General features: G+C 41.9%; 1 protein-coding gene across 1 annotated transcript; it reads right to left on the bottom strand.

The window, feature by feature from the left end:
- Positions 1–29475: 29475 nt before the first annotated feature.
- TMEM170B (transmembrane protein 170B) lies at positions 29476–60077 on the bottom strand. The gene is made up of 3 exons (XM_039231823.1): positions 59929–60077; positions 41748–41918; positions 29476–31502 (listed from the first exon to the last, which is right to left on the bottom strand). The coding sequence occupies exons 1-3, from the start codon at positions 60023–60025 to the stop codon at positions 31372–31374; spliced, it is 399 nt and encodes a 132-aa protein (XP_039087754.1). The 5' UTR covers positions 60026–60077; the 3' UTR covers positions 29476–31371.
- Positions 60078–72089: the final 12012 nt, after the last annotated feature.

Raw genomic sequence — 72089 nt, 5'->3', positions numbered from 1 at the left:
CCTGACGTGGGCATCATAGTTCTGCATGACAACTAACAGATGACCCAAAACGCAAGGCACAACCCTTTGGTCATCAGAGTCCTAACAGTTTTTTTCATGTTCTAGCAGGTCTCATGTAAGACCCGGAGTGAATTTAAAGAACATACCTATGTGTTTCTTTGGGGCTCCCTTCACTCTCACTGGCCTCACTTGGAAAAGTCAAAAAAGCTTGGCAGCTTTAGAACCTATTGGGCAAGAGCAAAATTCTGCCTAGGCGTTAAAGTAAATTCCATGGTTACTTTCTCTGAAATGCTTAGACATCGCAGGCTTTCGTCTGAGTCGTTTTCTAGCCTGAGTGTAGCCACCGGTACACACTCGTATGCCCTTGGCTTTGTTTACGCACCCACATCCGCATGGCGGGGTCACTAAGGCAGCTGGGCCTGGGGACACGATGCTCGTTGTGTTCCCTGATTACCAGCTGTGTACCCTGCACCTGTCTTCACCTCTGTCCTGGATGTTACTGGAATGTCTCCTGGTTTTCCGTATCACCCCTGTGGAGGAACATAAACATTTTGCCTTTTCTGAACGAGACTGCATGTGTGTGTGTGTGTGTGTGTGTGTGTAACTTCCTAGAAACCAAAACTGTTTTCTCTTGCCAGGCGCCACAGTGGGCCTTCCTGACAGGAGGTCATTTCAATAAGGACTCGGAGCTTAGTAAGTGGAGAAAAGAAGGTCATTCTCAGACAGGATGTAGGGAGGATGTAGGGAAGACGCCCTGAGTGAGCCTTGCTGGGCAAGAGACGCCAACAGTACCAAGAATGTGGGCCAGTCCCCCAGGAAGTTATTCATGAGCCTGCGCTGTATGATAAACAGGCCACCAAGCCTTTCTAAACAACACAAATCACAATGCTCCAAATTCCAGAAAATCCTTGAACAATGACTGGACATTCCTTACCCCTGATTTGCTTATTTGTGCACCAAATGCTTTCAAAGAAACCAGAAACTGGGGTTGTTGCTTGGGTTCAGAGCTGAATGATGTGTGCAAGATGTGTGGACGATCACCCTGCTCCCCTGCCCCATCCTCCTTTACCAGGAGCACTTTACCCAGAGTCTCTGTTGCTGGGCCAGCCTCCCCTCCACCCGCCCCGTTGCCTGGAGTTTCCTCTGCCCCCAAAAGCCATCTTGGGCCGAAGGCCAGAATGAAGTTGCTTCAAGCTCGATCAGCAGAACTGGATCAAAAAAAAGGCAGGAAGTTGTCTCTGCCATTCGTGTTACCAAGAGATGTGAGCTGATCATGTTAGAAGGTTCTTCCTGAAGAAACAAAAAGACAATTTGGGCAGCTAGAAGTTTCATATATCTGGGAATATATATCTACCTGATTTGAAAGAGGTATCAAAGCTCCTTGATGGTACATTTTTAAATTGACTTACAGCATGTATTATTATGTGTATGCATGTGTGTATACATATATATGTGTCTATAATTATACAATGATAATCTGAATATTGTTTTCTAAATTAATATAAGTATCTGTAGAATATAAAATTTGATTCTGCAGAGAGCATGCATGCACCACTGCCCGATACTTGTTTATTGGAAAGACTGCTTCTTCATAAGAGGGAACAGAAATGCTCATTTATCATTTTTCTCACTAGTTCAGTCAAGTTGCACTTGAAACTTTACTACCATTTTCCTTTCCTGAGCCCAAATGTCCATTAACACATGAATAGATAAAGGAGATGTAGCATATATATGCATATATATGCACACACACAATGGAATATTGTTCAGCATTCAAAAAGAATGAAATCTTGCCATTCGCAATAATGTGGATGAAACTAGAGTGTATTACGCTAAGTGAAATAGATCAGCCAGAGACAAATATCATATGATTTCACTCATATGTGTAATTTAAGATACAAAACAGATGACCATAAGGGAAGGGAAGCAAAAATAAGATTAAAGAGAGAGAAAGGGAGAGAAGAGAGAGAGAGAGAGAGAGAGAGACGGAGGGAGGGAGGCAAACCATAAGAGAATCTTAAATACAGAGAACAAACTGAGGGTCGCTGGAGGAGTGTTGGGTAAGGGGATGGGCTAAATGGGGGATGGGCGTTAAGGAGGACACTTGTTAGGATGAGCACTGGGTGTTGTATGTAAGTGTTGAATCACTAAATTCTACTCCTGAGATCATTATTACACTACATAATAACTAACTTGGATTTAAATTTTAAAAATTAAAATTAAAAATAAATTTTCCTTTCCCCACTCCCTCTGCACACCAGATTCCCCTTTATCGACTCTAGTTTTGCTTTTGTTTTGTTTCTATAACTCCTAACGCACCACCCAATTTCTTTATTGTTTATCGGTTACCACCTGTCTCCCATACTCCCCTCTCTCCCTTATAATGTGAGCTTTCAGGTTTTTTAAATTTTTTAATGTTTACTTATTTTTGAGAGTGAAAGAAAGTATGAGTCGGGGAGGGGCAGAGAGAGAGGGAGACAGATTGCAAAGCAGGTTCCAGGCTCCAAGCTGTCAGCGCAGAGCCCAATGCGGGGCTCGAACCCACAGAGCTAGGAGATCATGACCTGAGCCGAAGTCAGATGCACAACAGACTGAGCCACCCAGTCTCCCCATAATATGAGCTTTCAAGGCAACAGGTTTTTTTGTTTCTCCACATATTTCAAGTGCACAGACCAGGGACCGGCACATACTAGACACTCAAAATTAATTTATGAGTGAAGGAATACATGAGTGAATGAATGAATGCGTGAATGAAGGCAGCTGTCTCACTTCCAAAATTCAACAGCATCAGAGACTTACCCGGCACCTGTGAACACTGCTGGTCAGTGTGGAACCACATGACCACATGGAAGGCTGGGTTGGTACGGGATGTGTGTGTGTTTGGGGGCGGGGGAGTTACTTTCTGGAGGAAGGATGGCTCAGCCGCACAGGAACTAGTTAAGATTTGACAATAGAGGTGTCTGCAGAGCAAACAGGGCAGATTTTATTAAGAAGAGCAAGAGGAAGCGCTTAGATGACAGGTGTTTAAAATTGAAGCCATTTTCCCTGAGATGAGCACTGACCCTGGCATTCAGCCCTGGCACACTGGTGAGGAGGTACAGGGCCTAAATCTCTAGCTGAGGGTTTCTGTTTGGAAAAGCTAGGGCAAGCCCAAAGGCCCCTTAAAAGACATAATGGCTCCATTATTATATTAACCAGAAGGCTGAGGTTTCTTAAAAGGGCACCTGCCTTTCCTGGCTTTGTTTCCCCCAACTCCTGGCACTCAACTGGGTGCCCGCAGGGCAGTTCTATAGGCTCTCTTTGTCACCGGAGGGCAAGTGACCCATGGGATCTGAAACCCCTTGTGGCCTCCAGACAAAATGTACTCTAATTAAAGGGAGGTAAAAGGATTGGGGGAGGGGGGGAAGAAAGCTGAACCTAGGTACGGAGTTGGTGGACTCAAAGGTTAACCATCCATTGAAACAGAGGAGAAATTGACCTTTGTTGAGCACGGTTTTCATTAGCTGCTGGAGCTGCAAAGGAATAGAGATTGCACAAAGTCAGGGCGAAAGACAGCCTTGATTTGGTTCACTGGATTCTAGCAGGCTTGCCAGAAACAAAGAAACAAGCAAACAAAACAGAAACTGAAGGGGCTGGGCGAGAGCATCAGCTTTTATAGTCTAAAATGTAAAATCAACCGACCATATAGTGTGTTAGAAACACCCACTCCTTGGTGGATCTATTGCCGTCCCGGTCTGAAAGGTTAGCATGGCCGGTTTCAGAGACAGGCCCCAGTCCCCACCTGCCCCAGCTCCTCTGAGTTTAACTGAGGCAGCTTCAGGAATAAACCCTGTGCCTGGGTCCAGCGCGCCCTGCTCAGAGAGAAACTTGAAGAACTTGAAGGCAGTGGCTTCTCTCCTCTCCATCGTCTGGCATCACTCCCCATGGATTCTCAAGTGTGGCTGTCACTCAGGCTGACCAGGGATGGATTTCCTGGGACGGTCAGATGTTATTTATTTATTTTTATTTTTATTTTTATTTTTTGCAGGTGGTTCCCCAGGAAGGCCTCCAGTGTTTCCCCAGTCCTGATAGCTTTTTATTCTATTCCAGCCTCTGCACCCGATAACCCTTTTGTTCTCTCTGGAGCCCCCATGCTGACAGGGCGTCCTTCCTCCTTTATAACCTGTCTGTCTTGCTGTATATTTATCTCTGCAGGAATGTAGCTCCAGAGAAAGACAAGTCAGCTCCAGGTTTATTCCCTGCAGTTTAGCTGGCTGTTTATGCCCCTACAAAGCATTCACCCCAGAAAGGAATGTGTGCAGCTGTAGGCATCGCAGAAAACAAAACAGCCCGATGTCAGGTAACCGAATCAGGTACACTGGGACTCAAAACAGATCTATTTTTTTCCCTTTGTATGAGAACAAATGGAACCAGAGAGTGCCCAAACTCCAGTGGGGAAAAGCGGCTGGGGCGGGTGGGGGTGGGTTGTTTGGAGAATCAAAACAAGTGGTGTTACAATCTGTTTTTTTCCCTTTCCTAAGGCTCCTGCACCCCGCCCTCAGGGCAGCTGGGCCAAGAACAGGGGTTGATTCCTGACGGGAAAGCTCTAAATGAGACCAGACCCTTGCAAGTTCTGCCCTGGGGTGCCGGGGAGCAGGGGCGGGGGGGGTAGTGGTTTGTGTGTGTCCAAGTCCTATCTGTGGCTTTGGATGAGTCCTTTGTAGTTCTGTTACCTATTCCAAGTTCCTAAAATAAAGGTGATTAAGAGATTATTCACAAAGGAAGCTTCTGGAAGCTGATAAAAATTGCTGTAAGCTTAGAGGCAGAGGGGGGTCTTTATGCTATTCTATTCTTCCACAGAACCTTTTAAATAGGCATGATAATAAGGGGCACCTGGGTGGCTCAGTTGATTTAGCGGCTGACTTTGGCTCAGGTCATGATCTCACTGTTTGTGGGTTCGAGCCCCGTGTTGGACTCTGTGCTGACAGCTCAGAGCCTGGAGCCTGTTTTCGATTCTGTGTCTCCCTCTCTCTCTGACCCTCCCCTGTTCATGCTATCTCTCTCGCCCTCTCAGAAATAAATAAAACACATTAAAAAAAATAGGCATGATAAGATTTTATTTTTTTAAATACTTTAAAAAATGTTTTACATTAATTTATTTATTTTTATTTTTTTAATGTGTTTTATTTATTTCTGAGAGAGAGAGAGAGTGAGCAGGGGAGGGTCAGAGAGAGAGGGAGACACAGAATCGAAAACAGGCTCCAGGCTCTGAGCTAGCATTCAGCACAGAGCCCGACGTGGGGCTCGAACCCACAAACCATGAGATCATGACCTGAGCCGAAGTCGGACACTCAACCGACTGAGCCACCCAGGCGCCCCTACATTAATTTATTTTTGAGAGACAGAGTGCAAGTGAGGGAGGAGCAGAGAGAGAGGGAGACACAGAATCCATAGCAGGCTTCAGATTCTGAGCTGTCAGCACAGAACCTGATGTGAGTCTCCAACCCCTGAACTGTGAGATCACCATGCCCAGCTGACCGAGCCACCCAGCTGCCCCAGGAATGGCAAGATTTTAAAGGCAAGGTCTAGGGGGTGTAATATGAAAAGAGGCTCTTAGCCGCTCTCCTGCTCTGCGTCATATTCTAACCTTGACAAAACTCAAATGAAGTGACGTAGCTCGGATTCTGAGCCACCTGTTTCCTCCCTTCCCATTTCCCCTTTCCCCCTCTTTCTCACTTTCCTGGCTAACCTAAGTCGTCCTGGTGTTACTGCTTTTCTCGGGGCTGAAATTTCTCACTGCGGATGGAAGCTCTCTGGAGGCTACTGTTGGGGGTCAACCTCAGCCTCTCCGTGAAAATGCTGTCAGCTAGGTGCACCCGCAGCCCTCACCGGGACCCACACTGCTGGGGCGGCCCCTGCGGACATGCCCCTGACCTGAGCCAGTGTTGTGGCTGGACTGGCTCTCAGGGTTCCTGTTTTGATGACAAGTTTTGAACAAAGTTTATTATGCACACATCCTGGAGGGTACAGAGCATGCCGAAGACCACAGAGTGAGGTCGTGGCGGGAGAGAGAGAGAGTGAAAGTCCAGAACTGCCAGATCTGGGGTTTTGCTTTATTGGGGTCAAAAGCGGGGTGCCTCGGGTTTCTCAGGTTCACCCTTTATTGGCGAGCTTAAAACAAGAGCAGAAATGAAAGCTCGGGAAGGGAAAAGCAAGGTCACTCAGTCCGTTATCTTTGGCACTCAGGGATTTCTAAAAGGGGAATTCATGGGTGGGGTGGCCTGGTTCCTTATCTAGTGGTGTGGTGGGCAGTGTGTTTCTTCCAGATGACCGCCTTTGAAATGGAGGCCTCAGCACTCAAAACTTAATGTCAGGGACTCACACTAGAGCTACCCTGTGAGAAAGTGCTGATCTCACCTCAACCCCAGTCCCCTATGACTGGGTGACGTCCTGATGTGCCATCAACTATCTAGCGCAGGCAGGCAGCCTCCGCATACTTACGCGGACGATCTGCCCCAACCCCGGACGGTGTCCTACACACTCCGTGGTCCTGTCCTACTGTGATACAGTACAAGTCATTTGTCTGGCCACTGCCTCCGTTCATGAGGACAAATTCCTGATTATTCTGTTCCTTTTCTTTGTCACTTCATGCTCTGCAATCTTGATTAGCTGATATGTGCTGTGGCCCAGCTCTCCAGAGTGTCCCTTATTTTGTGTCTCTTAGAAAACTCCCTGCCTCAACAGGGTAGCCAAAGTTTAAGAATTTAAGGTCTCGCCACGAACAAGCCACATGGTACTGTGGGAGAGCCATCACGCATTGCCGCCTCCAGCCCGTGGATTCCAACCAGATTCTTGTGCGCCAGCCCAGGAGAAGCCTTCAGAATGGGCCTTGATGAGAATGATCTCAGAAGAGAAACCAGATTCCCCATCGCCATGTTCTTTCTTGACATAACAGCTTCTTGCCCACCCCCATCCCTGGGGGTGCAGAAAGTCTGTCCCAGGAAGTGACTTCGGTGGCAGAGAGACCCCCAAGAAGCAACCCTAGGTGTCATTTCTAAACCACAGGCCAGACCCAGAGTCCCAGTCAGCATGTTTTGGAAGACACACCGTTAGTGGTCTGGCTATTGCTGCTAGCACTCACCCGGGCGAACCCGGAGAAGTTCAATACTGCACACATGTCCAGACAAGTGCAGTGATGAAATCACCAGTGCCTTCCATAGCAATAGCCCCGGAGCAGGTGAATCGGGTAACGTTTATCTTATGCCTGTTACATGCAAGATAGTTTGGCCCTCACTGAAGGGAGTGAAAAAGCCAACAGTTCCGATGATGAGGATAGATATATACACGTAACTGTAATAAAGAGCAATATGTTTATTAATAACCATATGTAATTATAGACCCCAATAAAGTGCTTTAGGAGCACAAAAAAGAAGAAGACGTGGCTTCCATTGGGAGTGGGAAGTAGGAAGAGTGTGGGGAGAGTGACTTCATTTTACCTGGGCCTTGGGCAGGGTCCTACAGGGAGTCTTACGGAGTGAGCCAAATGAGAAGTCCTTCAGGGTAGATGCTTCCTCTGGCTCGTGGCTGCTGCCCCAGAACCTCCTCTCTCTTAATTCTATTTTGAGCTTGAGATATCCAGGAGAAAGGACTCCCAGGCAAAGACTGATATTCTAAATATCAAGTAAGCAGCAAAGTGCAGGCAATAACCAGTGGGAATGGACACACTGTGAACAACTGAGCAGGCGTGCCAACATCATTCCCTCATGCAGGGGTGCAGCTGGTGGGGAAGATAAAAGCGAAATGTCAAAGAAGTTCGGGAGTAGAGAAAGGTTTGAAGAAGAGCAGCTATAGTAGTATTATAGTGACTCCAATGCCTTGCAGGGCTTTTGGTTTGGGTTTGGGTTTGGGTTTAGGTTTCGGTTTGGGTTTGGGGTTGTGTTTTTTCTTTTAAGGGAATCTTTGTATTTGTTCTTTTTTTTCTAAAGATTATTTATTTGTTTTGGGAGAGAGAGACAAGACAAGCAGGGGAGAGCCAGAGAGAGGTGGGAAGAGAGAGAGGATCCCACGTAGGCTCCGCACTGAGAGCACTGAGCCCAATGTGGGGCTCAAACCCACGAACCATAAGTTCATGACCTAAGCCAAAACCAAAAGTTAGACGCTTGACTGACTGAGCCCCCCAGGTACCCCTCTTTGAATTTGTTCTAATGGGCATGTCTTGTTTTTATCATTAAGTAATAAAGATACAAAAACAGTCTGCTAATTTTAAGAGAATACTTCAAAATAGTTCAAAAGGAGACTGTGGAACCACTTCATACCCATTAGGATGGCTACTATTTAAAAAAGAAAAAAAAAGGGGCACCTGGGTGGCTCAGTTAGTTAAGCGTCCAACTTCAGCTCAGGTCATGATCTCACAGTTCGTGAGTTCAAGCCCCGAGACAGGCTCTGTGCTGACAGCTTAGAGCCTGGAGCCTGCTTCAGATTCTGTGCCTTCCTCTCTCTCTGCCTCTCCCCCACTCGTGCTCAGTCTGTCTGTCTGTCTCTCTCTCTCTCAAAAATAAACATTAAAAAAACTAAAAAAAAAAAAAAAAAAAAGGAAAGAAAATAACAAATGTTGACCAGGATGTGGAGACACTGGAATACCAGTGCACTGTTGTTAGGAATGTAAAATGCCATAGTTACTTGAAGAGCAATATGGCAGCTCCTCAAAAAAATTCAAAATAGAATTATCCTATGAGCCGGCAGCTGCACTTCCAGTTATATACCAAAACGAATTGGAAGCAAGGACAAGAACAGATGTTTACGCACCCATGTTCATGGCAGCACTATTCACAATCGCCAAAAGGTGGAAACAACCCAAGTGTCTATCAACGAATGAATGGATAAACAAAACACGATCTATACAAATGATGGAATATTATTCAGTCTTAAGAAAAGGTGGAAAATTCTGACACATCTATGACATAGATGAGCTTTGAGGACATTATGCTAAGTGAAATCAACCAGTCACCAAAGGACAAATACTGTATAATTACTCTTACAAGAGGTCTCCAGTGTGGAAAAATTCATGAAGACCGAAAGTAGAAGGTGGCTTCTGGTGGCTGGGGGAGGGAGAATGGGGAGTTAGCATTCAATGGCTGTGGAGTTCTAGTTGCAGAAGATAAAAGAATTCTGGGGGCAGACAGTGGTGATGGTCACACAACAGTGTGGATGTACCAAATGCCACTGAACTGTCACTGTTATATGCTTAAAATAGTAAGTTTTAAAATAATGTATATTTGTAATATATGTGTTTTTAAAAAGTTCTTGGAAAAGGAGGGTATCACAGATGGGGGACTGTTTGTGCAGATCCTGGAGGGGTAAAGCACAGTGCACGCCTAGTCCATGTGGTGTTGCCTGGACCCCACACTGGACGTGAACAGTGAGAGACAGAGCTGAAATGTTCCGTGGAGTCAGATGATGAAAGTGCATGACATCAGAGTTGGGGAACTTATTTTACAATGATTTGTTGGTTTTTGAGGAAGAGGGTGATATGATTAACAACGTATTTCAGAGAAATATCTATAAACAGAAGTATGTGGGCTCACTGAGTGAGGAGGAGACTGGAGGCCTCAGTGCAGGAGAAAGGGCTAGAAGAACAGGGGGGACTCTTCCATGGGAATGGCAGGTGGGGAAGGACAGGACAGATGTTATAGAATGGGAGCCCATGTGAAGGGTGAGCAAACAAGGGGAGTCAGATAGGACTTGCAACCTCTCAAAGAAGGAGGGGACCTAGGTTTTTCCCACTCGAAAAGGCTACAAATATGTGAGACTATTCATAATCATCTGTAAGGAGAGCATCACAAGACAAAAAAAAAAAGGCACAGATAATAGAATCAAGTCATTGGCGTTTGCAGGAGGACTCAGTCAAGGTCAGAGACTTTGGCTGGTCAAGGTCAGAAGCACTGGCCTTCAAGAGGCAGAGGAAAAAGTGGTTCCTTAAAGAGGGGAGAAGAAGGAGGAAAGGACAAGTAGAGAAAGCAGGCAGGTGAGGGAGGCTGAGGGGGCCCCCTTGGATGGGCCAAGATCAAGGCTGAGTGAGAGGGTCAGATACAAGGGCTACTAGAGGTGTGGCTGGGTCTTCGCAGGTTTGGAAAACAAAGGTTTGGAAATCCCTACCTACCTCAAGAGGAAAGAATGTTAATATACACAGAAGACCTAGACCCCACAGAGTCTTTGAACTCCCAGCACGCAAGCCCTGGAGGCTCACTCCTTTCCAACAGCTCTGGTGAGTTCAACAAGACTTTCCGAGAAAAGGAAAGGACTTTGTATCCATTCCAAGAATTGTTCCCAGCAGTGAAGGCGTGCTAATAAAACACCCAGTACAACCAGATCGCCATCTCAGGATGGCCTGTCCACGCACCCACCTCTGCTTTGTGACCTGTCTAGCTCTCAGCCCTGCAACCCTTTATCTGGCTGTGCGTCTCTTGAGAGCCATGACCCTGGTGTGGCTGGAGCCAACCTAACTACAAGGAAGAAAGGAATTCCTATATGATTGGTACCACTGGGAGTGTGCTGGAAATGTGTTCCTCCTTCCAGTTCCCTGGAAGAGATGTGCCTTCCTCATCAAAATGAGAAGAGAGGCCCAGGAAAAGAAGGAAGGCGTTCATATGGTCACCTGTGAATTTCCTGTCCCAGGAAATGAGAGCAGGGGTGGGCTGCCTGGAAAAGCCATCCTGGAAAATGAAGAAGATAGGACTGGACAGGCTGCTTCAGTAAAGGCATCCAGACAGCAAGACCCCTGGGTAGTGGGGACATTAGGAGGGCAGGGAAGCCATGGGGATGAGAAATCTACAGAAAGAGGAGGTAGAGAGGAACCAAGTCAACACAAGAGCAAAGCCAAGCCCTACACGCATCATAATTTTACTTGGAGTTGTGTTTGTTCTAGGGACAGTGGAGGATTTTGAGAACGAACCTGTTAGAGAATTCTGCCGAACCCAGAGAGGGATGAGGGCGGAGTTTATTCCGTCAAAGCAATCCACCCGAGTACAACAGAGTAAAGCCAGGGTGTGCTGGCATGAAGCCAGAAAAGTATGAGAGGCAAATGAGCCACGTGGGGCGTCCCCAGCAGCTGGCTTATCACCTACTCATCCCCCCTCGAGCAGATAGTAGGTAGGTTTCTACTGAGCTCCTCTCTCTGTCCTGAGAATTCCCTTGCACCATTCTCTCCTTTAACCATCCCAGCCCTCCTGTGAGGTGGGTGCTACTATCCTTCCCAGCCTGCAGATGAGGAAACAGAAGCCCAGAGAACTTGAGTAACTTGCCCAAGGTCACTCACAGAGTGGGTAGCAGAGCCTAGACTCAAATTCAAGCCATTGTGACTCTCAAGATGGTGCTCGTAACCAGAAGCCCGCCCCATCACCTCCCAGGTGCTGCTCTTTCCTGAACGCAGTAGAGAAAAATGGGTAGAGGTAGGGAGGGAGAGAGGCAGGGAGCTATATGGGAACATTTGAGAATAGAGTCATGGCTCTGAGACACATTCCAGCAGGGCCCTGAGAGGCAGTGATACCAGACGCAGAGCAGAGCCCCTGTTGAGAAAGATGAGGTGCTGTGCTCGCAGGCCCCACACATGTGTCCCACAAACTTGGCTATTTTTTACCTCTGGCTTATGACCCCCGCTCTCACCTCCCTTCCGACTCTTAGTCCCATAACATTCTTCTGATAATTTTTCCTTTTAAAGGAGATACTACTCTCACAAAAAGGTCACTAGCTAAAAATATTTTGCTTGCATTTTCCATGTGCTTTTCGGCATGATTTCTTTGCCCCGGAGAAACTACTAAAACATTTTCCACAGGCAGGGAGTCATTTTTCCAAGCACTGGTGCCAGCTTTCTCTTCTCCTTCTTCCTTCCCTGCTTTTCACCCTCCTCGGTCTTCTCCGTAACTTTCAGAAGAACCGAAAGACAGATTTTATTTGTAAAGAAAGAGAGAAACATTTCTTTTACCTTTAAAGCCACAGGGCACCCCCGTTCCTTTTTAGTAAATCCCTTTATAATAGCCAAGGCAGGGCACTGGTGCATGTGGGCCATGGAGGTGGGCATTTCCCTTGGGGCAGGGTCTTGGGCCACTGCACTTGACCAGCTGATGGTAGACACAGCAGCTGCGTACCCCATGGAGTGATTTGAGGGGGAACCCAAAACAGTACCTGGAATCCCTACCAAATGGAATCACTTGTTTGAGCCACGACATGGAAGAGGCCCATTCCTGGAATATTCTCGCCTCTGTTTCTCTCCCTGGCAAAGTTCTGCCCGTTCTTCAGGCAGACTTTCTCAGGGTAAATGTTCCCACCCTCTGGATTCCCACAGCTGATTCCTACCAGTGTTACAGCTCTTAACGTGTCACTTATTCATCTGCACGGCTGTCTTCCTGTGGAACCTTCCCTCTCCCTGTTAGATCCGTAAGCACTTCCATCTAAGCCGGGAGCTGTCTCAGCATTTCCACAAAAGTAAGACCTGGGACCTAATATGTGCTGTTCAGGAGAAAATTATTCTGACATTTGTTAAAATGGTACGAAAGCTTTTTCTTTCTTTTTTTCCAAAACTATCGCAGAAGTGGGGGAGAGACTTAGCTCACCTCTGAATAAGGCAAGGACACATGAGAATTTATACGCAAGGAATGAGGTTGGAGGGGAGGGGTGGGTGGCTATTACGCAGAAGACTACGTGAAGATTAGGGCACTCTTCGAGATAACCTCGCAGGATTCTTTGCTAAGTCTGGGCTGGGAAGGCCAAACCCAAGAAGGGGGTCAACTCTGAGGCCCCATCGTAAAGAGGGCTCAGGGGCACTTGGGTGGCTCAGTCCGACTTCGGCTCAGGTCATGAACTCACGGTTGGTGGGTTCGAGCCCCACATCGGGCTCTGTGCTGACAGCTAGCTCAGAGCCTGGTGCCTGCTTCGGATTCTGTGTCTCCCTCACTCTCTGCCCCTCCCCTGCTCACGCTCTCTCTCTCTCTCTCTCTCTCTCTCTCTCAGAAATAAATTTTAAAAAATGTTAAAAAAAAAGAATTCAGTTTAAAAAAAAAAAAGAGGGCTCAGAGGAGCCTAACTACAGTGGTCAAGGTCAGCCTTGGTAGCGAAGGGTGTGTAGAATAAAAGGATCTAATTGCAGAAAGTAAGTCTTTCTTGTTATTTGGCTCAATTCACATTATTTCTTTCTGCAAACCACTGCTGGCCATCTGACATAAATTCTCTTGGACCAAACTCAAGTCCAGGCTCTCCTGAACTCTCTTCTCGCCTAGGCCTTGACGTTTGGGTTTCTGTTTGTCTCTGTGTTGTCCAAGATCAGCAAGAATCCTGCAAAGTCCATTTAGCCAGGCACCCCCATCCTCATATATTTTCCCTGAAACTATTTGAGAGTAGATTGCATGCATTACGTCCCTTTACCCCCGAGGACACGACTGTTTGCCCAAGAACGAAGCTACTCTCTTACAGAACCACGGTATGGTTGTCAAATTCAAGAAACTTTCCTTTGATAGGATACTGTTATCTAATCCACAGCTCATAAAATATATCTCTAATGTATCCCCAAAGTCCTAGTGCAGCTTTAAGCTGCTTAATGTTTGTAATAAAACAGAGAAAAATGTTCAGTGTGCTACTGCAGAGACCACTACTGAGCAACTCCCCACCAATTCATACTAAAAACAAGTGATTTGCTCTGTAAACTATTTATTGATCAAGCTCTAGTGTAGTCTGCTTATTGCCTAGCGTTGGAAGGCCTCTAAATACCTATTTATAAATCCAGGAAGATATTCTGACAATCCTGCTGGTATTGCATTCATTTGAAAGACCTGATATTTCATTATAAATGCAATTAATCAGTAGGGAAGTTGATGAGGCAGAATACAGCCTTTAAATTTTGAGCAGGATTTGGGCTTCTGGGACACACAAGAATGAGAATGTCGACTTGAAATGTTCTGTATAAAAATCACCCCCAGGGGGCTCCTGGGTGGCTCAGTCGGTTAAGTGTCCGACTTTGGCTCAGGTCATGATCTCACAGTTTGTGGGTTCGAGCCCCATGTCAGGCTCTGTGCTGACAGTCAGCTCAGAGCCTGAAGCCTGTTTCGGATTCTTTGTCTCCCTCTCTGACCCACCCACGCTCGTGCGCTCTCTCTCTCTCTCAGAAATAAATTAAAAAACATTAAAATTAAAAAAAAATCACCCCCGGCCCCCAGAAGACCAGAAAATGCACAGTCAACAGGCACATGAGGAGGCACCAGCGAGATCACTGAACTAAGCTCAGACTCAATCCGTGCTCCAGGCTCTTCCTTCTTAAAGGCAAAGAGACTGCCATTCTCCTTTGGGAGGGTGTGTCCAGTGGTTTCCTAATAATGTGATACAGATATTGTATCTATAGTACCTCCTCTCCTGCAGACACACACAGTCTTCTATCCCCTTCTTCCACGTCTTTGCAAGAGACGCCCTATCAGGTCAATGCTTTCGCCTCACTGTACCCCACCGTGTGTGACCTTCTGAAGGCTATTTCCCCTCCTTCCTACTCCCCTCTGAGACTGCCCCAACAGTGTCTCTCTCTCCCTCCCTCCTTTTCTCTCTCTCTCTCTCTCTCTCTCATTCTCTTTCTCTCTCTCTCTCTCCCTCCTTTTCCATCCCTTCCTTCCTCTCTCTCTCCTTCTCTCTCCCTCCCTCTCCCTCCTTCTCTCCCCCTCTCTTTCTCTCTCCCTTCCTCTCTTTCCTTCTCTTCCTCTCCTTTCTCTCTCCCTCTCCATTTCTCTCTCTCTTTCTCTCCCCTCCCTCCATTTCTCTCTCTCCCTCCCTTCCTCTCCCTCTTTCCTTCTCTCTCCCTCTTTCTCTCTCTCTCCCTCCCTCTCCCTCCTTCTCTACCCCTCTCTTTCTCTCTCCCTCCCTCTCCCCTCTCTCCATTTCTCTCTCTTTCCCTCCTGCTCTCTCTCCATTTCTCTCTCCCCCTTCCTCTCACTCCCCTCCCTCCACCCCCTCTCGGTCTCTGTCTCTCTCACCTGTCCCTCCTCCTCCATGGGCTTTCCCCCTGCAGCTCAGAGCCCACTCAAGTTCTTCCCTAGAAACCAAGTCCGGGCCCAGCCCCCCACCCCCACCCCATAGGCTACGGTGTTGGGTGGTGTGCTGGGAGGGTGTCAGACATGCAGGGCCCGGGACAAGGGGCCGAATGGACACTTGATGAAGAAGCCCCACGCGAGGAGAGAGTAAGATGAGGCCTTCAGTTCCAGAAAGTGAGAGTCTGGGCTGAGGGGTTAAAATCAATTTCATAAGATCCCAACAGCTAGAGACAAGAGAAGACCGGAAGGAACGTAAAATGATGGCCGCTAGTAACTACTTACTAAGTGTCTTTTATTTACAATAAACCCTCCCAGAGGAGACCTTCTTTTAGTTACTGGCAACACCTTGGGCCCCGAGTCGTGTCCAGGTGAGAGGCGTTACAGACCACTCCCATCGGGCATTCCCTCCCCCTGTGAACGAACTTCAGAAAGAATGAAGGGGGAAGCCACGAGGGGATCTGTTTTCCAGTTCTTGGCAAAAACTGCCAGGTCAGGGTCAATTGGTTTCACCTCCCTCTGACTGTGTCCTGTGCACGGGAGGTAATTGGGCAGATTGGGTTTCAAGAAGTCATGCCCCAGAGCCAGGCCAGCTGGCCGCTTTCCTCATAAGGAGGGCTCAGCCTAAGGCTCACGGTCATGAAGAAAGCAGAGGGTGGAGGGGTCACGGCGACCGCACTGACACAGCAACTGGGGAAGAAAAACTACACGAGCAGCAGGATTCTCTCTGCTGTGGGCTCCTAGGGCTGTGCGGGCTCAGGGATCGTGCGGGGCAAACAGGACCATCGAGGTTTCTGCAAACTGGAGCCGTAGAAGCTGTAGATGGTGGCCAAGCGCACAGCTTCCTTAGCCACACCTTTAGCCGTGTTTTATTCCCACAGCACAGTCTCTTTTTGAGGACTGAACTTGTCTCTGGACAAGAACTAGTCTCCGAAGAGGCAGCTTTTGAAATCATTTCATACGTGTGGAAACTGAGGTTTTGAGACATTAAGTCTTTCCCAAGATCATAAGCTAAGCGGCAAAACTAGGTGGGACTGGTTGGAGGGTTCGGACTGAAAGCCCTGCTCTTGCCTTCCAGTGGCTGGAAACAGACTCCAGAAGGATGGGAAGGTACCAGAATCCCAGCTCTGTCCTTCCCTCTCATTGCAGATGGGACAGTGCTTTTCTCAGAAAGTTTCAGTGGTCCCCTCTGCCTAGAAGATAAATTTCAAGTTCACGAGCCCAGTTCAGGGCTCTTACACGTGGTGTCCGGTCGCCTCCCAGCCCTACCTTCTGCATCCTTTTCCTCCTTGTGAAGCTGCCCCTGACCTTCCCACCCCTGGAAACGCTGTGACACTTAGCCTGCACCTCTCACTTGACATTTGCCAGACACAACCTTGAATTTTACATGAAGATCCCATTGAATACAAGTAGGGCACGGAGAGCAGATGCCAGCCAGGGAGCTGGGGACCAGGAAGGACATACAAGTTCGGAAGTGGCTGACACACATCGGTCAAACATGACGTTGTAAGGCCCAGAAGGTACCCACGGCCAGAGACCAGGCAGAGGATAAGGAATCAGAAGGTCGGCATATATTGGAAGCCAGCAATGAGCAACACTGGGCGGTGCGGATTAAGAGTTTAGGTTAAAACTTAGATATTAACACGCTACTTCAGGGGCGCCTGGGCTTCAGTTAGGCGTCGGACCTTGGCTCAGGTCATGGTCTCTAGGTCTGGGAGCTCGAGCCCCACATCAGGTGCTGACAGCTCAGAGCCTGGAGCCTGCTTCAGATTCTGTCTCTCTTTCTCTCTCTCTCTCTCTCTCTCTGCCCCTCCCCTGCATGCTCTCTCTCTCAAAATAATAAATAAATATTAAATTTTCTTAAACTCTACTTCATATTTAGTGGGATTGAGGCAGAGATCTTTGGGATAAACACACCAGGTAGAATTTTTTTATTTAAGTTTTATTTTTAATTTTGAGAGAGGAGTGTGAGTGGGCGAGGGGCAGAGAGAGGGGGAGACTCCCATGCAGGTTCTGCACTGTCAGCATGGAGCCCCGAACCAGGGCTTGAGCTCATAAACTTCGAGATCATGACCTGAGCCAAAGAAGGATGCTTAACTTACAGGGCCACCCAGGCGCCTCCCCCCCGCCCAGGTAAAAATTTAAATATATGTTTGGAAATGCTTTCCAGAAGACCACAAAATCAGCTAGTGAGATTCCTCTTACTGCTCTAGACACTGTCAGAAAATTCACGGCGATGAAGCAAAGCCAAATAGGGTTCTTAAAGCTTTTCCAAGTCCTTACTATGCTTGTGTGAGTTGTGACTCTCCACATCAGGAATATGGAAGGCAAGTTTGTATCACTTACTTGTCCAGAGAATTGTTTCTCAAGAGCCCCTCCCAGTTAGTGATCTTTGGAATACACTTAATAAATGCTATTTATGTTTACATGAAACCCATGTTTCTTTGTGGCTCAAAAAAAAACTGTAAGACTGGGAAATTTTAGAGAGATTGGCCCTTATTTTACCAAAGTTTTACTCTATGAAAAGCCCAAGTTAATGGTAGCTTTGGACAAAACAAGTCCAGACTGGATTAATAAGAGCCAAGATAACTATAGAAACTCTCTGAGGTGCCTATCAAAGAACCGGAACCTTACAAAATGATTTGATATACTTCTGAAGTTGACATCGGATATTTTCTAATAATAAAGACACTAAATGGATATTTTTTGAAAAAAACAATTCTTAGTTATCTTTAGCTTTATTGTTCTCATTTCAGCATATGAGAAAAGCCCTGCTCTTGTGACAGAACCTGTTTCTTTCTCTTCTTTAAAGTTTACTTTATTTATTTTGAGAGAGAGAGAGAGAGAGAGAGGGCAAGAATGCGTGTGCATGAGAGCAGGGGAGGAGCAGAGAGGAGAGAGAGAATACCAAGCAGGTACCACACGTCAGCACAGAGCCCGACACAGGGCTCCTTGAACTCATGAACCTCGGACTCATGAACTCATCTGAAATCAAGAGTTAGATGCTTAACGGACCAAGCCATCCAGGCGCCCCAGTGACAGAACCTATTTCAAGGGCTTATTTTGTACACTTTTGGGACTATTCTTTTGACAAAAATTCTTATCTTCTTGAGCCATCTTAATTCCATATTCTGCATGTAAAGAAATCCTTTGACACTTGACCACCTCTGCCCCCTTCCAGAGACAATGAGTGAAGACAAAGTTTATATACATTTGAGGAAGAAACACTTTAAGATATAAAATGATAGGGGTACCTGGGTGGCTCAATCAGTTCAGCATCCGACTTCGGCTCGGGTCGTGATCTCACAGTTCGTGGGTTCGAGCCCCATGTCGGGCTCTGTGCTGACAGCTCAGAGCCTGGAGCCTGCTTCGGATTCTGTGTCTCCCTTTCTTTCTGCCCCTCCCTTGTTCGTACTTGGTCTCCTCTCTCTCTCAAAAATAAACATTAAAAATTTTTTTTTAAAAAGATATAAAATGATATTTGTAAAGTGGTGCAAATTTCAACATCAGGCAAAAATTCTTTGGGGGTTATTCACCGATTTATTTTTACCTCTGCCTCTTCTTTCTTCCAATGTGAAGGAGTTGACCTAATGTTGAGTCTATCTTTATATATGGGCACTGCTGTCATATAAACTTTGGTTCAAGCTTTTAATATTTTTCCAGTACAGTTTCAAATATCACGAATGGATTCCTGATGTCATGGGTGGAGAGGTTTTCACTTAATCCGGATCCATGCTGTCCACTCTTCCTATCACAGCCAACGAGTCCTCTGCTGACGCACCGCAGGCCCAAATCTACAGATGTACCTGGCACACTGCTCCCCATCTCGAGGATACCAAAATTACACCTTTTTCTTTGGTCTCTTCTGAACACAAAATGTCTAGGAAGAATTAATGTTTTGCTTTGACTTGGCAACTTTTCCAGTCCAGGTAATCTGTGGTGTGCATTGAACCAGTTAGAGGAAGCAAGATTCTCTGATAATCATGCTGCTTTATTTAGGAAAGTAATAGTCTTAGTTAAGCTAACTCTTGGGGAAACCTTAGTTAAACATGGTGGCACTTCTATTGACATGAGCATTCGATCAACACTGGTGAGTGAGTAAGCTTTATGACTAAAAACGTTCAGCAAGGAAAATAATTCTGATGGAAGAAAACAGGTTAACTCCCTAATAAGATCTCCAGTGAACACATATGGGCCTTCTGCATCCTTTCATAAAATGTCTTAAGCCAAAGCATTGTGGAAGAAGAATGAGCTAGTTGTGGATTATCCAAGAACCAATCAGTTTTCAAGAGGATCTCTTTGGGCCTCTGAGGATTAGCTGAGTTCAGGTAGTCAGGATGCTGTGGCCATTTCCAGTCTGCTCTTATTATCATTTGTCCAAACAGCTGCCCATAAAATACTTATGTTTATCCAGGTAAATGACTTTAATTAAAAAAATAATGATAATGAGGCATTTTTAAAAAATTAAAGCATTTTATCTTTTTCCTCAAATAAGAGCAAATTATGAGAACAAAATGAGATTATAGATCCGAAAAATGGTTTGAGAGTAAAAGTTGAATATCAACATTATTATAAAGATTACCCTAGGGGCACCGGGGTGGCTCGGTCCGTTGAGCATCCAACTTCGACTCAGGTCGTGATCTCAAGGTTCATGAGTTCGGGCCCCACATTGGGCTCTGTGCTAAAAGCTCAAAGCCTGGAGCCTGCTTCAGATTCTGTATCTCCCCATCCCTGTCCCTACCCTGCTTGTGCTCTTTCTCTCTCTCAAAATTAAATAAATAAACATAAAAAAAATTTTTTTAAGGATTATCCTATCAATAACAAGGCTTTACATATTTCCTCCAAATACTTGTAAAAAAAAGTTATACTTTAGATTTGAAAAAAAAATTTAATGTTTATTTATTTTGAGAGAGAGTGCACATGCTTGAGCAGGGGAGGGGCAGAGAGAGAGAGAGAATCCCAAGCAGGCTCCCCACTGTCAACACAAAGGCCAATGCAGGGTTTGATCCCATGAACTGGGAGATCATGAACTGAGCTAAAATCAAGAGCCAGATGCCTAACTGACTGAACCACGCAGGCACCCCTAGATTTGAAAATTTCAGCCCTTCTCATTCACCTTGCAAAAAGTCTCCAAGTTAAACAAGCATCAATGAAGAAAGCTAAAGACAGACTAAAACTTGGAACTATAACAGATATGGCACATGTCAAATTCATGATTCCAAAGTCGTCTGGGTCTGAGAAAGTCCATGAATGATGGATCTATACTGATGTTGTCCCACTGAAAGTTTCAACCTGCATTTAAGAGAAGACAAAAGGAGATCTGTTTCCAGAAGAAATTGGCACAGAGAGAAGAGGCCTTGTGTGCACAAGGGGTCAGAACCAGGGACAAAACCCAGATCTGATTCCTTCCCAATCAGTCAACATGCGCAGAACTTTCCAAAGTCCTAAGTCCCTCAAGAATGTCCTTCCCTCAGCCCTTCGTCTCCCACCATCTCTGGCCCTCCTCCCGTTTTCCTCATCAACGATGACACAAATGCCTTGTATCACAAGTTGGGCTCGCCCACCAACACCAGTTTCCACATACAAATTAGCAAAGTGAATGGCAGGTGTCGTTTTATGACAGCCTGGTTGGTATCTTCCCTGGTCGCGTAAGTTCGGTCTTGATTTCTCGAAGACCTTGAGCACAGGAGCCTGTTTGTCTCGGTGGCTGCTGTGTAAGGAGGCCTGTGCTTTTTAATTTTTTTTAAATTAATTTATTGTCAAATTGGCTAACATACAGTGCAGTGTGCTCTTGGTTTTGGGGGTAGATTCGTGTGATTCATCGCTTCCATAGAACACCCCATGCTCATCCCAACAAGCGCCCTCCTCAGTGCCCATCACCCATGTACCCCTCTCCGCCAGGCTCCCATCCACCCTCAGTTTGTCCTTTGTATTTAAGAGTCTCTTATGGTCTGCCTCCCTCCCTCTGTGCTTTTAAGGTCAGAAACTCCAGAGCTGAAAAGACTGACACTTCCTTGAGTTTGAACTGCAGGCTGTGTCTGCAGATTGATAAACAAAGCCAAGAAGTCCACTCACAACAGGATCTGAGGACCATGCACAGCGGACAGGCGAGTCACAGTCATCGTCAGGGGATTTAATTTATGTTGGCGGCTTTGGCTTCCTCGTCTTATACGTATTTGGTTTGCAGAATGCAAGGAATTTGCTTGCTGGGCAAGTTTAGCCGTTCTGTTTTTTTCCTAACCAGGCTCTTTTCTACTGAGGTATGTTTCTGAAAAACTCCCTCAGCAGATTGCTGCCAAAAGCACACGGTTCAGTGGGACAGTTTAAACCTGAAACACACCCTCTCGGGAAATGCACTGCATGTTGTAAGGAAACCGAATCTGAACTTACTAGCAAAACTCAGTGCAAAGTCTAGGTCATCGTTCCTTGTGCACACAGTACACAAGGCCAATGGGATTGAGTATCGAGTATCTTTAGAGCACCACCCCGTGCAACAGGAGAAAACTGAAGGTCACAGAAGTGAAATAACTTGGCCAAGTTCAAATACGAAATGGCAGAGCAGGAATTTTAAACCGAGTCTCGTGATACAACAAGGCCCGTCGTATTACGTTGGTGTATTCACTTTTTTCCAGCAAGTTGACCAACTCTATAATTGTTACTAAAGTATTGGCTCTTAGATTTTAAAAAACATTTTGTATTAAGAGTTAGAATAACAAATTTGAGAAAACTACATAATTCAAGGTCCAGAATGATGACTTACCAAAATCATACACTTAATGTGGTTTTCTGATTTGCAAATAACCCCTGAACACTATCTTAACATTCTTTGGAAAGTTAAATGTGTTAGTGGTAACACGTAGCTCTTGATTTTTCTCATATTTAATTTCCTCACGTGTATTTTTTTCAGGAACAATGAACATCAGATGTATCCTATGGAAAGGAGTCCCAAAGCACCCCTGGAGTTTGCAGGTAATGAAGACAAAAGCGGGGGGAAATAGACTAGAACCACTGCGCCATCTAGTGATGAAACTCATGCTTTACAAGAAAACCACCTGATGCAATTCCATTTTGCAAAATCCATCCCCAGAATTCTCTGAGCCTGAAGAATTTCATAAAACTGGCCAAAAGAAAGATGTCTGATAATAGCAAATAATGGAAAATGAATGGCAGATCAGCAAGAACATTGGAATAGGGAAGATTCTTCTGTTAAGATTCCCTTAGAAGCTGGAGGTGAACCCAAATTCTACGCCTCAAAGATCTGTCAACAGGTCCTTTATACCTTTCTCCCTGTAATAGATGAGCCTAATAGGGTACCCAGCCCTAGTCCCTAGAAATCCCTAACAAAAATTCAAAATATTCATAATTGTGACAATACAAATCCTGAGCTGATAAGTCTTCAAATCCTCATGATGCCATCTAGTCTTGGTCAAGAATGCGATTTTATCTTACTACACTCAGGAGCTCCCAGAATGCTCTGTAGAGACTAATACAGCACAGTGCAGAAACAACAGGTAATAGAGGCGCCTGGGTGGCTTAGTCGGTTAAGCGTCTGACTTTCGCTTAGGTCATGATCTCGCAGTTCGTGGGTTCAAGCCCCGTGTCGGGCTCTGTGCTGACAGCCAGCTCAGAGCCTGGAGCCTGTTTCGGAGTCTGTATCTCCCTCTCTCTCCGACCCTCCCCTGCTCACGCTGTCTCTCTCTCTCTCTCTCCTAGAAATAAATAAAAATATTTTTTAAAAATATTAAAAAAAAAAAAAACAGGTAATAGATTAAGAAAACCCCGGCATGGCATGATTAGCTGTGCCACCTTCAGAAGCTTCTCAAATGCCTTATATGTAAAGGATGACCTTGGCAAGCCTTAGTAATCCACTGAACTTAAAGGATCACCAAAAGTGTTAAAGAATGAATGTGAAGTATCTAAACAGATAATAAGCACTCGATAAGCGGTAGTCACTTATTAATAAAAGCGATAGTGTGCCTTTAAAGACAATCATTCTTAGAAGAAGCTGTTTATGCGGCCTACGACTGGTCCTAGACAAAACTCTAAACTCAGCCAGGTTTGCCTTTTGGAGCTCTCTCTTACTTTTCACTACACGCAGAGCTGGTGTAACAGATAAACTAACAGAAGGGCAAGAGAAAACATTCTGTTCTACAGGGAATGAGCTGAAAAGCTATGTCATCAAGAGTCAAACGCCCCATAAACTTTTAAAGACAGGTTTATTTATATATAAGTGCATGAAATTGAATACAGAAATTTTATTAAAATACTGTATATTACAAATTTTTAATCCAATAAATTCCGTGTAATGACACTGAAGTGCTGGATCGCTTTTGACAGTTGTGTTATGTGTGTCGGGAGAGGGTTCGCCCTGTCTATTACAAAGAGGAGAGACACACGGGCCTCAGAAACGGTCCTGTGATTAGACAGTGGATGATACCAATTGTGCATCTTTTCTCGAAAAGCAATGGGTTGGAACCTAGGTAGGTCTTGTCTTTGCAGACCAACTTTCTAAAGTCAAAAATGACTTACATGTGTTTATTGCTGCCCTTTGAAGAAAATGAGTGGCGAAAAACAATTTAAAATCAAGATCAACATCTCTAAGGCTAGCCTGATGCTTACCACAATTGAAATAATTAAAGTCCGATGCAAAATTTGTGTCGTCCAGGAAATTATGCTATGTACACAATGAGATCTATACATGAATTGGGAAATAAAAAAATTGCTTATATAAAATTAAAAATCAATAGTATACAATATTTACAGCTCGTTAGGTATTATACATAAACATAGTCTTTAAAATAACCCTTGAAAATTAAACTGTATTATGTAAACATGCAGTACATACTCATACAGTGTAGTTTACAGCCTTAACAGAAGGGGGAGACGGTGTTCACATAATGTAGGGTACTTCCTCACAGATGCCTTTGTTTTTGTGCGTTACCCCGTCAACACGTATTCTTCCTGTCTTTGAACTTCACAGTACGTTAAGTATTTCTATAGTAAAAATAAATCCCTGATGGTAAACGTAATCCTAAAGGTTACATAAAGTGTCTGCCCTCAAACTACAGTATAAACCGGACACGGCTCATGCTAGAATTTCGAGTTTCCAACAAAACTGAATTTTAAAAGCCCACGTTTACTTGTCTTGACTACATTTTTCTCCGTCTCAAACTTTCTTGTAAAAAAAAAAAAAAAAAAAACAACTACAGACCAATGCCACATCATGGTAACGTAATAAGGGGAACTGCCATCTGTCAGAGTCAACGGCAAAATGGCTGAGCTTTACGAACCATGAGGAGTCGTTTCAATTACGCCGTCCCACAGCTCTAAGCCTCCAGCCACAATGTGCCAGGCTTGATTCCTGCCAAATTCCCTTTGCAAATGTATCTTAACTGCCAAGGCACTAATGCACCAGTGAGCTTTTAAAAACTGGGCTGTGTTTTGCTAAATGATTCATCGGTGGTCTGAAACTTAACTCAATTTGAAAGTGAGTTTTTAATACCTATCGGGTAAACTATGTTTTTGCAATTTAAATCAAGACAGTTTTGTTGGCTAATGTGAAGTTGATCCCCTCGTCCTAGAATGACTGGGGTAAGGGGTTAATACTTCATGGTAGAATCCTATGAACTTTACCAAGTTATAGGACTAAAATGAAAAATACTGTGGACTTTTGTTTGTTCATCTAAATATGCAGAGCTCGTGTGTGTGCGTGCATGTGTGTGTTGAGGGCCAAACTTGTAAAAAATCTCTCCATCATAGATGCATCTGATATCACAAATACCAAGGAAGTGTATACCATCAACTCATCCAGTATTGAAAGTAAATCATTTTTAATGACTTTTCAAATAAGTGCCTCTATTTTGCTCTCCATGGAGAAAACTTCAAAATGTTCCTTCCCCCATGATACTTAGTGATGATGTGCAAATATTTTTATTAAAAACAAGAGTCACTTATCATCAGTACTACTACCAAATTAATAGTCATTCGTACAGGGCTCTAAAATAAGAGATGATCTTTAGAAATTATTAATATGTATTTAGGGGAAAGTGCATTACAGTTATGGTAATTGTGAATTATAGTTCCTTTTTCCATACGTTTGTGTGACGGTGTTTTCTAGTTTCAGTTATGTACCTAAATACATTCCCCAAGAGAGGACAGCTATGTCGCCATTGAAGAGACATCTATATGGGGGCAGTGTATAATCTCAAACAACATGTAAGAGGTTCATGCTCCTTGACTTGCCTGTAGCATTTATTTTTCAGTAAGATTATAGCTGCATAACTACACACATAAGGTGTTAAGAACATTTTCTTCTAACCCAGCTCTTCTGAGTTTATGAACAAATTGTACATAGGTTTAAACTATAAAATAGGACATCTGTATGGAATGGAGCGGGAGATTTTTAAGAAACTGCACAGTTTTCAAAATCCAGAAAGGGTTAATACGTAAGTTCAACCTATGTGCAATGGCCGTAAAGAATGTAGAAATGAGTCCTCTAAACTCGGGAGAGGCGACAAGTACAGCTCAGAGCTCAGTTCACTCAGAAATTTGGGTGTTTCCATCCATCAACAAAATATCAACTGGTTCATCTCCACATTTCCTGAAAATACTTTACATATGAAGCCCTACTTCCCCAAGCAAATTCAGATACGTTTTTAGGTAATGACTTCAGCAGCCTCCTCAGAAACACTGTATTGCCTACACTGAACAGAGATCCTTCCGTGAGAAAGGCAAACCTACACACATGCATGCGCGCGCACGCACACACGCGCGCACACACACACACACACAATAGGATTTCAAATGCTCTGTGGCCAGTTAAGCTTTAAACATGCAGGACACAGACTCACACAGTGTACTTTACGACCCTGGCACACGGCAGGGCTGTGTTTACATCACTGCAGGTTACCCAGGCTTTCCTGTGTTACTTCCCAGGGGTTCTTCCCATCTCTACACACCCCGCTGCTACAAAATGCTAACACGTGTTTGAAACACTTTCTCATCTTTAACCAAATAATTTTCTTTTGCACCTGAAGGGTCTCCCTCCAAGATGTTATAAAAAGGACTGGAGGGGCACCTGGGTGGCTTAGTCGGTTAAACGTCTGACTTTCGCTCAGGTCATGATCTCGCGGTTTGTGGGTTCGAGCCCCGTGTCGGGCTCTGTGCTGACTGCCAGCTCAGAGCCTGGAGCCTGTTTCAGTCTGTGACTCCCTCTCTCTCTCTGACCCTCCCCTGCTCACGCTGTCTCTCTCTCTCCTAGAAATAAATTTAAAAAAAACATTAGAAAAAAAATTAAAAAAAAAAAAAAAGGACTGGGAGTTCAGGAAAATTATGAGCCAACTGATCTGACCGCTGACTAGCCCATTCCCAGCACCGAGATTCTCACCTCTGATTCTTAAAAGGAACAACTGACGCAACTGCCCAGCAAGTTCATTCCCAGCTCCTCTGCAATTCAGGTCTCCCAGAATTTCTTCCTAACCTTCCATGTCCTTCACATCTTACAGGCAAATAAGGACTCTCTGAAGAGATTCTGATTAAGACTTTGCGAAAGAAAAAGATTTTAATCGCAAGAGTGAAGTCGTTTGAGAATATTTCAGAAAAATATTCTTAGCATCTTGTGACTTCTTGAATTATGAGGTGTACATAAATTAAAAACAGCAGTATTTCCTTGACGTTGGAAGCAAACAGGTTGGGCGTGAGCACCTTTGGTCCATGGGAGGAAGGACTTGGTGGGCACTGAAGCCCAGTTCTACTTCCTACACAGGAAGCCCAAGGTCCCGGGCGGCGGTGGAGGGATGGACTCCTAAAGGTCACACTTTCCCATCCCTACAACAAGGATCGTAAGCTGCATGCGGTAGAGATTCAATGACTGTTGCCTGAATGATCAAGGGAAGAGAGCAGGACGAGACAAGGGAGCCAATGCTGGTGACCCTCACCCTTTCCCTACTTTAACTAGTGGTGAACACAACTGCCAATTTAACCCTGCGTGTCCTGGCCATTCCCGCCACCACCAACTCCCAGAAGGGGTCTTAGAAGAGTGTCTGCTGATTTTCAAAATCAAGAATGGGGGAGGGGGTCCGTGGGGGGCTCAGTCCGTTAAGTGTCCAACTCTTGGTTTCAGCTCAGGTCATGAACTCGCGATTTGTGAGTTTGAGCCCTGCACTGGGCTTGGTGCTGACAGTGCGGAGCCCGCTTGGAATTCTCTCTCTCTCTCTGCCCCTCCTCCCCTGCTCACTCCCTCTGTCTCTCTGTCTCAAAATAAATAAACTTAAAAAATTAAAAAACAGAGAGAGAGATGGAGAGGAGGGAAAGGAAGCAAGATTATGAGACATTTTTTAGTTTCCTTAAAATACATGCAGGGAAAATGTTGGAAACTGAAGAAAATAGATGAATTTTACAAAACAACATATTCAGTGGGAATTAAAAATGTAATTAAAAAATCCCAATGACTCTCTATTGATCATGTATTACCAGATATGTACTGCTTTGCATTCACAAACAAAACGTCAGCAAGTGATGGGCCCTGGATTCAAATCATGTTGCTGGCTTAGTGTCTAGTATTCTCTCCACTCTGTCTCAGTAACGATACCTCAGTTGCAGATACTCCATTTGGTGGATAAACTGAGAAAAACAGAATTTGAAGGGAGGGAGCAGGACTTAAACTCTTAAACAGAATCAGGAAGCAAAGTGTCCCAACCTTTTTAGGATTTACCTACAATCCTAAAAAGGATTTACACCCCTCTTGCTAAGGATTTACACTTGAGTCTTGGTGGACTCAGGGGCAGGGACCCATCTCGGTCACGCCCGTGCTTACTGTAGGAAATACTCAGCACAGTGCTTTGAAGAGAGCAGATCCACCAAAAATATTTACAAATTTGAGTCGGCTGCTGTGTGAGTGTCAGCTTGGGCACACTCGCGTGGTGGCTCCACTCACATCTTCATTTGTTGTATTCTAACAAAGACCTCTTCGATGACACTCTGATCTTCACTTACCCCTGGTCCTTATATCACAGATGCAGGGCATACGGGGCGGCTCATCTCCTTAGCTCTCACTTCGAGTACACACAAAACCCTTGCTTTGGGCAGTGAAAACCTAAGTCGCAAATACTAAGAAAGTATACTGGGTTCTAAACCGCAACACTGGCTGGTACCCACTGAGATCCAGAGTCAGAGAGATTTAAGCCGCGAGCAAGGAACAGAGCCGCCTTCTAGAAATCTCCTCCTAGCAGCCTGCAGAGTCACCCCTGGGGCAGAATCCCTGTACCTCCTGCATTTAAATGGGTGACCCAGTATTTGTAGCTTAGATAGCCCGGCCCCATGAACTAATTCTGCTCTATGGACAATTCTAACCAGTCTGTTTAGTAAGAGTTAGTTTGGGCACTTAGTCATAGGTCTCTATTTTGGGGAACCGATTTCACTGTCAGCGGTATTTTAGTAAACATTTTTCAAAATAAGTAGTATAAACTCTAAAGGAGCCCCCTTCCTTCCTGCACTTATCAGATAAAAGTTTACTGCTAGATCACATATAAATTTTAAGAAGGAGTAACCCAAATACAGTAAGGGCTTCTGTCATATCACAAACAAGAGTCTCCACCATGACTAAATCAAGAAAAATTTCCCCAAATTCAAAAATCTCACACATGCTTACCTATTTAAAAGATCATTTAACTGAACAAACACACAAAATTCTCCACTAGAACATGAGAAGTGTTCCCTGAACAAAAGCTTCCCCAATTAGACTATATTCATATATAGCAGCTTTAGATATATGTATGTAATGATATATATGTGTGTCTAGATATATATCATCAAGCATCTATTGTCTCGTAAGAAAACCATTGATTAAAAAAAATCTCGCCATAGAAATAGCTATTAAGACAATATCATCAATTCACACTATTCAACTGTATTTCAAAACATCAAGAGAGGGACAGTTACACAAAATCCTGATGAAAAGAACTAAAAACAGCAAAGAAACCAAAACCTCCCCCAATGGTTAAGTGTACACATACACATACACATACACACACACACACACACACACACACACGCGCGCGCACACACACATTCATCACATAAAACAACCTGATGGGGCAGCTGCAAGCTAATTATTCTCCATCCAATTACACTTCCATTCCAGAGTAAAAAAGAGGAGTTAAAATTTCTTTGGTCCACACCTTGATGGATTTAATGTGTCCACGTTATTTTCCGGCTAATTTTGGATTCCAGACCATGGGTACCTATTCCCTTACCATGATAACTTTCTTAAATCCTGAAATAACCGTATGTTGAAATAAATATTCATTTTGTAGATCTGAAACAATGTAAACACATTATGAGTAATTCCTCTCAAAGAACATGAACACTTGAAATTGTCAACAGAATAGCAAAAGTAAAGAACGCAATTCAAGTCTAAAAGAAAAGGAGAAATCCAACCGACTTGGAAAATGTATGCCTACATTTAATTTGGGAAAACATGAGGAATATGCAGAACACATGAACATAATTTTAGGCTTGTACATAATAAAAAGAATTGATTTGAAGATTTACTTCAACGATCTCTAGGGATGCATAGTTGCTTATTGGTTTTTTAAAAAAACAGATTTCTAAGCCACAGCATTAGCAAACCCCCCAAATTGGCTTCCATACTGGTACGAGCATCCCCTACCCCAACTCCTTATTGTTAAGTCATCCATATGTATTTTGCTTTTGGGTGGACAAAAGAGGTGTGGGCAATGAAGGTCTTATATTTGAATGGGACCTAAAAGAAATCTACTTTTTACCAAGTCAGGTTATAAAACCATGAGGCTAGAGTATGCAGATTATTTTTTGGATTGCCCTTAACTTCGTGTTTTCTGCAGTGGCTTTTTGAGTTAGTACATTTATAACAATACCTGGTATTTTAAAAAATCTCAGTAGGAGGCAAAGTCAACCAGGTTCTGTGTTTCTTTTACTCCTCTAACTCTTAAAAACAGGTACACTTTGCCAAAATCTCTTAAAGTGTTTTATACTCAGGACTTTCCCATTCTACTAAATTTAAATAACAGCATAGATCAAGAACTGAACAACAGAATCACTCTACTACATGCTCAGGACTGTACTGATATGCTGAGATTAACTGCCAAATTTTAAAATTATTTACTCTATTCCCCAATTTTTACTTAGCAAAATCATGTTACCACATGCCCAAAGAAAGACAGTTTATTACTCTTCGTGTATAACTTACTTGTTACTTATGTACAAATGAGGCTTTTTGTTTTCACAGCCTAATTTAGGCCACTCTTTAAATATAGTTAATACTCCAGAACAAAAGGTTAAAGATTGTGTGTGTTCTGTCAAAAATCAAGACATGTGCAACAAGTAATACAATCCCACCGAGATGCTAGGTATAAAGGTGTTTTCTCCAGGATGCATGTGGCAAAAACGTTCTTTAGAAGGGTCAAAGAATGCAACATGCATTTCGGACTTCTTTTCTTACAAAGGTTATAAGAAAATTTTCAAATTATATTTGCACGACACACAAACTACAATCAACGTGGGTGACCCAAAAAGTTTCTGAAGTCGTATCAACAGAACACTTAGGTAGGAGGGAAGCTATTAAAAGAGTGTTATTTAAGTGAGTGGGAAGGATGCACCCTACAGGTCTACTTTGAGTCCTTAAAAGAGTTTAGCTAGTTTTCCATTAAGTATTATTTTCCACATAAATTAATGTAAATAACAATAATGCCTAAACATATTAAAGCCCTAAATCCCAGAAACGTTCAACGTTAAAAAAAATCAAGTAATTTCCCTATCATATTAAATGATCCGGTATTCAGCACTCATACGGGATTTAGCGTTACAAGACAAAAATCTCACTAGTTACCTGAATTCATGTCGGATGTGGTTCACAGCACTCGTCTACATCTACACTTGCAAATTGTCACATGATCAATGTTAAAAAAAAAAAAAATAAGAGGAAGAAGGAGAAGAAGAGGAGTTTGGCACATATATCAATTCCTCAAAACGTCCCTGTAACTTAACACAACACTGTTAAGAATGATGATTCAACACCAATGTGAACCTGATTGGCACCTAAACAAGGTGCTTCCTCTTGTAGCTTCCGGTAGTGTATGCGCCTGGCCCGGGACGGAGGCACGTAAGGTGCAGTGCGGTAGTGCAATCACTTGGACACCAGAGGGCGATCTTTGCACACAGCTCAAGGCCTTCCTTCGGTTGTGACCGGCTCCTTCCACGTTCTTGGGCAATTTCACTCCCACTCCCTCACAACGCCATTTTCGGAGAATCTGTACATCTGTTTCCTTAGGTGAAGTGAGACGTTCCCACAGAAACCTCAAAGTGTGGCGAGGATCCTTGAGAAGGAGATGATTAATGTCAATACAGTCTGTCCCACGCCCCACACCAGCGCTTCCAGGGGGGCCATGTTTTTCCCTGCTACTCTGTAAATGCCGGCCACGGCTGCACCTGGACGAGAGAGGGGCAGAGAAACAAAATCACACATTCATTCCCTTCGTGACACCCCGCTCTGAGGCGACGTCAGTGCTCTTTCCATTCCAGTAATCGATCATTCTCATTTTATGAACTGTCCACAGAAGTTCCCACGTGATTGGTAAAAGTCACACTCTAGCACATTACTTAACTGAAAGACAGGCTTTTTAGTTTTCTATTCAACTGCAAAAGATGAATTTATAGTACGTGCTTTCACTTGAAACCAAATATGTTCTAGAAAATGAGTAATTTGTTATTGGAATCTCTCACCTGGGCGTCGAACTGGCCAGACATCACCACGATTTTTATAAACATACAATGCGATATATGAATAATTATTAATGAAAATGCAGAAAACTAGAGAATTTAATGAACATTCTAAATTAATCAAGAAATTTTTTAAAAATTCTTGAATGTCATATGAACTACTAGAATAGTGGACTACTCCATTTCAGAATCTACCATATAAAGTAGTTTCTTGTAGTTCTTAATAAAGCATACAACTGTAAAGTTATTTAGAAACTAAGTATCTTGACACCTAATAAAAATGGAAGATGAACTCAACATCTGTCCTGGGAGAACTGTTTAGGTAATGCACACTTCCGAGAATGAGAGAATCCCAGAGATTCTCCGTGAGAATTCCCGAGAGAATTCCCAGGAGTTACACAGCCCATGTGACTGAATATTTCACCTTATTAATATAGTGTATATAATGAAACATTTAAGTTACAGGATGCCTTCCTACATATTGAGTTGGCCTTAAAACTTTCCTCTAGAAAAAGCCCTCTCTCTAGATCCTAGAATGACCAAACAAAAACCAAGACCATTATATGATTCAGAGACACTGAAATGACAGTTATTTGAGATAGAAATCTGTTCATAAAAATTAGCTAAGAACTAACTCTGTACTTCTCTTAAAAACTCTGAAATAAAAGTAACCATATTCCTCTAAAGAGATATAAAAGGGAAAGGCAAATTATTAATCTAAGCCAAGGACTTTATTTACACATTTTTTTTATGTTTGTTTATTGGTTTTGAGAGAGAGAAAGTTGGGGAGGGGCAGAGAGAGAGGGAGAGAAATCCCAACACAGGCTCTGCACTGTCAGCACAGAGTCCGATGCAGGGCCGGAAGTCACGAACTGTGAGATTATGACCTGAGCTGAAACCAAGAGTCGAATACTTAACTGACTGAGCCTCCCCAGTGCCCCATAAACATTTTTAAAGAAGGAAATTAAAATGTATAGCATATTTCCTACATACAATGTTTCTTGATAGTACCTTTACAAATATTATCTGGTTTAAATATCACACCACTTCAGAGTATTATTACCTAAAGATAGAAAACAGGTTTAGAGAGGCTCAATTACCAGCCTGTGGAAATACAGCAAGGACAATAGCTGGAATTTCAATCGAGGTTAGTCTGGCTGTAAATCCCCAAAGCATTCTATCATTTCACATTTATACTAAGTGAAAAAGAGAACAAGGAATTCAGAAAATCATAAGGAGAATGACTATCATCTCAATATTAAATAAAACTTTCAGGGCACCAACACTTCCTTAATCAAGTAATAAACTTCACTAGCGTAATTGGTGACATCCTCAAATTTTAGAATTGGAGAACATTCTTTAAAATTTGTAAAGATCTTATGCTTTCTCTGTTATCAGAAACCGTATTAAAATAAACCTGAGAAATAGTCTGTTTTTATGAGGATTTACCCCAGATTTCCAGGACTATCTTCAATTTTAAAAACACCCTTTCACCTCCATCTCTCCAGCACGAAGTTTTCCAAGCTGATCCACGAAGAGGAAAAACTGAGCACTTACTAGCTCGGGCTGCCTTGGGAACAGTAAGCAAGTCTGTCAAGTCAAACTTCGCACACTTACACTTACGTGAGGTGAAGAGCCTGGGCTCTGGAGCTACACCTGCCAGTTAAGACCCGAAAGCCACCACTTAGCAGAAGTGCTACCCCAGGCAATCACTTCCCCTCTGTGTGCCCTGTTTCCTCAGCTGTAAAATGGGTGGGTGTAAAGATGAACAGGGGATACTTGGCAAGTCTTGGGAGAGTGACTGGTGCAGGGATGCGCTCTAAATTGTGGCTGGTGGTTGTCATAGTCGTGGATGAGACAGGTATATCCCATCGATGATTCAGCACTCAGTAAATGGGGCTGCAATGCAGGGCAGCCATTGGAAGCCATAAATCCAGGACACGGCTTCAGACCACTCCCCATAATAATTTCAGATGGGCTAAAGAACAAAATGTTAAAAAACAAACTATAAATGTGAACTTTAAAATATAAGTGAATATGGGGTGCCTGGGTGGCTCATTCAGTTAAGCATCTGACTTTGGCTCAGGTCATGATCTCACAGCTGGTAGGTTTGAGCCCCGCGTCGGGCTCTGTGCTGACAGCTCAGAGCCTGGAGCCTGCTTTGGATTCTGTGTCCCCCTCTCTCTGCCCCTCCCCTGCTCGTGTTCTGTCTTTCTCTGTCTCTCAAAAATAAATTAAAATGCTAAAAAATTTTAGTATAAGAGAATATATCTGTGATCTTAGGAAAAGAGGACTGCTTAAAGACTACACAAAATTAAACAGAACCCCTCAAGGGACAGACTAGAACACTTGATTAATATACTTGATTAATGTCCAGAATACACACATACACACACAAGCACATACAGCATAACCAAGGCAGTACTTGTAAAAGCAAACAAAACAAAACGAACAAAAAACCAAAAAACAAAACAAAAAACCCCTAAAACCCCACAAAATCAAAAGCAAGAATCCAATGTCCAACAGCCTGGAGTGGTTAAACTATACCAAGTCCACACCATCAAACCCATAGAATTTCAAAGGAAAAATAAAAACGTTATGAACCGACACAGAAAGAACCTAAGATATATCATTTATGCAACAAAGAAAATGAAACATAAAACTATATGTATTCTCCATTGGTGCATACACCCCCATGTAAGCACACATATATGTAAAAAGGTATACAGGAAAATACAAATAAATATAATATATAAATAAATTAAAATCTGGGGAGATACATGCCAAACTGGAAGTATGGATTACAACTGAGCAGAGCACTGATTTGGGAGTGGAGTCCAAAGAGTGTCATACAGAGAATAAAACAAATGAGCATTTTCCTTCCTGTGGATAATCAGTCAGGGACCAGTTTGGTCCCAGGGACAGTTGTAACCACAACTTGTCTCCAAAAGAAACAGATTTGCAGAAGTCCCCACTGCACTGTCTGATTTCACACCCAGAAGCACTGGTCAGAAAAGACTGGGTCAGTGGGATTCTCAATCTACAGTATCTGCAAGCAAACAATCTCGTGTGCCTATTCAACGTATTTGGGAAACTGCTATTGAATAGTAAGCAGATAATAGTATTTATAAAGATAACATGTAGGTTATAAAATAACAACCAATTCCCAAGTACTGTTATCCAGCTGGAGAAGAGAACGTCACTACCTCCTTTGAAATTCCCACGGACTCTGCTCAGTCATGTCCCATTCCCTCCCTAAATTTTTTTTTTTTATCATTCCTTGGCTTTTCTTTGGCTATACCACCTTCCTGTATCCTAAAAATATATATTATGTAGCTTTTTGAATTAATTTTATGAGGATTGATCCTGTACATATTACAGGTCTGAAAGGTAGCGTGGTGTGTGTAGGTATAATTCATGCATTTTCACTACTGCATAGAATTCTAAGCATGAATATACCACAATTTATCCATTCCACTGCCAGTGACCTTTGTTTCCAATACTTAACAATGACAAACATGGCTTCTGTGAACATCCTTGTGCCCTGCCCTTGACCCACACAGCAGTCAAAAATTTCTCTTCAACACATGGGTAAAAGTAGAATTGCTCGGTCTCATGTTATAGGCATTTTCAGCTTTACTAAGGTAATGCCGAACTGTCTTCCAAGGAAGTTGTACCAACTTATATTCTAGTTACTCCATATCTTCAGAAGCAGTTGGTATCTTTTTTTTTTTAATCTCTGTCAATCTGATGGGTTACAGATGATATCTCTGTGATTAATTTGCATTTCCCTGGTAATAATTAATGTGACTGAGCTTTTCTTCACATATTAATGGCCAGTAGAGTTTTCTAATTTCACAAATGTTTGCCAAATCTTTTGTTCTTTTTTTTTCTATTGAGTTGTCCTTTTCTTACTTGATTTGTAGGGCTTTTAGAATATAGTTTGGGTATTAACCTATGTTTATACATGTTAACAAAGGTCTTCCCCCCCAATTTGGGCTTTAGTTTTCATTCTCTTTAAGGTGTATTTTGCTGAACGCTAGCCAGGTGAAAGAATACAAATATTATGATCTTTATTCTCTTGGGGAAATACAAGGCTCTGTTATGTAAGAATGAAGAAGACACAGGCAGAACAGGATGCTTGAAATAAACGGCACGTGTTCGGAACTGTCCCTCCCATCCACGGCGGACAGAATCAATTAGAAATAAGGGAAGACCTCACTAGGACCAAGGGACCGGCGAAAGGGATGTGAAGGTCAGTGAAAGATATAAACCTACAAGGACAGGAGAGGCTAGATGAAGAGCCACCAGTGGGCAGAAGATGTCAGTATCTAGCAACATAAAGGGGCCACCAATGAATGCCAGGGCCCGACAGCTGAAAGTGAGTCGGGTTGCCCTCTGTAGTTCCTGAGAGAGAGCAGACGTGAAGGCTAAGGCAGATTTGGTTTTAAACAGTGCTGGTTCCATCAGCTCGTGTGGTCAGATGAGGGGCCGGCAGGCTGTGGTCCGTAGGTCCAGCCTGCACACCGCATCACATGGGCACGGCACATGAGCTAGGAATGGTTTTTACATTTTTTAAATGTTTTTTTTTTTTTTCACTCTTTAACATTGCTTTAATATTCCACATAGACTTATCTCATAGTTTTCCTATTTATGATGTTTTCTTATTGTTCTTTAATTTGACTAGAATAGAAGCGTAATGAGAATAAGAACCATATCTGCCTTATTATTTTGTTCCAGATCCTAAAAGAGAACCTGGCTTTTTAAAAACTCAAAAGAAGGATATTGCATGATGCATGGAAATTATACAAAATTTCAATTTCAGTTCCCACAAATCGTGTTCTACTGGCATACAGCCATAGTCATTTCTGATCCCGAATTTTCTTTGCATTCCTGGGATAACACTCGCAAGGGAAATGAGCCCATACCCTTCCGTGCCTGTGCAGTCTTTATGCCGCTTACCAAGATTACTCTGGCCTCAGCAAATATGCTATGCACAGCTTATGCTCTTTCCGTTTCCTCAATAATTTGGATAAAACAGGAACTAAACTGTTCCTTCAAAATTTGGTAGAACTCCTCCATAAGCCCCAGGTGAGCCCGTAGTTCCTTTGGGAGGAGAGTTTTCAACATTTCAACTGTTTAAATATACTGATTGTCCCATTCATACTTTGTTTCTTCTTATGCCAATTTTGACATTTTATATTTAGGAATATATCGCTGTTCAAAAAACTGTTATTTTTATATCTCTTTTTTCTATATTATTGAGTCTATAGTTATTTATCCTATTTTGTTCTATATTTTACTTTTCTGCCTTAAACTTTTTAAAATTAGTTTGCCAGAAATCTACTCATCTTAGTATTGTTCTAAAGAACCAGTTTTTTGCTTTGTTAATCTTTCAGTCAATTCAGAAAACTGAACACTGTTGGGGCGCCTGGGTGGCTCAGTCAGTTAAACATCTGACTTAGGCACAGGTCACAATCTCAGTGGTCTTTGAGTTTGAGCCCCACATCGGGCTCTGTGCTGACAGCTCAGAGCCTGGAGCCTGCTTCGGATTCTGGGTCTCCCTCTCTCTCTCTCTGCCCCTCCCTGCTCACACTCTGTCTCTCTCTCTCAATTTAGATTTATTAAAAATTTTTTTTAAAAAAAGGAAAACTGAACGTATTTCTCTATACCAATAAAACAAAGCAAAGTCCTCAAAAGATACCATGCACAACTACCATAACATAAGAGTTGGAGAAGTAACTTAACCAAAAGTATTCAACCCTCTTATCGAGAAAAACATTTTTAAACTCTAACAAAAGACTAGAAGATGACCCAAATAAATGGAAATCTCTTACATGCTGTTGGGTAGAACAGTTTAATATGCCAGTTCTTCCCAAATGAACCTCTCCATTCAATTAAATCCCAATAAAAATCAGTTATGCTGATTTTTTCGAGAAACTGAGTAGACATATTCTAAAATTTATATGAAAGAATAAAAGCCCATAAATAGCTACGCCAACTTTGAGAAGGAAAAGAAGTGAGAGGGATCTACCCCTACCAGGTACTAAGAAATACCACAAAGCCATAGGAATGAAGAAAATGTGACCTTGCTGCAGGAACACACAAAAAGACTCAAATATCAGAACAGGGTTCAGAGACAGACCCTTGTACCTTGAACATAATATGCAAATAAGGTGAATCAAAGAGGAAATGATGCATTTTTTTTAAGTGGATGGTGTGGTAAAAACAGACTTACTATGTAGGGGGAGATACCTGGAATGCTATCTAATATCAAATACAAAATGAGACTCATCAGGGCCCAAATCGGGAATTTATGAAATTGTGAAATTATGTCTGAATGCCAGACACCTGTTTTTGTCAATAAAGTTTTATTGGAAAAAGCCACGCCTATTCCTTTACACACATCTATACCTGTTCTCACACTGCAATGGCAGAGTTGAAGAGCTGTGACAGACACCACCTGGCTTGCAAAGTTTAATATTTCCTATCCAGGGGCTCCTGGGTGGCTCAGTCAGTTAAGCATCTGACTTTTGATTTCAGCTCAGGTCATGATCTCACAGTTCGTGAGTTCAACCCCCGCATCGGCTGACAGGTAGAATCTTCTTGGGATTCTCTCTCTCCTCCTCTCCCTCTGCCCCACCCCTGCTCTCAGGTGCTCCAAATGAATAAATTAATTAACAAGCAAACATTAAAAATATATTTCTTATCTAGCACTTTAAGAAAATGTTTACTGACTCCTAGATGAAGTGAAGATCTTTATATGAAAGGCAAAACTATAAAATTAACATTAGAAAACATACCAGCATGTCTCTTGACCTTGATGTGGGAGAGAACTTCGTAACTTAAATTATAAACCATAAGGCAAAACACTTCTTTGAGCTGATCACATGGAAATTAAGGATTCTAGAGGAAGGTCACTGATAAAGGACTGATAAGTTCCTTGCAAAGTCCAAAACCAACAAGGGACCAGTATCTCAAGTGTCTAAGAAACCCCTGTAGTTTAATAAGAGGGAAATAAGAACCCCAGAAGAAAAGTAAACACATAATTTAAGGAAGCAATCTGCAGGAAAAGAAATTGAAATATATAATAAGCATGAGAATAGAAGTTCAAGCTCATCAGTGATCAGAGAAATGCAAATTAAACCAACGAAGAGATGTCACTTTATACCTTCAGATTTGCTAAAATTAGTCAGCTCTCCACTGCCTGCTGATGGCATTATATGGAAACGCAGTCTCTCCCAATGCTGGTACTACTGACCCCAACTAAAATGAGGGACACGTGGATGGCTCAGTCGGTTAGGCGTCCCACTTCAGCTCAAATCATGATCTCACAGTTCGTGGGTTCGAGCCCCACAGGGCTCTGTGCTGACGGCTTGGAGCCTGGAGCCTGCTTCGGATTCTGTGTCTCCCTCTCTCTCTGCCCCTCCCCTGTTTGCATTCTGCTGCTCTCCCTCTCTCTCTCAAAAATAAATAAACATTAAAAAAATACCAACTAAAATGGAAGATCACTGTATTCGGAATAAAATCTAAGAAGCAGCAAAATTTAGTAGATGTGTACCTATATTCAGCCAACTTTCTTATTCAGAATAGATATTAAGCAGTCACCTGCAGACCTGAATATACAGCGAATGAGTGCACAGACACAAACTGCGTGGGGAACATAAATATATTTAAAATATTGATGTTTGGGCTAGTTTTCTTACTTCAAGTATCTCCAGGTCAAGAGACTGGCCAGAAGAAATTTAAATGTTTTACTGCCTACTTGGAATCTTTACTTGAAATTATGTCAGACTATTTATATTTTTAAGGATATAAAATATAAGGCCCCAGTCTCTAAAACCACTGGCTAATTCTTGGTAAAATATATACAGAGGCATCGTTAGATGGAAACGGAAGTAGATGACACTTCTGCTCTCTGAACTTTTACAGCAATTTGTGCCAATAAACACACATGCATGCACATACTACATACAACTTCTGAACAAGCTATTCCTTCTTCCCTCCTCTGTTCGTGGGCCCACAGTTATCACAGTGACGCACATCAGAAAACACTGGCAGTCCCTCCCAAGCCCCTCTGTGTGCCACCACAACTCACTCGGATTTCTTCCCTTTGCTGTTGTCCATACGTCATCTCCAACCGCAACTACTGCTCTAGTTAGATCCCGGGCTCCAGTTCAGATCAGAGTCAATGCCTCTCCATCCCTCTTCCTTCCCCTTGTTTCTCCCTTCCTCCCTCTGCGGTTCCTCCCCTATGCCCCCAACCAGTATTTTCTGAGTATCGATTATGATTCAGATACCCTTTCCTTGTGATGTGCTGAAGGTGCTTTCAGAGTATTCTCTCGGTCCTTTACACTTATCTGTATTCACCCATTAAAACAAAATTGTCCACAGGACTGCTTTGTCCCTTGCCAGCCCCATTCAAGACTCTCTTACTTGTTTTCCATGGCCTGCAGGAAAAAAGGCCCAAATTTTCTGGCTTGTCTTCCAAGACCCTATAGGATTTGGCTCTACTCAGTCTCTCCAGCTGACTCTCTAGTCCTTTACTATGCATATCCGGAGCTTCAGCTAAACCGACTACTTGATTTCATTACTTTTTAAAATGTTGGGGCGCCTGGGTGGCTTGGTCGGTTGGGCGTCCGACTTTCGCTTAGGTCATGATCTCGTGGTTCGTGGGTTCAAGCCCCGCGTCGGGCTCTGTGCTGACTGCCAGCTCAGAGCCTGGAGCCTGTTTCAGTCTGTGACTCCCTCTCTCTCTGACCCTCCCCTGCTCACGCTGTCTCTCTCTCTCTCTCCTAGAAATAAATTTAAAAAAAAAAAAAAAACATTTTAAAAAATAAAATAAAATGTTTATTTATTTTTGAGAGAAACAGGAAGACAAAGCATGAGTGGGGGAGGGGCAGAGAGAGAGGGAGACACAGAATCCCAACCAGGTTCCAGGCTCTGAGCTGTCAGCACAGAACCCGACGCGGGGCCTGAACTCATGAACTGTGAGATTATGACCTTAGCTGAAGTAGGACACTTAACCAACTGAGTCACCCTGGCGCCCCCTGGAGTACTTGTTTTAAAGCTTCTCTGTGGCAGGGGTGCCCGAGTGGCTCAGCCGGTTAAGTGTCCAGCTGCGCTCAAACAGATCATGAGTTTGAGCCCCACGTCAGGCTCTGTGGTCACTGTGCAGAGTCTGCTTCGGATCCTCTGTCTCCTTCTTTCCTGCCCTCTCCCGCACATGCTCTCCCTCTCTCTCTCTCAAAAATAAATAAACATTAAAAAAATCTTTTAATAAAAATAAGGCCTCTCTGTGGCAAAACAGATGAGACGCCGTATGATAAAGTTCCAGGCCACGGCGGCAACAACGAAAACCTACTACAGAACAACACAGACAAGCCAGACAGTAAATGAAGAATGGGCGAGAAAACAACGATGTCGTCACTGCCCTATTAGTGCCACAGGACAGATGCCCAGACATGGGAACAGAGCCCTCCACCCAGGGCGAGGTGTGCAGTCACTGTGGGAACAGGTGATGGTGCAACACAAAAGGAGGCGTCTGAACTACAGAAGGACTTACTCTTATCGCGGGGGCTAAGAACCAACCAGAAAGGTAGATGCTTCTCTCGTGGCAGCAGGGAGCCAGGCGTTCCTTTAAAGCAAAAACTATATCCGCTGGGCAAGAAATTTTCCCATGACCTTCTTTTCCCCTTGCCAATGTTTACAAGTTTTTCTGGATCCCAGCAAACCTTGCATAACGGTCTTCACCCGGAAGCACAAACAACTGTCTGTTCGATGAATCAATGAACCAATGAACTGATGGTTACCTTCCAGGAGAAGCACGATCCGTGCTGAAAATGGTCCACACGGAAGATTTACGCTAATGTCACATGCATCGTAAGAACAGAGTTACTGGAACCGTTAGGTGCACACACAATTAGGTCCGTGAACAAAACAAAATCAACTTACTAGTGATCATTGCTCCAGTTACAGACGCCAGAAACCCTAGGCTGACGGCAATGACCGAGATGACTCTCCCCTGCCTATGTCTCTGCAGCATCACAAACATCAACACTCCCGCGGCACCGTGGACAAACAGAGAGGAGAAGAGAGCCCAGAGAAAGATCCAGTACCACATCTCTGAAAGGAAAAGCAGAGTGTTAATAATGGTGTCGAAAACATCTGGGAAAATTCGGTTTCACCAACAGTGAGCCCCCACGGTTTGAAGGAAGGTTAAGTGAGGCAGCACGTATAAAACTGCCCAGTACATACGTGGTAGTACTAAATACTAATATAACTACTCTTTAGCACTTATCATCACTGATGCTCGCTGGGGAAATAGTTCCAGGACTTCAGAAGGTTAAAGCTACATTCTAGTTTCCTCTAAACGTCTCCGTCACAGAGCTATAATCCATCAATGTGTCTGACGAACCCCTAATATATTTGCAGATCTCTTGGAATAAAGTTAACGAATTGCTGTTTGACATGTCATTTTTGATGTTCTACACTAAATAACAGTGTTAAGACATTTCTGAAATCTACTCCTTAATTCAAATTGTTCCAGATATCAGTCAATGATCTTTTATGATTTTAAGAATTTCAGGCAATTCCCCTCTTGGCTCTCAACTAAAGAAATCACTTGGATTTTTTTTTTTTTTTTAATTCTTTGCCTCAGATCATTTTAATGGTCCTTACCCAGACCTTTCCAAGTCCCATTGCTCTTTCGTCAATGTGTCCTCAGTTGCTGTCCGTTTTAGGTTACAGTTGATAAGCACACCTTTCATTCTGTCTCTCTGCCCATTCCCTTTCTTTCTGGCTACCTGCCACCTCCCAGTCAATTCATACAGCTCCTGAAGGTTTTGCCCAATCCTTGCATTGACCCCATCTCCCCAGTCAAGCCTATCATGAGGTATATCAGGGCAGACAACTGGTCCAAGCTGGGCCAATCACTCCTTTCCCCCTGGGAATTCTGGGTTGGGACCAGGGGAGCACCTCCGTCCTTGGGTGGTCAAAGGTTTGGTGAAGAGCCACTTCCTCAGCACATGAGGAAAGCTGCCATACGGGACGAAAGAAAAACAGATCCCTCAAAGACAAGAGACAACCAAGTCCCTCGTTCCAGTGATTTCGAAGGCCTGCCATCTCACCACCCTTAGATTCAACATAGCACCCCAGTTTCCTTGTAATCAAATCCCTTTTTATTTAAGGTAGCTCAGGTAGGGTTTCTGTTACTTGTACTGGAAAGAGCAGACCTCAGAATGTTTGGATGTCACCTTGAGGAGCATCTGCGGTATGCAAACATTCTATAATGCAAAGCATCTGCTACTTGTGCTAGTATTCACTCTCTATCCAGTGTGAAAGAAAGGCCGATAAAATAGTCATGAAATAGAGGACAAAAATGGAAGTATTAAAACACGTTTATCCCAGCATCATTAAAGTACAGACAAGCAGGGTGTTGACGGGAATGTAAAATGGCGCAGCTGCTATGGAAAAGTTCGGAAGTTCCCGCCAAAATTTAAAAAAGAACTACCATATGGCCCAGTAATTCCACTTCTGGGTGTGTATCCAAAAGAATCAAAAGCAGGGTCACACCCATGTTCAGAGCAGCGCCATGCACAACAGCCAGGAAGTGGCAGCAGCTGGAACGTCCACCAACGAATGAATGAATGAATGATTAACCACAGGCTGCACACGCAATGGAGGGTTATTCAGCCTTAAAAAGGAAAGTAATCTGGACCCACCCACAACAGGGATGGACCTGGAGGCCTTCATGCGGAGTAAAGCCAGTCACAAAAAGATAAATACTGTATGGTTGATTCCATTTACACAAGGTTCTAAAGGAGTCAAATTCATGGAGATGGAAAACAGAAGATGGGTATTGCCAGCGGCTAGGGTTAGAGGGAAATGGGGAGTTGCTATTTAAGGGGTACAGAGTTGCAGTTTTGTGAGGTGAAAAAGATATGAAGATCTGTTACATGTCGAGGTGAATGTAGGGAACAGGACTCGGGTGTACACTTAAAGTAGCGGAGATGATTAAATTTTATGTGTTTTTCACCACACTAAAAAACTAAATAAAATTTTTAAGTGTGGCTATAAATTTAAAAGATAATTATTTTAAGTCATGACCACAAATGACCAGGCATTTAGAAATCAGCAAAAAGGTTGTTAAGGAAGGAAGTTGTGGATGTAAGAAGCTAATACTAGGGACCTTTGTGGCAATGGAACTCTTCTATATTTTGACTGTAGTGATGGATACATACCCAAGTGATAAAGCTGTACAAAAACAAGTAACACACATGCATAAATAAGTACACGTATACAGGTAATCCTGGTGAAATGTGAGTAAGGTTGATGGATCAATGTCAGTATCATGGTTTTGAAATTACACAGTGGTTTGCCAAGATGTCACCATTGCGTAAACTGGTTAAAGGGCACGTGGGTTCTCTCCATATTATTTCTTACAAATGCATGTGAATCTATCATTTTCTCAAAGTAAAAAGTTTAATTTTTTTTTAAAAAAGGAGGATACAAAGAAAACAGATTTTAAAAACACAATCGTTTCCACCTTCCCAAATGCTTAAGAATCAACACCCAGAATGGACTCAGAGAATGTGAAACCGTTTGGAGGAAGAGACAGCAGATGTATTTTCCAGTGTGTGGTAAAGTGCTGGGCAACCTTCTTTCTCAACGGCACGGGGGACAGATGCTGGTCACTTAGGAAAACTAGACAAGCCTGCCTTTTAAGCGTTCTCTCCGCCAGCTTTCAGGGAAACTGTGTTTCCATGCTGTCACTATCAAGCAAATGGCTTCAACTGATAATAAACGCATTAAGGACACAACGGCTTCACCTGCTCAGAAGATACTTCCATTTTAAAAGATGAAATTTTCCAAAGTGAACCTAATAAAGTGGGAATAGGAGGGAATGATCATACGGAGCGGGGCATTTTCATCAGGGGCGCTCAGAGACAAGGAAAGTTCAACAGCAACAGGCACACGATCTCCAACAGGAGTCAACAATCAACCTCGGACCCCAAGCCCGCTTCAGAGAGGGTACCAGATCTGTGTGGTCCTTGACATACAAACAGAATGAAAAATGTCCTGACTATATTTAACAGCACGAGTGAGGGATTATTTGACATTACAAGTCATGTTGTTTGCCTAGTGACTATACAGTTCTTGGCCTCAACGATAAATTTACCTAATCACTGGGAAATGTAAATTTTAACGTTCTATAAAGCCCCAAGATACCAAAGACACTGTACAACTAAAAGACATGCTCAGATGGTCCCCTAGTGACCCGTCCAGAGCTATCGCTACAGCAGACTGAGCACAAACTATATGAACTCCAATTTAGTTTCAAGTTTCTCACTCTTTATTAAAAATCCTATTATCCACTGTGGAAAAAACTGAACACCACTGAAAATATCTACAGCTAAGCTAGGTTTCACGTTACGACTCTTCTTGTAAATTCCCTGCTGGATGCACACGACCTGGTAGGTGGACAGGCCTATCTGAAGATCTTGATCCACTCTGCATAAAGCAATCTGTCTAAGGCCCCTGCTCACTACTGGCAAACTGAGGAAACCTACCGGGCTAGTTCAGGTGAAGAGAACTGCAGGACCCTCAGAGCAGAGCAAGAACAGATGTCCATGAGGCCTAGAGGAAGGACACGTACTAAGAGGTTAGGCGTAGAATATCACCACCTTTTCTTAAACTGCCTCGGTCATACAGCTAATGCAGACATCCACGGGCCTGCAGTTCCCTGTTGGCCGTATCCCACTGCATCCAACCTTCTAGCAAGAGAGCAAGATGGAAAAGAGGATGCCAGAGGGAGCCTTGGCTAGTGCTAAGCAAGATGCTAAACAAAATTTTAAAACTACAATGCACAAAACAGAAAACTCTGAAGCATGTCATCCACACAATCACCTTAATTCACTGGAAGGATATATTCCTTCTTCCTGGGCACACCTCCTGAAGTCCTCTCGTTCTGTTTCCTAGTCAGGGCTGTCCACGAGCTTCAGCCTAGACGAGTTGTGCCTAGATTGTCGCACTGTGTTTGTTGCAGGAGAGCTGTGATGTGTCCCGGCCTCCAAACAATACTAGAAATAGCCCTGCTCCCAATCTGTATCTCTCATCAGCCTCGGTTGCCAAGTTGCTCAAAATTATCTTCTGTGCTTTTGTTTTGAATCCTTGGGCAAAATTATTTATGCGAAATGGTTTTCTCTCTATGTTTAAGATATATTGGCTGAGCGAAAACAAGTCAAAGGATCATACATACCATGGGATCCTATTTGCCGAGAAAATGTTTGTATACACACAGAAAAACACACAAACACAAAACAATGGCTCTCTTTTAAAGATAACAGATGGGTTATATTATTTTATACATTTTTAAAAAATTTTTTAGCACCTGCCTGAAATATATATATTTAATTTTGCTGCAAACATACTGTCTTAAAAAATAGTTTTCATTCTAAAATTCATCAAAGAAGATGCTCCACTAGGCCTAAGGTTCTCAATGCAGGCTGCTCAGGAAACTTAACCTATAGAGCAAGGAAAGCAATCTCTCCAGGTAGGGCCACAACAGCAACATGTCATCAGTTCCACCAAATAACCACAACACAAGACAGAGGCAGAAATCACTACTCTGGGGTAAACTCATGGAAGAGATACTTATTAACATATGTAAGTCATAAAACAAAACCATCTCATTAGACAAATATTCCCTCTAGAGGACATCTGACCCTTCTAATAAAATCAGTAACCAACAGACACTGAGCCCTGTGTACCCAGTATACTCTAAGCCCCAAGCTGAAAATGCCGCACCAGTTAGCCCATACCTTGAAGCTGCTCATGATTTCTACCTTCTTTTTTCTTCTTCTTCTTTTTTTTAATGTTTTATTTATTTCTGAGAGAGAGAGACAGAGTGAGCAGGGGAGGGTCAGAGAGAGAGGGAGACACAGAATCTGAAGCAGGCTCCAGGCTCTGAGCTAGCTGTCAGCACAGAGCCTGATGCGGGGCTCGAACCCACGAACCGTGAGATCATGACCTGAGCCGAAGTCAAACGCTTAACCGACTGAGCCACTCAGGCACCCCGATTTCTACCTTCTTTATAGAAATGGTGCACATTATATGTTTAAATAGTCTGTGTTCACATTAGCTTATCTCAAGCTCTGTTCTCAGTCCAGAAAACCTAAGGTGGAGAACCCACACCCTTTAGTTTCTAACCATCAATGACTTCTCAGTTTGGGCATATGTCCCATATAGGTGGCTTATTAGACTCTCTGGGAGACGATGTATTTAAAATTTGAACAAGTCCCCTCAATCAGAGGTTGGCAAAGTATGATCCACAAGCCACAGTTGGCCCACCACCTGCTTCTGTATAGCCTATGGGCTAAGAATACTTTTTGAAGTGGCTGAAAAAAAAACCAAAAGAACAGTATTTCATGACACATCAATATTACACCAAATGTGAATTTCAGTGTCCATAAAGTTTTACTGAAATACAGTCATACTCATCCATACTATCTATGGCTACTTTGATGATATATAAGCGAGCTGAGGAGTTATGACAGAGATCATATGGCCTGCAAAGCTGAAAATATTTACTGCAGTGCTTTATTTTTATACAGTACTTTCATATATTCACAAGAGCTGACACTTTGAGTCTTTAGTTAATGGTACTCAACGGCACATATTCTAATACCTCGGGCTCTTCAGAGCACAGTAAGTAGTCGATCTTACGGGGAACAGAGGCCTGAAAGAGAACCATGCTGAAAAAGGTCCCAGGAGAATTCACTGCCACACCTGAACTTTACAAAATAAATTTAATTTAACCAAATGATAAACATACCGGAGATGGATAAAGGGTAAAGAAAACAGGAAAAAACAATCCACTGTCAAGAAATAAAGCAATCAACAGAAGCAGACTCAGCAATGACCCAGATTTTACAACAACCAGACAGAGATACTGAAATTACTATAATTTACATGTTAAAGCCTCTCATGGAAAAGGTGGGAAGCTCACCTGAGCAGATGGGGAATTTTTGCAGAGAAATAGAAATTCCAAGTGAAAGTCAAATGGAAATGTTAGAAATTTAAAAAAAAATCAACAACCACCACCACCATGATATTCGAGATGAAAAATTCCTTTACTGGTCTCATCAACAGACTTGACACAGTTAACCAAAGAATCAGTGAACTTAAACATGGACCAACAGAAATTATTCAAACTGTGATATGAGAGAAAAAAGATTAGGACAAAAGGAGGAAGACATGGAGGAGTGAAAAGAGGAACCAATTGGTTTACCATAATGTGTAACTGGAGAAAGAGAATGGAGAAGAGAAATATTTGAAGGGATAGTGGCTGAAAATTTTCTAAAAATAATGAAAGCCATCAAACCACAAATCTCAGACTCTCAGAGAATCTCAAGCAAAGATAAAGACTTCCCAAAATAACCAAAACACAATAAAATAAAAATAAGGTCCCCCTACACACAACTAGATACATCACAGTGAAATGAATAAAAAGCAAAGATAAAGGGAAAATACTGAAAGTAGTGAGAGGGGAAAAACGCATTGTACACAGAGGAATAAAGATAAAAAGTATAGCAAACTTCCCATTAGAAACTATGAAACAAAAAACAATAGAGTGACATTTTTTAAAGGCTTGGAAGTGGAAAAAACAAAAAACAAAAAACCTGTAACGCCAGAAATGTATATTCAGGAAAAATAATAGCTTTCAGAAATGAAGACTTTTTTTCAGAAAGAAAAGAACCTGGGAGAATGAGCCACCAAAGCATCTACATGACACATTAAAAGAAGTTCTTCAGACAGAAGGAATATGATACTAGATGGAAGCTTAACTCTACACAAGGAAATGAACAAAAAAAGGTTGCAATGAAGGTAAACATAAGACATCTTTAATCATTCTATTTTGTAATTGGGCAGTGATTTTTTTATATTGTTTTTTTAAAATATAATTTATTGTCAAGTTAGCTAACATACAGTGTATACAGTGTGCTCTTGGCTTCAGTAGTAGATTCCCATGATTCATTGCTTGCCTACAACACCCAGTGCTCAACCCAACAAGTGGCCTCCTCAGTGGCCATCATCACTCCCACCCCATCCACCCTGCCTCCCCATCAACACTCAGTTTGTTCTCTGTATTTGAGAGTCTCTTATGGTTTGCCTCCCTCTCTGCTTGAAACTAATTTTTCCCCGTTCCTTCCCCCATGGTCTTTTGTTAAGTTTCTCCAATTCCACATATGAGTGAAAACATGTATCTGTCTTTCTCTGACTATTTCACCTAGCATAACACCGCCCAGTTCCACCCACCTTGTTGGAAATGGCGATTGCATTTAATTCTTTCTCATTGCCAAGTAGTATTCCATTGTATATATAAACCTTATCTTCTTTATCCATTTATCAGCTGATGGACATTTGGGCTCTTTCTATAATTTGGCTACTGCTGAGAGTGCTGCTATGAACATTGGGGTACATGTGCCCCTATGCATCAGCACTCCTGTATCCCTCAGGTAAATTCCTAGCAGTGCTATTGCTGGGTCATGGGGAGTTCTACTGTTAATTTTCTGAGGAACCTCCACCTTGTTTTCCAGAGCGGCCGCACCAGTTTACTTTCCCACCACCAGTGCAAGAAGTTTCCCCTTTCTCCACATCCTCGCCAACATCTGTTGTTTCCTGAGTTGTTGGCTTTAGCCACTGTGACGTGATATCTCAATGTGGCTTTGATTTGTATTTCCCTGATGGTGAACAATGTTGAGCATCGTTTCATGTGTCCGGTTGGCCATCTATTTTTAATTATTCTTAATATATTAACCAGACTTAAAAATAAGCTGCTGCATTTGTCCACTTGAAACCTCACTTAACACAGATGTTAAAGCTACTGTATATATTTAATAGCTGTCTGTTTCCGCTTCTTAAAGAAAGCAATAACACTAGTTTTTAAATTTAATTGTGACACCTTCAAGAGCTGCTTTAATATATCGCCCTTCTCAAAGCTTATGGCAACACTTGTGTATTACCCACTTCTACTAAATTACCCTTTTGCCAGCTAATTATACAATTTCAAACTGTAATTACAGTATTTATCATTGAATACTAAAAGAAATTTCTTAGAAAACCAAGTTCTTAATTTAAAACAATCAGAATATCATTGCTTTAAAGAAATCAGGTTACAGCTATTTAAAATAGTTCAAAAATTGCTCTATTTTCAAGCCATGGCACTGTCTTCCTAAAAGATGTCATTCAATTTGTTCTTCTTCATAATTGATTAGCTACTCAGTTACAAAAGTGTAAGAATTAAGTGTCAAAATCTGAACCTATTATGAAATTATAGCACAGCATTTTACAATGGTTTCAATTGTTAATTCTTGTATGTCCTTAAGTATCTTCAATTATACATGCCACGCCAAAAAGGGGGGGGGGGGCAGTCAGTAACAACATGTTTGTTTGAATCAGTTATTGATGTAAAACATCTCAGCAATCGACAAAATGTTTTACAAGCTCATGATACAATTTTTCTAAGGGATATTAACACTAAACACTGAAAAATGAACTTTTTCCAACAGTGAGCCTAACTTACAATGAAATTCTCAACATAACAAATTCCTAAAGGTAAATCTAAATACAGGCACAAATGAGTGACAGATCAGAAAATTAAAACACAACCAGGAAAAATCAGCAAGTAATGCACGTGCCTGGTCAGGATGTCACACCTTGGCGATCACGGACAGTGATGCTGAGGAAGCAATTACACTGCACAGGGGTAAACAAAACAAAACAAAGACATAATTTCAGAACCAGAAGGGATCTTCTGATACTGAATCCAGAGTTTCCTAAACCAAATTTAAAGAAGACCTAATTTGGGGCTCTTGGGTGGCTCAGTGGGTTAAGCATCCGACTTGAGCTCGAGTCATGATCTTGGCAGTTTGTGGGTTCGAGCCCCAAGTGGGGCTCTGTGCTGAGCCTGGAGCCTGCGTCAGTGTCTGTGTCTCCCTGTCTCTGCTCCTCCCCTGTTGGCGTGCTCTCTCTCTCTCTCTCTCAAAAATAAATGAACTTTGAAAAAAAAATTTTTAAAGGCCTAATTCTATCACTTACATATAACACCCAGTGCTCATCCCGACAAGTGCCCTCCATAAATTCTACTCCTGAAACCTTTACTACATTATATGTTAACTAGCTTGAATTTAAATAAAATTAATTAATTAATTAATTAAAATACTCCAGACTCTCCCCTCCCCTATGAAAGTGAAAAAGTGAATCAAGTTTAGCCACATTTTAATAACTGCTGAAAGGGGGCTGATGCCTATGTAGGTCTTAGGATTCTCATAACAAAGTTTTTTATAAAGTAGTTGAAAAAAAAGATAAAATTATCCACTAAAATGAGACAGTAAATATTTCAGAATAATTTTTTTTAAAATGTCTAATTCTAAGAGCTCTTAAATGGTGTTCAGAGAAAAAATATTTTCTAGGTCCTAAATCTCAGCCTATTGAAAGTCTGAAGAAGTTCCACTTAAAAAGAAAGTGCCTGGGTAGCTCAGTTGGTTAAGTGTCCAATTTTAGCTCAAGTCGTGATCTCACAGTTTGTGGGTTTGAGCCCCATGTCGGGCTCTGTGCTGACAGCTTAGAGCCTAGAACCTGCTTCAGACTCTGTGTCTCCCCTTTTCTCTGCCCCTCCCCTGCTCATGCTCTGTCTCTGCTTCTCAATAATAAATTAAAACAAACAGATAAATAAAAGACACAAGTGTATACAAGTGTATACGCAAATGGTGTTTTTCTTAACTCATAGTTACTAAACTTTTCTCTCAGAACTTTCTAATTTCTAAGTCAGCCTTCCCTTACCATCAACATGAAAACCCGTGGCATCAGACTGTATTACCAATGAAGAAACCAAAGCCTGGGAAATAACGTGGCTTGTCTAAATTAACAGCATTCAAGGATAACACTCAGTTTCTTGACCCATACATTTCAAGATCCTATTGCTTCTCTAGACTCCTTATTTGCATACAAAATCTAACAGAACCCCAATTATTCTGGAGGGGAAGTTCCAATGACATTATCTAAGTGTTTACATAAATATTGTTAATGTTTAATTCTCCTGTATACTTCAGATGTAACAAACCTAAACCACCATGAATTTTTAAAATCCTATCATTTAATAGGAATTATTCTTTATAGCTAATAGTCCATATAAAGAAAACATTACTAAAATGGTAAAATATTAATAATATTAATAATTAATATTAAAAGATAGTCACTTTTTAAAAGCTCGGTTTTAGCATCCTCTTGCAAATAAATGAGTCATTTATTTTGAAAATTTAATAAGTCTTCAGTTATACTAAATACCCCATATTAATTTGCATTATATATCACAACATAGCTACAAACTGATCACAACAAAACTAAATTTTTAAAAATCAGGTGTTCCCAATCCTTGAGCTCTCAATAACAAAATCACCAGAAGGACTAGCTAAAAATATAGCTTCATATTTAAGAATGTAGCCTTGTTCCCAAAAATCCTAATTCCATAAATATGGACCGGGACCCTGGATCTGTACCTTCAACCAGACCCACATAGCAAGTTTCAGAAACTATGCTGTATTTAGTAATTCACCGTAGGGAATGGGAGAGGGGAGGAATTTTATCATGAAAACCCAGTTTCACAGCCCTGACACAAACATCTTAGCTAGATGCTGATATTCAAGAGTCGTATACAGGTATCCCCTGCTTTTCAAAAGCTTCTATTATACCCCTTCACTTTTACAAAAGACTTCCTAGATTATGTTCCAAGATTTATAAGACCACATGCAACTGGACCCAAGTAAAAGTTTGGTTCTTCCTACTTGTACAAAGTTTGGTGAAAAATCTCCTTTTCTTTTCAAGTTTAATCTGTTTAGCTAAAGTTACTGGAACTTGAGAGTCTAATGAGATCTTTTTCAAATGTTTCCACTGCCACTGTTTATTCTATGACCAACTTTTATTGCTAAAATACTCAGTCACTAAAAACACGTAATTAGCCTACCCCACCTGATCTAATCACATACATTTAATAAAGCAATAAGTTACATGGCCACTTCAATTATAGGAAAAAGGATGCATGCAAAATGCTTTGCACAGTATGGGGCATATAGTGAATATTCAATGAACATAACCATTTAAGACTTTTGGAATTTATTAGGATTTTTCATTTGATACTATGGTAAATTAAACATGCTATACCCTGGGAGGGTTCTCTTCTGAATGTCTTTTTTTTAACTGAAGTGTAATCTACACTAAGTGTAATCGACACACTATAGTCTTACATTAGTTTCAGGTGCACAACACAGTGATTGGACAAGTCTAAACATTATGCTGTGCTCACTGCAAGTGTAACTACCATCTCCCCCATACAATGCTGTTAGAATATCACTGGTGGGGCGCCTGGGTTGGTTAGGCTCAACTGGTTAAGCTCCGGACGTCGGCTCAGGTCATGATCTCATCATTCGTGGGTTCAAGCCCCACATCCAGCTCTGTGCTGACAGCTCAGAGACTGGAGACTGCTTCCAATTCTGTGTGTCTCTCTCTCTGCCCCTCCTTCACTCACAGTCTATCAAAAATAAACATGAAAAAAATCTTTAAAGAATACCATTGGCTATATTCCCTACCCTATACCTTTTATCTGGGTGACTTATTCATTCCATAACCTGAGGCCTGTATTTCCCACTCCCCTTTACCCATTTGCCCATCCCTCCATCTCTCTCCCAGGCAACCATCAGATTGTTCTCTATATTTATGGGTCTGTTTCTGCTTTTTGTTCATGTACTGGTTTCTTTTGGTTTTAGATTCCACATATACGTGAAATCATATGGTATTTTTCTTTCTCAGTCTGACTTATTTCACTCAGCGTAATAGTCTCGAGGTCCATCCACGTTGTTGCAAATGGCAAGGCCTCTTCACCTATTTTTGTGGGTAATAATCCCCTGTATACATACACATCTTCCATATCCACTCATGAGTCAGTTGATGGGACACATGCATTGCTTCCACACATTGGCTATTTTAAATAAATGTTGTAAATGATGCTACAGTAACAATAGGGATGCCTGTATCTTTTTGAATTAGTGTTTTCATTTTCTTCAGGGAAATACCCAGTAGAAAAATTACTAGATCATCTGGTACTTCTATTCTTAATTTTTTGAAGAACCTCCACACTGTTTTCAACAGTGGCTGCACTAATTTACATTCCCACCAACAATGCATGAGGGTTCCTTTTTATTCACACTCTCACCAACACTTATTTCTTGTCTTTCTGATTTTACCACTCTGACAGACGTAAGGTGGTGTCATCATAGTTTTGATTTGCATTTCCCTGATGATGAGGGATGTTGAGCATCTTTTCATGTGTCTGTTGGCCATCTGCAGGTCTTCCTTTGGAAAAAAAATGTCTATTTAGGTCCTCTGCCCATTTTTTTAACTGGATTATTCATCTGTCTTGGTGTTATTATGTTCTTTACATATTTTGGATACGAATCCCTTAACAGATAATTTGCAAATATCTTCTCCCATTCAATAGGCTGCCTTTTTGTTTTGTTGATGGTTTCGTTCACTGTGCGGACGCTTTTTATTTTGATGTAGTCCCAACAGCTTAATTCTGCTTTTGTGTCCTTTGTCCAAGGAGACATAGCTAACATGCTGCTACAGCCAATGTGAGAAAGATTACTGCCTCTGTTTTCTCCAGGAGTTTTATAGTTTACATCTAACTATTCTTAATCCCAATTTCCTTTCCTGGTTCCGGTGCCTTCTCCCCATCCTGACCCATCCTTCCTCTTCTGTCTAGGCTTCCTTTCTACAAGAAAAAGAGCTCGAGTCATTCTGACTCCTCTTTGTGAATTATCTTACTCTTCCGGTCCTTCCTTTCACTTACTAAACAAAGCAAAGATAAGATTATATTCTGGTAGTTAGCTAGTAAAGAGTCAAAATTACAGTTTATACAATCCTAAGACTTCGCCCGAAATTGCTTTAGGTTTAAGAAATGTCAGCTGGACCTCAGACTCGGTGTTGCCAGAGGATACAAATGCATGATTCAAAGATAATGAGATGGAAATTAAGAAAGTAAGAACCTGGATTTGACCATTCCAGTTTTTGAAAAATCACAGTAGCTTCTTTCTCAACAAGATAAAATTTCCAAAAAGCAAAATCCTATAAAGCACCAATCATATCACCACTAATTAATTGGCTTTGTACCACAAAAGGGTAAGGAAATTGTCACCTCTATTTCAGAAAAGCCTCCTGGAGTAGAGGATTTAGGAAGAACTTAACCCAAGGAGAAGCTGGGGTACAGGGCACCACTGGAAGATGCAGACCTCCTGAGAAGGCCGCCTATACCGTGTGAGTGTGAACCATTCCAACCACATACAGTGGATACAAACTACCCCCCTTTTTACTTTTTTGCTGACAATCAGTATTAACACTATGGTAGCTTAGCAACTATAAAGTCTAAAAGGGAACTGTAAGAGTGTATATGTATCACAGAAAAACAAGCACATATATATTTTATACACACACAAAGACATTCGGCCTTCTTTCCAGTTTGAATCCCCAGTTTCCCAATGTTTGTACCAACAGAAAGAGGGGGGCACCCACCCACATCTGCAGCTGACAGAGAGAAAGCGATGAGCCTGAGGCCTGCCTGTGCCTCTTCTTCCCAGGGACCGGTCATCCCTCTTCCAATACCAGCCTGGCTCTGTGCTTACCCATGGGTTTAGGGAATCCTGCCTTGTTCGAAGCGAAAAATTCTTCTCTAAACTCTTAGCAACGAAATTTGGGTCAGAACACAAAGTAGATGAAGAAAATAAAAGTAAAGCAAATGGATATATTTCATTGTAGTTTTTTTTAAGTCAAATTACCCATAAAAGAGAAAGAGTACATGCATACTGACTGTAATTTGAGATTGGGGCAAGGGAGGTTAGATCATATGGAGAAAAAGAAAAACTATTTTATAAAGACAAGAAGGCATTTATCTCTACTTTAGTCGGCTGAAGAAGCGTCTAACCTCCACACAGTTAACAACTTTGGAATCCTGTGAATTACACGGTTTGGGAAGTGATGGACGCAGAAAAGAACTTTGGCAATGGTAATTAACTGACGAGGTGGGGTCTCCAGGTAGTCGTCTATTCTACAGGGAATCTCTATACCAGTGTCTTCAGGAGAGAGAAAAAAAATAATAAATAGCAGACTAAATTTGGTAGGATTTCTAAAACTGGATATGCAATAAATATGGATCACTAACTTTTATACTGGCAATTGCAACTTCAAATTTGGGGAAAGCATTATTATTCGATTATATCTTCAATTTTCCAGTATCTTTTATTTGCTGGCCAAAACTTAGTTGCATTCACACTCTTCGGCTCACCGGGGTGAATACTGCCAGGCGATTCTTAAGTATATTAAGATTTATCATCAGACGTGCCTGAGTTAAGAATCTATGTGGAATCAAGTAAAATGGACAGTGAACATCATCTCGAGGCCTGCCTCTGTCACTAACTGCCCCAGATATGTCACTTCCATGATGATGTGTCACTACTTCTAAAATGAAGCAGTCAAACTATATAAATTCTAGTTCTAAAGCTAGTTCTAATTTCTGGTTATTACCACTTTTTAAAAATTTATTTTTACACAAAGTAATACATATACAAGACTATTTACTAGAGGTCAGTCTCTAAGAAAAATACAAGTCAGTATAAAAACTTCCCTGCTTCGCCTGTGGGATAAAATACAAAGAAAAGAATAAATAACACCTATCAGTTTGTGTAAAGAAAAAAAATAGAGATGAGAATACATTCTCCTTTTGTTTTTTTTTTTAATTAACCAGAGCTCCTACTAACCAGATTTCTGTTAAGTCTTTCACATAGTGACTTCTTAAATCCAAATCAGTCTGGTTCTATGCTATGCTTCTTTCTGGATTAGCCGTCTCACTTCCAAGTTTATCATGATGACAAACATACCTTCTGAGTTAATGTGTTATCATAATCTGAAAAAAGGTAATAACTTTTCATGTATTAGCTATCAAGAGTTAAGCAAGCTACTTTTGGCTTCAATGTCTGAGTCCATAAAATAAGGATAAACAATAATCTGACTCCAGATTACTGAAAAGACTAAATGAAATACAAGAATGCATGGTAACTAGCACAGGAAAGTGCATTTAATGGGCATATGTGTAGTTTAAAGATATGGCCATCTACCTAAAAGTTGCTTCAACAACTCACTCCCTGGGTAACAGCATAGTCACTCCACAGATGTGTCTGGAAAATAATGCAACTAGGATGTCTAAAGCATGCAACTGTAAGTATTATTTTAGAAATGCAATTAAATAAATATGCATTGAGTATCTGTACGTGCCAGGTAGAATAATGTCAAAATGCCAGAATTCCTTGATTATGACCCACCCCCCAAAGCTCACAGTCTAGAAGACACAAAAATTATAACTGAACAATAACAAAAGCATGTTTGTGGAGCGGAATTAGCAGGGAAAGCAAGTAACTCATTCTGCCTGAAGAAAAGTGAAGAGCAAGAGCAAAGGCCACGTGAAAAAGGAGAGTCATTTTGTGGACAAGGACTGGGGTTGAAAGCCTCGTTCAGCCACTTACTAGCAATAGGATTTGGGGCAACTTAACGTGGGCTTCTCTGGACTTCTCTGCTATTCTACTACGGAAAGTTATTCTTAAGATTAGAAATCATATATGTTAAGTGACTTATATAGCAGGCATTCCCTAAGTGGTGGCTGTCTTGTTTTAGGAGATATATTTGTTTTTAATAGACCAAATCCTACATGGCACTGTAGGGAGCATCTCCTGACTAATGACCAAGCTACATAAGGGATCACTAAGGTCACCAGCAAGAAAAGGCCACAGTGAAGCACATCACAAGATTTCCACTTCCGGAATCCACTTTTTTCAAAGTGAAGTGGCTCCTAATATGTGGTATGCTCACCTGCTGGCAACGCAGACTTCTAATCTTATCTTCCTCCATTTTTATCCCAACAAACAGAATTTTGCATATTCAGATGCATTATTTCCTAGACCCAGAAGACGTCCCCATGTTCCTCAGTCCAACCTGAGGAACCAGTTTGGATGTTCAGCATATGCTTTACAAAATGGCAAAGTCTGGGGGCGCCTGGGTGGCTCAGTTGGTTGAGCATCTGGTTCTGGCTCAGGCTCGCAGTTCGTGAGTTTGAGCCCCACATCGGGCTCTGTGCTGACAGCTCAGAGCCTGGAGCCTGTTTCAGATTCTGTTATCTCCCTCTGTCTCTGACCCTCCGCTGCTCCGGTTGTCTCTCCCTCTCAAAAATAAATAAAACATTTAAAAAAAGTTTTTAAACTAAAATGGCAAAATATGATGATTATTAAGATTATATTAGGAGATAATGAGAGCTGGTCGTGGGTTGAAACTGCTATTATCAACCTAATGGGTGACTTGTAGAACTGGAAGCCACTAAAATGATTGGACTCTTATTAAACACTTTAAAAATATTGTTAAATGTGGCCAAGTGGTAAGTTACATTTACACTACTCTATTGCTCCCCAAACTAATTTCCTCTAAATAAATGATGAGCTAAGCCAGTCCTTAACCACATACAAATAGATATTCTTAAGCTCTTACTTTTCACTTCACTCCTACAAACACTATCAATGCAACGTTTGAAATATGAACGGTGGATAAATACAAGCAAAACCAGAAGTGAAGTTAACGTGAGCTATCTCTAAATTCAACTGAATCATGAAATGGTCTTCATGTCAATGTACTTTATTTTTTTTTTTAGAAATAAAAACGTATTCATGACCCTCTACCATCATGTAAGGTCAGTTTGCTCCAAGGTAAATGACCATGAATTAAAAGTGAGGACATCATGAATCAATCCAGAATCGATGTTAATTTTACAGTTGCCATATTCAAGAAAATCGGTGTCAAGGAAACAGGTGTTCAAGAAAATCTGTGGTATAAAAATTCCATAAAATTTTTCTCTACAAATAACTGAAAAATATACATATACGATATAATAAATATGTTGACACGTGTGTACGTATCCTGTCAGGACAGGTTATATTTGTAAAATACTCTTCACACTCTTAACCAGTTTGACGTAATGCATTTTAAAATACTAATGTTCTACCAAAATTAGCCTTACACGTTTTCAAGAATTAAATCCTGAGTATGTTAAGTTTTTTCTCTGAAAGCAGGAAACTGAGGAGTCACCAACTTGCAACCGAATCTCCTTCTTGTAAACACTCATCTTTAAGGGGTATTTTTAAAATCCAGAACTCAGGGCATAAAGAATCTCCACATTAACAAGCCTGGAAGTTTCTTCACAAAGCAAACCTACAGATGCGTTAAAAACATATGAGCTTTACTGCTCACTTTTGCAACTACAACCTCGGTTAATTATTATAATGTAGTTAAGTCCAATTCCCTCCTGACAGCCCTGACGAATGAAGGGAAATACAAAATAATAAATCAATCAATAAATAAATTATCAAATATCACAGAAGCGGCAGCTTGAGGCCAGAGGGAGACAGACAGACAGAGAAAAGGAAATAGGAAACAGGAGGCAGGAGATAATATGGTCAAAGCTAAAATGCTTAGAATGCACTAGACCTTAGCCCGGTCCCTGGCCCACTATACCCTACTTCATTAGTCATCTACAGCAACAAAAATTTAACAGGTGAAGCAAACTGATCGCTGTGAAACAGAATTTAAGTCCTGCATCCGATCTGAGATTTCTCAAAAAGAAACCGATCTAAGCAAGAAGCGGGGTGTGTGTGTCTGTGTGTGTGCGCGCGTGGAGGGGGGCTGGTAAATCCACGCGAACTGTGCCCGAGTCTCGGCACCAACGCTATTCGGCGCGTACTACACTCGGCAGCGCCTTCGGGAGCCCTCCCCGAGCCGGGCAGCAGGCGGGGGTCGGGGGTTCTCTGCCCGCGATCGGGACCCTCGCTGCGCCCCGGGGGCCGGCGCGAAGTGCACCCAGTTGACACCTTCCTGGCTGGGACCTGGGGCCGCGAGCCGGAGAGCGGGGCGCGCACGGGGGTGGGGCGAGGGAGAAGGGAGGCAGGGGGCGGCACCGCATCCCCGTCCCCACCCCGGGCGCATCAATTACCCGTGAGGTTCCTCAGCACCGTCCCGTGGGCCCAGAGGCTCAGGACCTGCTGCACCGACAGGTTGATCATGGAGTGGTCGCCCCCCTCCGCCTTCATCTTCCCCGGGGGTCGCCCGCCGCCCTCTCCTCGGGCGCCGGGTGGCGGCGGCGGCTGCGAGGCTCCGGGGGCGGCGGCGGGTGCGCGGCTCGTCCAGGCCGCCGCCGCCGCCGCCGGGGAAGGCTGCGGGGCGCCGGGCCGGGCGCTGCTGCTGCCGCCGACGGGCCTCCGGGGGGGGCCGCTCAGCGCGTCTCCCAGGCAGCCCCCTCCCCGCCGGGGAGACATTGAGGACGCCGGGCGGGGGAGGGGAGGGGGCCGGGCGCTCTCCCCGCGCGGCCCCCGAGCGAGGACTCGGGGCGGAAGAGGCCGCTGTCGCTCCCTCTCAGGGGCAGCCCCGCGCCGCGGGGGCCGGGCACGCGAGGAGGCCGAGGTCACGCAGGGAGGCCCGGAGTGATGGGCAGACGGCAGGTGCAGCCCCCGACGGGGCCCAGCTCATCACCGCCGGAGGACGAAGAGACCCGAGACCCGGAGGAGTCTGCGGCGGCGGCCGCGGCGGCACCTGCCGCGAGCCTACCCACCCTCCGGCCGCCGACACTCGAGGAACCGCCCCCTCCACCCGCGGCCGCCGGCGGGCCGCTCGTGCGCGCGCGCACGGGTCCCCACCTCCCCCGTCGTCCCCGGAGCCGCTGCGCATGCTCACTCTCCCCCTTCCCGCGACCCGCCGCCCTCCGACTGCAGGCCGGCCCCCAAAGCCCTCCTCCTCCCCCCTCCCCGCGCGCTCGAGCTCGCGCGGCGGACGGCGCCCGGCGTCGGCCCGCAGTGGGGCGGAGGGAAGTGCGGCCTACGTCACTAGCGCCACCGGCCGGCCCCGCTGCTGATTGGGTGCTCCAAGGGAACCGCCCCCACTCCTTCTCCGCCCCCAGGTCCCGGGCGCGCGCCTGGTGAGAGCTCAGGGCTTACCCCGTGCGGAGCTCGGCACCGAGATGCTGGGGGACGCTGGAGCCCGAGGTTGAGCGGCGGCCCGACCCACCTTGTAGGGGAGTGAGGGGTGCTCAAGCCCGTGTGATGGCTTCTGTGACATTTCAGATCTTTGGCATCAATAAAATGCTTTTGATAAAGATGTTTGCATAAGGTTTTTGTTTTTTTTAAAGAGCGTGAATATCTCAACATTTTAGATTCATTAATTTGCGGGTTTTTTTTTTTTAGGTGAGTCAGGTGGTCTGGATAAGTCACTACCTGCGGAATGTATTTCTAAGCCACGAAAACCGAAATAGACCCGTTTTATCTTCATCCAGTCCTTCCCGCTGCATGAACTTGGGCCCTCTAGCATCTGAAATCACCTATTGATACGAGTCTTGGCAGGTGTCTTACTCCTCAACGCCATCCCCCGGTCTGGTTCTTTTTTCGTTGCAACATTCTTTTTATCTAAATTGTGAAAGTCTCCCGTTATTTGTTTCCCCAACCATTGAAACTTAGACTCTCTTCCCATGGTTTGCTGCCTTTCTCCGTATTCAACGTTAGCCTGAGGAGCTAAATTACAACTACAGCGAACTAAACTCCTTGAAGTTTGAAACCTTTTAACTTGCAAACTAAAAGCTCAATTTTGGCGATAGCATAAATATGCACAAGGCAGCTCCCTGCACCCCTCGAACCTTTTCCAACCCCTCCGTTGTACACATGTGTGTATTATCTGTTTGATATCACAGCACAGGAAAGGGAAATTTCTGCATCATTAATAGGAATTGAGCGAAAACCCATAATGTGGAGTATGTCTTCCTTTACAATTTAAAAATATCAGATCTTAATTAATTTCATATTATAGAATATCAGACTTAAAAGAGGCTCCAACATTTTTCTAATTCATTTCATTTTACAGTTAGGGAACTAATTCTGCAGAATTAAGTGATTTGACAGAGGTGACACCACTTCAGAGCCTAGTTTCTGAATTCCTAGTCTATGTATTCTTTCTTGCAATGAAATTATCTTTCTCAACTCACTAATTAACATCATAATTTAAGGTTTTGAGTGGGGAAGTGAAGGTTACCTGATGGCAACATTAAGAGATTTGGTATTATTTGATTAGTGATATTAGAGAATGTGATCACATTCCGGGAAGGGTTTATAGCAACAGCTCATTAAACTCTCAGGTCAGGAACTTTTAGTCAGTTTACATGGAATCAATTGGGGTTCTTATGGTTACACACTATTATTTACACATAGTAGCATACATTTAAAATATTCAGAACTTGGGGCAGTGCCTAGCACATGCTGTTCAATAAATGTTTGCTGAATGAATAATTGAATGAACTTCATTGAAAAGTCGGCATTTTTTTTGTTCCATATAATTTTTAAAACTAAATCTAAGTGACTTCAGGAATCAAGAAAGCAAGACACAGCAATGAAGCCTCAAGTTGCTATGTGCATTGGTAACTCAAGAATTTTCCCACTGCTTTTCAGTTCAATTTAATAAGCATTTATTTGGCGCTTACCATCCGTAATACTCTATGCTAAGCAGAATCTATAGTATTTGAAGGAGAATAAGGTCACTATTCTAGGATAATACATTGCATTTTACTTGTCTTTGCCTTGATAAAGGTAATGATACCTACTGTATTGGAAGCCTATGTTCTTGAGAGAATTGAACATTTTCCCAATTGCCAGAGTTATGAAACTCAAAACTGAGTTAATGCAAGTAGAGGTTGTATAATGTATTTCCTTGCAGATTTTTGGTATTGAATTAATATAACAATCAAGAAATAGCTCAGTCACATTGCTGCCAGAAGTCAGGGACACACGAAATGAATCCTAGAATGAATCTTTCAATCTTGTGCCCTTGAGTGTGAAATAAATAGTTCTTGGTTTATTTTTTACTTGCAGGTAAGGGAACATCCATAAGTCTTAGGCATCCTATTAATTATCCAAAGAAGACCCAGAAGAAAGCTTTCAAAGTCAATTGGAATTTAAAATGATATTGATCCTTTGAGAAAAACATTATTGAGGAATTTTTTTCCTTTGCTTTATTATCGTCCTTTCTTGCTATCCAGGACTACAGCATAGAGTCACATTACGTACGCAACCTAACTTCATCTTCTTACACATTTCACTGGTTCTAAACCCTGAGTGGTGGGGTAGGTTCAATAGATCGATTACCTGGAAAATACGGTCTGAACAATGGCTCTAACACTTACTAGCTTTAAAATGGGAATAATGATAGTATCTCTGTCTTCAAATTTTTGGTGTCCTTTAAGTAGTAGTAATAACACAGAGTTCCTTCTTCATGCTAGGCCCTGTGTCAAATACTACAGTTTTCATTTTCACAAGGGTGAGTTGAAATTTCTCAACACTATTAGACTATTTTCTTTTCAAAACCCACATACAAGGCTGTGCAAATCTTCCATGTGTACGCACACACACACGCACACACACACTCAGAAATGAGAGCACTGTTGGTTATTTTTTGAAGAAAATAAAATTTGGTTGGAAGAAATGACAGAAATAAAAAGAAGATGGAGTCATACTTATTATTCTAAAATAGCTATAGCATTGAAATTTACATGTTGCAATGTTTTTCGGCACACCCATTACAGTCAAGAGACATTTCCATCACAGTAAGTCAGGGAAACAACATAAAGGGTATTTCCTTCCTAAAAGCTCTAATTCTGAAAACAGTGTCACAAAATGACATCATGGAAATTCACGTTCTAAATGCAGTTAGTCTACCTACCAAAATTGTATCATCCCAACTTCCTCACCTAGGGAATTTAAAAAGCTGAAACTTCTGGGACCAGGAAATACAAAGATGTATCCTGTTTTATCTCCCAGTAAGATATGACACTCTTAGGATGCCCAAGCTACTTTACAGGGCTGCCCAGGAAAGGAAAAGCTGATCTGTATTGGCAATGGATATGACTTCTGTACACAGTCATGAAGGGTCAGGAGCAGGTTTGGGATGGAAGGCCAGACAGATAACTGCCAGTGCCTCTATCTCCATTTTCCATCTCATTTTTGTGCCCTCCCTCTACCTGTGCATTCAAACCACCTTGTTTATTATCCCAAGTCTTAGAAAAAGAATACATACTGATATGTATACTTTGGACTCCAAGAATTCATACTTTGAAGCCTAATATGAGCATAAGAAGAAAATCACTGCTAAAATCACACAACAAGGGAGCCTGGGTGGCTCAGTTGGTTAAGCGGCCGACTTCGGCTCAGGTCATGATCTCACCATTCGTGAGTTGGAGCCTCGTGTAGGGCTCTGTGCTGACAGCTCAGAGCCTGGAGCCTGTTTCAGATTCTGTGTCTCCTTCACTCTCTGCCCTTCCCCTGCTCACGCTCTGTCTCTCAAAACTAAATAAACATTTAAAAAATAAATAAATAAAATAAAATCACACACACACGCAATTCTGCATTTGCAACATATGGACTCAGTTTTCACCCTAAAAATCAGTGTCTACCAATTACCCTGCATCTACCCTGGTCATATTATAGATGGAAGGCCAAATATTTTTTAAGAAAACATAGTGTGTTAACTAAATGGCATTTGTAGATTTGTGATACATAATCTACACTACATTCCAGTCCTTAAATTATTTCCCTATTGAGCTAAACATCAGAAAACATTGTATGCCAAGAACAAAATGGTGAAAATGGTATTTCATTGTATTTCAATTAACATTTTTCTGATTTTCAGTAAGGTTACACATTTTTGCATGTGTACAGGAACGTTTGGATTGCCTTTTCTAGGGACTTTCACCCATTTTCCTTTGGGGTAATTTATCTTTTAAAATTATATGTAAGAACATTTGCATATGTAACAAATAAATCTTTGTGATATGCATTGCATTTATCTTTCCCAAAATGTTTGTCAGTTGCCTTTTAATTTTAATACATTTTTTCGGTCATACAGAAATTTCTGATATTTACTTTGTCAGGCTTTCCTTTGATGGTATCTTCACTCATGCTTTAAAATGTCTTCCTCTTGGGGCGCCTGGGTGGCTCAGTCTTCCAACTTCTGCTCAGGTCATGAGCTCTGGGTTCCTGGATTTGAGCCCCGCCCTGGGCTCTGTGCTGACAGTTGGGAGCACAGAGCCTGGTTTGGATTCTGTGTCTCCCTCTCTCTGCCCCTCTCCCATTCACTCTCTCTCTGTCTCTGTCTCTGTCTCTGTCTCTCTCTCTCAAAAATAAATAAACATTAAAAGAAAAAGTCTTTCTCAAATTTTATTTTTAAATCCTCTTATATGTTTTCTAGATATTTTATGAGTGTTTTTGTTTACAGCTTTGGTCCACTTGGAATTTTTTTAATGTCAGGAGTTTGGTAAAAATCCAATTTTTTCCCAGATGGGAAAAAATCCATTTCCCATTGTCCCAAAATCCATCATTTTGCCACTTAAATATCTAAAATATCTAACTACCTAAAATACCAGCTATATCGTGTATACAATTCTTTATATACTTGGATTATTTTCAGGCTTTCGTTTCTATTTCACCTATCTGGCTGTTCATGTGACAGTGCTACACTGTTTTTATTTTCTTTTTTTTTTTTTTAATTTTTTTTAATGTTTTTATTTATTTATAGAAGAGAGAGAGAGACAGCGTGAGCAGGGGAGGGTCAGAGAGAGAGGGAGTCACAGACTGAAACAGGCTCCAGGCTCTGAGCTGGCAGTCAGCACAGAGCCCGACGCGGGGCTCGAACCCACGAACCGCGAGATCATGACCTAAGTGAAAGTCGGACGCTTAACCGACTAAGCCACCCAGGCGCCCCTGTTTTTATTTTCTTTAACAGACAGTAGAAGTTGCTTCAAAACCTAAATTAGTTCCTTCTTGTTTGTTATTCATTTTTTATTTTTTCTGATTAATGTTTAATGTGTATTAATTATCCCAGGGGAATTTTAAAATCAGCTTCCTAAAAGGTAAAATAAAATAAAATAAGCTTCCTAATTCTAAAAATATTACTGGTTATATTTTTACTGGAATCATGTTAAATTTACAAATGAGTTTATTATAAATTGAGAAATCTTGATCTCTTATTTTAAGAATTTTGATTTTGAAAAGTTGTTGAATATGTCTATTTAACGTCTATAGATATGGCCATGTGATTCTTCCTTGGTTGTATATACACGTTGAATGATATTGATGTATTTCCTACTACATTCTCTTTGTGTTCTTGGAATAAATGCCACTTGATCATGACCTCTCATGCTTTTTTTTTTAAGTTTATTTATTTATTTTGAGAGAGAGAGAGAGAGAGCTCAAGCAGGGGAGGGGCAGAGAGTGAGGGGAGACAGAAGATCTGAAGCAGGTTCACTGCTGAGGACAGAGGGACAATGTGGGGCTCAAACTCAGGAATGGTGAGATCATGACCTGAGCCAAAACCAAGAGTCAGATGCTTAACTGACTGAGCCACCCAAGCGCCCCCTCTTTCTTTAATGTGCTACTCAATTCTGCATCCTAATCATTTATTAGAACTGCGCCACTGATAATATAAATGAGAATGATGTACAGTTCTCCTTTTAGAGACATGTTTAATTTAGGGTTCTTTTGTTTTCTAGTAATTTTCGTATTGGCTTTATACAAAATACTTAGAAACTTACATGGGCTTCTCTTTTTCTTAAATGTTTGGAGAAATTCAACCATAAAACTGCTATCTATGCTTTGGGGAAGAAGTTTTTTGTCAACTTTTTATTTACTTTTATTTTTCCTAGCACAATCAATCTATTTAGATATTTCTTTCTCTTCTTGATCCTTTTTCATAAACTTTTTTTGGGACCTACTTTTAGTTCTCTGACACCATTATTAAAAATAATTTTCAGTGTTAACCAACACCTTCTGCAATTCTTTTAATTTTTCCAATATACTGCTCATTTTGTGAGCATTTTATCTTAATTATATTTGCTGATTATTTTATAATTTTCACAGTTAATTAGGTCTTAGAGATATTTGTCAGTTCTTCATGTATCTATCTATCTTAATTCACATTTTTTTGAATTTTATCGTTATCAGTTTCTACTGCTTTCCTTTGTATTGTTTTGTTGTTTTCTATAAATTGTATGTTAGCTGTTTGATTCATTTATCTTTATTCTTACTGGTTGCTTAGGAAGTACATGTATTTTAAGTTTGTTCACTGAGTGCTACTTCAGTTTTATCCTATAGCCTTTGAGATATAATGTTGTATTAACATTTTCTATTGTTACCTTCCAGAATTCTGCCACTTTAGTTTTGATGTCTACTTTAAAATTACATCAAAGAGGAACATCTGAGTAGCTCAATAGGTTAAGCATCTGACTTCAGCTCAGGTCATGATCTCAGTTTGTGAGTGTGAGCCCCGCGTCAGGATCTGTGCTGACAACTCAGAGCCTGGAGCCTGCTTTGGATTCTGTGTCTCCCTCCCTCTCTGACCCTCCCCGGCTCATGCTCTGTCTCTTTCTCAAAAACAAATAAAATGTTAAAAAATAAAATTACTTCAAAGAGAGATTCTCTTTTCATTTTTGGCATTTAGGCGAGGAGGTTTTATATTTATTAGCAGTTCATAATGCTTTTACATTATGTGTGGTCAAAGAACATTACGTATACTATTTTCTACTTTGGGGAATTTATTCACATTTTCTTGATGGCCCAGTGTATGCTTCTTTGGTAAGTGAGTATGCACACAAAAAGGTGTATTCTATTTTTAGGGAAGAGTGTGGTATATATGAGTAAGATCTTCCATATTTAGTGTGTTACTTACAGTCTTCTCAACCTTTTATGTGCTAAAAATCTTCTCAATCTTACTTTTACGTGCTAATTCTGCATAGGCTGTACCTTAGGGTTTCACTAGCCTATGCTGCGTAACAAAGAAACTCAAATTTTCATTGGCTTAAACAATACATCTCGTTCTTCCCTGTGCCTGAGAACTTCAGATCAGTTGCCATTCCCAGGTACCTGGGTGTTTCGGCTCAGTCCGGCTCCCGGTCTTTTCATTTCAGATTCAGATGAGTGTCTGGAGGAGTAGCCACCCTTTGGGTGCATGCTGTCCTTATGGTCTAGAGCAGAAACGAGGGTCACAACTAGGCCTCTTGCCTTGCATACAAATTTTAAGAGGCCTCCAAAAACTCAGTGATCAAGATAAATGCCATTCTCTCGCAGTATTTTTAAAATCGATATCAATACAAAAACCCATGTTGAACAACATGTCAAAATGTTTAAACAACACAGAATCTGACCTTGAACTTTCGTGATCCTACCTCACCCACCTGATCCCAGTGCTGGCAGGGACGAGTTTGGCCGTGCCAAACTGAGCAGGTACATTTAAAGTTTATGAACAGATATGGTCCATGCCGCGTATACTCGCATTCCTTTGGCCAAAGCAGGTTGCATGATCAAGACCAAAGTGAATAGGATAAAGAAACATGTTCCACCTACAAGGTAAAGAGGGGGAAGAATGAGTATGGAGAGGCAACAAATAATTTAAATAAATAATATAGTCTAATACAGGCTAAGTGAGGTCAGTCTCCTACAAATACTCTATTTCTGCATATTTCTCCTATCTTAACAGTTTGGGCTTTATTTTTGCCCAGCTTAATTTAAAAAATTTTTAATGTTTATTTATTTTTGAGAGAGAGAGAGAGGCAGAGTGCAAGCAGGGGAAGGGCAGAGAGAGAGAGAAGCAGGCTCCAGGCTCTGAGCTGTCAGCATAGAGCTTGACACAGGGCTTGAACCCACCAACTGCGAGATCATTACCTGAGCCAAAGTTGGATGCTCAACCAACTGAGCCACCCAGGCACTCTTACCAAGCATACTTTTGTCCATTGTTTTTCAACTTTCTGAGTTACTTTCTAAATAACTTTTGGGGATTCTTTTGTTGAGTTTGACTTTATGATGAATACACCATGAGGCTTCTTTTAAATTTTGACAATATTGGTAATATTTTATTTTATTTTATTTATTTTTAAAATATAATTTATTGTCAAGTTAGCTAACATGCAGTGTGTACAGTGTGCCCTTGGCATCTGGAGTAGATTCCCATGATTCATTGCTTACGTACAACTCCCAGTGCTTATCCCAACAAATGCCCTCCTCAGTGCCCATCACCCATTTTCCCCTCTCCTGCACCCACCTATCAACTCTCAGTTTGTTCTCTGTCTTCAAGAGTCTCTTATGGTTTGCCTCCCTCTCTGTTTGAAATTATTTTTCCTCCTTGACTTCCCCCATCATCTTCTGTTAAGTTTCTCAAATTCCACATATGAGTGAAAACATAGGATATCTGTCTTTCTCTGCCTGAGTTATTTCACTTAGCATAACACCTTCCAGTTCCATCCACGTTGCTGCAAATGGCAGGATTTCATTCTTTTCATTGCCAAGTAGTATTCTCTTGTATATATAAGCCACATCTTCTTTATCCATTCATCAGTTGATGGACATTTGGACTCTTTCCATGATTTGGCTATTGCTGAAAGCACTGCTGTAAACATTGGGGTACATGTGCCTCTACAGATCAGCACTCCTGTATCCCTCGGGTAAATTCCTAGCAGTGCCATTGCTGGGTTGTAGGGGAGTTCTAGTGTTACTTTTTGAAGAACCTCCAAACTGTTTTCCCACACGACTACACCAGTTTGCATTCCCACCAACAGTGCAAGAGGGTTCCCGTTTCTCCACATCCTCACCAGCATCTGTTGTTTCCTGAGTTGTTAATTTTAGCCACTCTGATCAGTGTGAGGTGGAATCTCAATGTGCTTTTGATTTGTATTTCCCTGATGATGAGTGATGTCAAGCATCTTTTCATGTGTCTGTTGGCCATCTGGATGTCTTCTTTGGAAAAGTGTCTATTCATGTCTTCTTCCCATTTCTTCACTGGATTATTTGTATTTTGGATGTTGAGTTTGGTAAGTTCTTTATAGATTTTGGATACTAATCCTTTATCTGATATGTCATTTGCAAATATCTTCTCCCATCCTGTGTGTTGCTTTTAGTTTTGTTGATTGTTTCCTTTGCCATGCAGAAGCTTTTTATCTTGATGAGGTCCCAAAAGTTCATTTTTACTTCTATTTTCCTTGCATGAGGCTATTTTAATAGAGGAATTTAAACCATTTCTATTTGTGTTATAATAGATGTGTGGTATTAGTTGTATCATAGTTATGCTATTTTTGTTGCTTTTTTAAAAAATGTATTTAATTAATATAGTTTATATTTCTTTTGCTTTGTCTGTGCTTTCCTTATAATTTAAAAGAGTAAATTCTGTTTTTATTTTTTATGGCACCATCATCATCACTGATATATATACACATCATCCTCTGTTAGGAATGTATCTATTGACTCACTCTACACAATCCTAAAACTACTTACCTCCACTTCCTTACAGCTGTTTTTCCTCCTCTTTCCCATCAGGTTATAGTAGATTATACATTTTCTCCACTTTTTATTTCTACTGCTAAACTGCCTGGGTCTATTCCTAGTTTCACTGCTTTTCCAGATGTGAACATTTAATGTTAGGCAGATTAATCTCTCTAGTCTCCAATTTCTTCATACAATGGGAAATATATGCATATATTTTTATGCCTTTCATTTATATATTATATATTTTATTTTAATATTTCTTTGGGCTAATGTGAGGGTCAGATAAGTATTTACAAAGGAGTCTAGGAGCTATAAATACTCAATTAATGCTAGCTTTTTACTATTAGTTTATTTAAATATTAATAGATTTTTATAAAACTATATGGAAATGCCAACTTTCCAAACAATATTTCTTCTAAAGGATATGCAAAAAAGACTTGTAATGAATTCTCTTGATGAGCAAGCATCTACCTCTATTTCTCCTCATCCCTTTTTTTTAATGTAAGACATTCCCATGGCTGAAAACTTGCATCCTATGAAATGTACTCAGTGAAAAGTCTTCCACTTGGTACTCCTCAGGCAACCACGGGTATTAGGCCTTCTGTGGATTCTTTCTAAATCTTAGCCACCTTAAATATCATTTCATCCCCAGCTATGAAAGATAAGGAAATCTGAATACTTACACATTCCCTTTCCCCCATTCCCTCCCAACTTCTATAAGTTTTCACAATATTCTTTCTTCATTGACTTAATGTCAGTGTTTATGGAGATGCCCAAGTGGCTCAGTCAGTTGAGCATCTGACTCTTAATTTCAGCTCAGGTCATGACCCCAGGGTTGTGGGATCGAGCCCCTTGTCAGGCTCCAAGCTGAGTGTGGAGCCTGCTTAAGATTTTCTCTGTCTCTCCCTCTGTCCTTCTCCCCAGATCATGAACTCTCTTTCTCTTAAATTAAATTAAATTAAATTAAATTAAATTAAATTAAAAAAGAATGTTTATGGAAAGGGCACCTGGGTGCCTCAGTCAGTTGAGCATCCAACTTTTAATTTTGACTCATGATCCTGGAGCTCAGATCATGATCCACACTCAGTGTGGAGCCTGCTTTGGATTTTTTGTCTCTATTCCTCAGCCCCTCTCCTCTGCTTATGCACTCTCTCTAAAATAAAAAATTTTTAAGTTTTAAAAAGTTTTTTTAATTAAAAAAAGAACAGTTATGGAAAATTCTTGCTTTTGCTGCTACCTGAATGGAAACTCAAGCAGGTAAAAAAATTAATAAGTCACAGTCCAGTTCAAGGTAAGATAGAATAAATCTTTCACCTGGCATTCCCTGTAGAATGCAGCTATTACACTTAGAAGGCAGGAAGAACTTTGAACAGTCAAAAGCAGCAGGTGGATTTGAGAAGACAATGAGAATTTGAAGTGCCTCCAAACAGACCATGAGTGTCCTATGTTTTGGTCCTCTCGTGTTCCCTGACCCAGGCTTTGGACAGCACAGAACTTCTACAGGGACATAGGCATCAACAGAGAGAACATCAAGTAAAGTCCTCTGGTTGTGGTTTGAAGAGCAGGAAAAGAGTCCTCTAGCTTCTTCACCTGATTGGATGAGGCCCACACACATCAGAGAAGGCAACCTGCTTTACTCAGTCTACCTTAATCTCATCTAGAAACGCCTGCATAGTAACGCCCAGAATAACATTTGACCAAATATCTGGGCACCTTATAGCCCAGTCCAGTTGATACATAACATGAACCATCACAAGGGTAACCCAAGAAATTTAGGAGATCTGAAGACATCTGGGTTATATTCAACAGAAGGGAC

Source organism: Hyaena hyaena, unplaced genomic scaffold (genome assembly GCF_003009895.1).
Source record: "Hyaena hyaena isolate Hyena2069 unplaced genomic scaffold, ASM300989v1 scaffold_60, whole genome shotgun sequence".
NCBI lineage: Eukaryota > Metazoa > Chordata > Mammalia > Carnivora > Hyaenidae > Hyaena > Hyaena hyaena.
This window is presented reverse-complemented; position numbering and strand designations above follow the sequence as displayed.

Excerpts from the sequence above, each read along its gene's own strand:
- TMEM170B (XM_039231823.1), bottom strand. The coding sequence starts at position 60,025 with ATGAAGGCGGAGGGGGGCGACCACTCCATGATCAACCTGTCGGTGCAG. Across the intron at positions 41,919-59,928 it reads GGTGCTGAGGAACCTCACGG|AGATGTGGTACTGGATCTTT; the intron begins GTAATTGATGCG and ends TTTTCCTTTCAG. Across the intron at positions 31,503-41,747 it reads AACTGGAGCAATGATCACTA|GTGCAGCCGTGGCCGGCATT; the intron begins GTAAGTTGATTT and ends TCTCTCGTCCAG.